General features: G+C 39.4%; 2 protein-coding genes across 6 annotated transcripts in view; one reads left to right on the plus strand and one right to left on the minus strand.

Annotated features, from left to right (window-relative positions):
• PSIP1 (PC4 and SFRS1 interacting protein 1) overlaps positions 1-28,604 on the plus strand; it is a 36,700-nt gene extending 8,096 nt beyond the window's left edge. For all 5 annotated transcript variants that reach the window (XM_041485575.1, XM_041485574.1, XM_041485578.1 and 2 more), the window contains exons 4-17: positions 1-107; positions 6,085-6,201; positions 9,339-9,446; positions 10,259-10,321; positions 11,208-11,307; positions 12,970-13,045; positions 13,908-14,133; positions 14,749-14,867; positions 17,007-17,062; positions 18,188-18,258; positions 21,821-21,922; positions 22,620-22,839; positions 25,665-25,776; positions 27,832-28,604. The exon at positions 1-107 is cut by the window's left edge and continues 32 nt beyond it. In XM_041485575.1, the coding sequence (XP_041341509.1) occupies positions 1-107; positions 6,085-6,201; positions 9,339-9,446; positions 10,259-10,321; positions 11,208-11,307; positions 12,970-13,045; positions 13,908-14,133; positions 14,749-14,867; positions 17,007-17,062; positions 18,188-18,258; positions 21,821-21,922; positions 22,620-22,839; positions 25,665-25,776; positions 27,832-27,895 (1,541 nt within the window). In that variant the 3' untranslated portion in view covers positions 27,896-28,604. The remainder of the gene's footprint in view (positions 108-6,084; positions 6,202-9,338; positions 9,447-10,258; positions 10,322-11,207; positions 11,308-12,969; positions 13,046-13,907; positions 14,134-14,748; positions 14,868-17,006; positions 17,063-18,187; positions 18,259-21,820; positions 21,923-22,619; positions 22,840-25,664; positions 25,777-27,831) is intronic.
• Positions 28,605-33,637: 5,033 nt separating this feature from the next.
• On the minus strand, positions 33,638-53,387 carry SNAPC3 (small nuclear RNA activating complex polypeptide 3). The gene is made up of 9 exons (XM_041485587.1): positions 53,168-53,387; positions 46,967-47,044; positions 45,682-45,766; positions 43,623-43,727; positions 42,961-43,110; positions 39,434-39,516; positions 38,022-38,186; positions 36,894-37,001; positions 33,638-35,064 (listed from the first exon to the last, which is right to left on the minus strand). The coding sequence occupies exons 1-9, from the start codon at positions 53,371-53,373 to the stop codon at positions 34,917-34,919; spliced, it is 1,128 nt and encodes a 375-aa protein (XP_041341521.1). The 5' UTR covers positions 53,374-53,387; the 3' UTR covers positions 33,638-34,916.
• Positions 53,388-60,948: the final 7,561 nt, after the last annotated feature.

A 60,948-nucleotide genomic window follows, 5' to 3' on the forward strand; every position in this document is an offset into this window, starting at 1 on the left:
ATTCAGAAAATAAAGATAAATATGGCAAACCAAACAAAAGAAAGGGTTTTAATGAAGGGTTGTGGGAAATTGACAATAATCCCAAAGTGAAATTCTCTCATCAGCAGGTAAGTTATACAGACTCTACAAATCTTTGTTGCTTTGGGTGGGGGAGGAGACAGAGTAATGACTTATTGGTGCTGTTTAACTGCAGGTTAGACAAAATTTAATATATTCTAAATACTTTTTGGTTTTGGTATGTATTATTGATAACATAAGAAGAGATGGGGGTTGTTTAACTGGAGATATATACATACAACTATATATATATTCCTGAAATACCTTTGTAATTGTGTGACTGCTTGAAAAGTGGTGGGTGTTTTGGAGTCTCAGTCACTCTGCCCTGTGTGTTCTAAAACCAAATACCTATGTCCACAAACATCCTTGTAAGATTGCAGTACTTGCACTCCTAGTGTGCAGTATTTTCATTCCAGCAGTTGGAAACAATGTGATGTTTGCCTTTTAGCACTTGTCACATGACTTAATTCAGTTTCTGTCCATCAGTAGTTCTTTGTTTCTTGCCCATTTGTAAGACTTCCAAACTTAAACCAGGGCTATGCAATGCTACCCATAAAAGGACCCAAATTTAATATGAAGACAAATTCTCATGCTCATTTTGTCTTTGCTTGCTCTGGACATTCTGTAAGCTTTTAGTTTTTTTGCTATGTACACTGAATATATAGTGACCTTAGCTCCACTGGGTCTTCTAGGCAATGCTGCAATAATAATAAAAAGAATTGCCATCTTCTGTTTTTATTTGCTGTTTTTGCACAACATGCCAGGTTGCCATTTCATCACCAATTAATTCCAGCTTCATAAGATACCCATGTTACTGTGTTTCTAGTTTGAGGGAGAACATGGATAAAGATTTAAGGGGTTTCTGAAGTATTGTCAGAATGTCATGTATTCCAGCTGTTCACTTTCTTCTTTGGGATATGGAGAGTTGGAATCCCACATCACAGTGGGGATGACTGTAGTAATAAGAGACAGATTCTTTCTGCTACTGCAAGATACAAATTGATAAACCTTTTCACTGTCCTTACTGTGGCACTTGGAAAGAAAGAGATGCTCTGTGGATACCTGAGGCTGTTGTGAGCTATACCAGTTATTCTAACTACATTAATCTGAGTATAAATAATCAACAGTAAAATTTTTGTCTAATATTTTGTTTCACTGCAGAAATCAGTCACTTCAGTTAAGCAGTGCTTTCAGTACCATCTGAGACATTCGTAGATGCATCTCCAATTGAGAAAAGACACAAAACATGTTGCTAAGAGAAAGGTGCAGACTGTTTTCTTAGTGTAACAGCTTTTCTGCAAGATAGTCCTTTTACGTTTTGAGTTCCATTCAGGTTCTTCAGCTTCAATGGCAGCACTTTTCACGCTGTCTTGGTCAGGTTCTGTCTAGAGCCATTGCAGTTTTTTCCCTATTTCTTTACTGAAAAGAAAGAAAAAGGCTTTTTCCCACAGGTCATATTTAAATCCTGAGGAGAGGCTCAGACAGCTGGGACTGCTCAGCCCTGGTGAACTTAGGTGGAATCTCCTCAATTTATACAAATATGTGAAGGAAGGTTACCAAGAGTCAGACCCTTTTTAGGGATTTCCAATGACAGGACCAGAGGCAAAGAGCACAAACTGAAACACAGGAAGTTCCCTCTGAAAATAGGGGAGCTTTTTTTTCCTGTGGGGGTCACCAAGCACTACTACAGGTTGCTCAGTGAGGTTGTGGAGTCTCCATTGTGGGAGATACCTAGAAGTCATGTGGACATGGTCCTGATCAGCCAGCTGTAGGTTTCCCTGCTTGACCAGGAAGGTTAGATCAGTTTGAATTACAGAAAGAATGAAGTTAAGCAATAGATTCATGCAAATTTGCTTCTGAATTTGTTGTTCAACTGTAAAAAGGATTCCTTTTGATAGTCTTGTCCTTCTGCTCTGTTCTAGGCATTATTAAAAGCAAGTTTTACTTGAAGCAAATCAAGCCCTTAAACCAGCTTTTGTTTTTACTTGTGGGTGGATCCTGTTGGTGCTTATAGAGTATATCTGCAAAAGGCTTTATTTAACAGCTAAGGGTTTTTTGAGGAGTAGGACTTACAGTTAGTTTAGTCAAGGAAGAATGGATGTTTAAGTATGTAATGTCCCGATTTCCCTTGGATTCCAGTTACTTTTCTTCTTATTTGCTGGTGCAGTGCTATGTTTTGCATTTAGTATGAGAATCTTGTTGATAACCATGTTTTAATTTTTACTAAGTAGTGTTTTCCTTGGTTAAGAGTAAACACTATTTAGCAACAACTAAAAAATCTGTGAGTTTTGAATGTAATTATCATACTAAATCCAAAACACAGCACTGTACCAGCTATGAAGAAAATAATTACCTCTATCTCATCTGAACCTGGGACTACTGGGGAGTTTATGGGGAAGCTGGAATTTGTATTAAGGGTAGCAGAGTGCCTGAAATCAGCTTCTGAGGTTCTACCATCTTTGCCAAAAAAGGGTATGGTATAGGCAACAAAACATTCAATTTGGTGCAGTTTAGTCAGTTGGCATACACTTTTTGTTACTTTCTCTGGTAACAAAGACAAAAAAAAAAAAAAAAGAGTGGGAGAAACATGCTTCCCTCCAGCCACCTCTGTTCTAGCTTTGTTGATCCCCAGTGTCCTCTCTGGACATTTCAGTGTATCCCTTGGGTAAGACAGTGGTGGTATAGGAAACAGCAGGTGTGAATTGGTTACTTTGTTTATGCTGTTCCTTGTATCTTACTCAGCAGGTGCTCCTCCGTGGCCTGCAGCCCTATCCCAACCTGTACCTTCTGTCTCCTCTCTATCAGTTCTTGGTGTTAAGGGAGCTTCCATGTCTTACCATCCAGGAGCCACTATGACAGTCACCCTTACGACCACCTGAGCTGGGGCTGACATCCTTTGCAGCAGACAGCTCCAGTGAGTCCATTAGATGCCCTGCTGGCTCCCTGCACACACCACACTCACACAGGCAGACATGGTTTCCTTTTTGGCTGGGCCCTGAGTTTCATTTAGCAGTCTCAGACAGCTGGGTCTGTAAAATAATTTATTCATTAAGCAACCACATAATTACAGCTTCAGCTGGGTGCTTCCTTGCAGGGAGGGACCCTGGACAAAGGAAGCCCTGGACATTTATACCCTCACAGGCTAAGCTTGGAAACTGTTGGGTCTTCCAGTTGAGCCCTTGGTTCCTGATGTCTCGGAGTTTCCACTCACTTTGCTGGCTACTGTGCCCTTTGTAAGCAAAGTTCAAGATCTCTTGCCTCCAGCTCCTGCCATTCACAGCTCAGTCTGCAATGGCATGAACTACTTTCACTAAATGTACTCAGCATAAGGCAACTCCTCTGGGCTGGAGCTTGGCTTGGGCAGTGGCTTATGTGTCTCTTCTTTCAGTGTCCCTCCTTGACTCTTGGCATCTCTTTTGCCTCAGAACCCCATGTGCACTGTGCAGACATCTTTTTCTGTGCATAACCGTCCTTCTATCCCCTCTCCCCTTTCTCCATTGCTGTTTGGGTGAAGGCACCATCTGTTCCCAGGAGAGGTGGGATGTTGAAGTGGGTCAGTTCATCCTTTGCCAGCCAATTGTGATCAGCTCAAGGCAGTAATGGACTTGGTCCCACCTCTGTCACTGGCACCTGCCAACAAGCACGAAGGATGAGCGTAGTCAGTGAGGTATCTTGAAATGGAAGGCAAGTAGTTGCTTGTAAAAACTGACAGTAAATTAAACGTAGGTGCTGATGAGTAAATACACCATTTCCCCAGCAATATCTTTAAGTGGAATAATGTATTATGTCCTGCTAATATGTTGCACTATCAGCACATATGTGAATGGACACATTTCTTTAGCTGTATTCTTGGCTGTGACTGTAACTTAGGATATTCCTTGATCTCTATGTTTTATCTACATACAACTTTTTGGTTTTAAAGATTCTTAGAGCTAAGTTTCACAGTTAAAAAACACAGAGAAGACAGTTCAGGAGTCAGAGCTTAAAAATTTAGGATGAGTAGGAAATTTTTGTTTGGGCATGCAGGAGGTATGGTCAGAGGGAAGTGGGTGATCACATGAAGCTTTAGGCAAAGTTGAGCTTTTAATCTGAATACAAGATCATATTAAAGGGGCAGACTTGTCCGCTCTTAGTATAGAGGCATTCACTTGGAATTTTTTTCCTCTTTTTTTGTCTTTTTGCTGTGTATATGTCCCAGTATGGTTGGGAGCTCTAAGCCACCCAGCATCCCAACATGGAAGTGGGGAAATTCAAATACACTGGGAGCGAGATTAAGTGACAAAAGAGATCAAATGATGGTGATCAAAACAGTAACTCAGTTTTATTCACTGTCAAAGAAGTGAGCAAGGAAGAAAATAGATAAGTAGGGAAAAGCGAAGAATTACAAAAACTGAGAAAGGTAGTCACCACCAGGAACCTCTGGCATCCTGTGAAGATCCTTCTTCCCTCTGTTGGTGGGTAGAGCCCTGTTGGGACCTGCTGCCCACTCATTTCTGTCTTGGCTGAGTGCTGCTTTGTGTCACTGGCTCAGCAGTTTCACTGCAGTGGGGGGGGCCAGCCATGACAATGGCATGTTGTGATAAGGCATGAAATGATGACAAGACACTGCTGCTCTTGAGGGGAACAAAAAAGAACCACTTTTATTTTCTGACTCCAACATTTATAGTTTTCTAAAGGTGACAGTGGATTGGAGGGTGACAGTGCCACCTCTCCAATGCCACTGGACAGACCAAGGGTCCATCAATTCTCTCCACCTCCATGAAAGAATGCAAAACATAGGTTATTTACAGAACTGTGTGTGAGAAAGTTTGTTGAAAGAATGTAAACATCGGAAGGCTTAACAAAGTCTTACAAAATCAGGGCGACAATGGCACATTGTCGTGGGGTGACTTCATGATGCTGAATTGTATCCCCATTCATCTGTTTAGCCCGGAAATAAGTTTTGCACCTTTAAGACTGGTTCTGAGAGCGAAGGAGAGGGAATTTTGCCTTAAACAAAACACATGTGCAGAGGACGCATGTGCATCGAGGTTCATCACGTTCCTGGGGTACACCTCGTCCCTGGCAGTGGCACTGTCATTGTCATGGATGGTCATGGCCCGTTGCTGCACCACATCTTCAGCTGCAGGGTGTTCTGCCACCTGGCTGTCGTGGTTTGCACTGTCGGCACCTTAGGCTCGAGAAGCTGCAATCTGCTTCTGCTTTGTAAATTCCACTATTCAAACTGATGGACCCAAGCAGTGGCAAAATGGGTTGCTTGCTGGCAGTTCTCCACTGCATTTTTTATCTTAATAAGGCCTTGTGATGACTGTATTTTCTGTTTTCTTGCTAGAATTGGAATGTTCTAAGAGCAGTATTGATACTTAGCATATGTTGCTTGTAACTGCCATTAAGGGAGTTGGAGGGCAGAAAGGAGACTGTACATTGGGCTTAAACCCAAAACCACTTCCCCAGTGGGGGGCAAAAAAGTCAGGGGAGCTCTGCCAACTTTATTTGAAGTAGTTAGTATGTAAGAAGGAGAAAGCCATACACAATGTAATGGAAGAAAAAAGTGTAATTTAGGCATTATCTCCTCTGTAACTATGGTTTTAAGTGTTAATTCATTAATTATCTTACTGTAATCCTTTTTCTGCTTACATTTTCAGGAACGAGTAGTTCAGTCACTAAGGATTTGTGGCATATTTAAAAATCTTTATAGTAGCATCAAAAGTTCTATTTGACCAAAACCATTTTTTAAAATTTTTTATCTCTAAGATATGTTATATTATGCATAAGAAAATACTTACACTGCAGTATAGTAATGTGAAAATTAGTTGTTACAGCATTGGCGTTTGAAAGTATAATAAATGAGTTGCGGATTAAATTGAAAACAGTGGAAAACAATGAAATATTATGTGTTCAATATTCTTGTCCATCTTGTAAGGGGTTCCTTGACGTGATGCTTTCTTAAGTAATGTATGTGGGAGAATACACCTCAGGTGACGAGGGGATTTACATCTCATTTTTGATGTTTTTTTTTAATTGAAGCCCCATCCAGCTATTAACACTCCTATCAATGAAACTGTTGAAGAAAGCAGTCAGGAGGCTGCTGAGGGCAGTGAAGAAAAAGCAGGAGCCAAAAGAAAAAAGTGTTCTGTCCCAAAAGTAAGTGACTGAATTTCTGCTTTGTTCTGCCTGGAATATTTTCAAGTCAAGACTGTATTGCCAAGTCTTTACTTAAATACTTTAAAGTAACAGCTGTTCAATGTTGTAACTTGCCTGTGTTTGCTTCTCTTCAGATATACTTACAGTAATACTTTTGTCCTTCTGTTTTCCTTTTACAGTGCTCTGTATGTTTTTTGAAAATTAATTTCCTTCCCAGCCTGTATTTCTACATCATAATACAAACTAAATTCATATGGTACTTCCTAGGCAGGAGAAGTTGGAAATTATATTATGTGTGCCTATCCAATAAACTTCTGAGACTTGTTGTTCATCATCTGGTGTGCAAGTCTTCCTTCTCCATCAATGATCAAGAATTAGGTTAACTTTTCTCCTTCTATTTTTGAAGACTTTCATATTATATATGGGTATGACTCACTTTCAGTTGTGATCATTTGTATTGAAAAGTAGAACAGAGCATTAGGGTCTGTCATGGGTGAAAGGGTACTTCAGTGTGTTTGCCAGAAAAGGTTTGTAAGAATCAGGTTTAATTAGACCATACCCTTAATGAACTACTTAGGATATAGAGAATCTCATAGCTGTATCAATTCAGCTCTTAAGCCAGAAATCAGTATGCAGTAGTTTACATGGAGTTTGTCTTCTTTTTTTATGTAAATGTGTGCATACCTTAGTAACCTTCCAAAATTAAATTCATTTCACTCTTGAAACATCTTTGTTTCAATTTACTGGTGCAGTACATAGTTTATACTGTAAGAGGTAAAGCTTCCTAGCTTACTGTACATTAAATTATGTGGTAGTACACTGCTTTGAACTTTTCTCCATTTTTGAAAGTTTTGTTCATAAGGGGATATTTCTCATATAGCATGGGAGAGATACTGTGTGTTGTCAGTTCTTTCCCGTGGTTTTAAGAATAGAATTCTAAAATGACAAAAATTGTCATGCAGGTGGGATTGACATTTACAGTATCTCATTTATTTGTAACTCATTTCTGGAAATTACTACTCAACATGATGAGTAGTGCCCTTGAAATAAATGTCAGACTATTTTGAATAAACTTGCCTTTATTCTTGACCTTTGTTTCCATTTTGATTATTTGCCAAGATTTAATGTAGTTTTTATGTAGGTGTTTCTGGCTGCTCTACAGTAGTGATTTACGGTTGCAACTGCAGAATTTGCAATGTGTCAGATACATGGCAAATAGGATTAGTATCCAGTAGCTCTAATAGCTTGGTTATTCAAGAGTAAAAAAGTTTTTTGGATGGAGAGAAAAAAAAAAATTAGTCTACTGGTAGTAGTAGTACTGATAGATGATGTTGAGAATGGTTTTGGTGAGTTGGAGCCTGCAGAATTATTGATGGATTATTGTTCCTGACTTCTTACTGCCTAGGGTTCCTTATTTTAATAATTGCAAGTGTGGAATGTGAGGGTGATTTGGGTTCTATTTGCTATACCTTAGTAGTGCATTGAAACACATAATTTCCTGACAATGTTAGCAAACCAGTGCTGCTCTTGCCTATGCATGCTGCCTATAAAAGCATTTGTTCTTAGTATTTGCTACTGTGAGGGGGAAACTTTTAAACTGGGCTGATTGATTAATCAGTTTGCTTCACTCTGAATTTATGCCTCAAGCAGCATGTGCTAGTGGAGATGCCAATGACTTAAGCTTCATGTTTATCATCAAAAGTGCATCTAGGCTGTTCAGTGCTGGCAGAGTATAAGAGAAACAGGAAGACAGAACCATTTAAACATAAAAGTGGAATGGAAGATCCTTACTGAGTCCTTTTGTATAGATCTGCCTAATTATTCATCTTAACGCAAAATACAGAGCAAATTTCCTTTTTTTTTATACACAATATATAGTAATGTAGCTATAACATTCTATTAATCAGTACTTGTACTATGGCTTCCTTTGGTTTTATTTAACCAATAGTTCTGTCTTAAAATTGTACTCAGTAAAAGACTCAGTCATGTTACATGTCTTTATGTAATTAGAAATACTGTATAACAGTTGCTTTGTTTAGTGTTGAAATTTAAAAAGCTAGCTGCTTAAAAATGTTATTTTAAAAAGGTTCTTGAAAGTGGGACAAGCCAATAGTATTCAAATTGAGAGAACTGATAATCTAAAAGACATGCAGATATATAGGCTGCAAGGAAATGTTCATTATTTTCAAGTAAATAATTATAAACACTTGATTTTTCAAGTTCTAAATGCTTTCCCAAAACCAAAACTGGTATTTTAAAGGTTTAAAAAAAAAAGCCACAAAAAACAAGAAAAAGTGCATAAATTACAGTCTCACATTAAATTATAAAACAATTTACTTGTGGTTTGTTTACAATTTGGCCTGGTTGCAGCTATGATAGGGTTTATTTTCTTCTTAGTAGCTGGTGCAGTGCTTGGTTTAGGATTTAGTATGAGAAAAATGTTGATGGCACACTGATGTTTCAGCTTTTGTCAAGTAGCGTTTACCCTAAACCAAGGACTTTTCAGTTTCCCATGCTCTGTCAGTGAACAGGTGCACAGGAATCTGTGAGGAAGCACAGCCACAACACGTATCCTTAACTGGCTGAAGGGTTATTCTCACAGAATCACAGAATGGGTCAGGCTGGAAGGAACCTCATCTAGCTCACCTTTCTGCTCAAGCAATCATCCCAAAGGACATTGGACAGGATTGTGTCCAGATTGTTCTTGAATATCTCCAGGGAGGAAGTCTCTACAACCTCTCTGAGCAATCTTTTGGTGCTTGGTCATACTCATGTTGAAGTGGAACTTCTGTGCATCAATTTGTGCCCATCACCTTTTATGCTGTTGGTTGGCACTGCCAAGCAGAGCCTGGATCCATCCTCTTGGCACCCTCTCTCTAGACACTTCTACACGTTGATGAGGTCCCTTCTCAGTCATCTCTTTTTGAGGCTGAACAAGCCCCGCTCCCTTGACCCTTCCTTATAAGAGGAAGTAGTCCAGTACAATTAGACTTTCAATGGGCACTCAAAGAAATGAGTGTACCCACAGATTTAAACTGCTTTAAGGGAAAAGCAGCTTGATGGCAATTAGCATGTTCTCTTTTCACTATAAAATACTTTGTAATGCATTTTTTATCCTCTGTTGACTTGCTTTGCAGTTATCCCCTAAAGGGGATAATAACTTGCCTACAGAAGCTGAAGCAGAAGAAAAGGAGATGGATACTTCAAAGGAAGATGATCTACCTTCTGACAAAACCAGTAAAGAAGTATGAGAGAGCTTTTTTCTGTGTCACAGAGAACATTATAATATGTTTATTGCTATAGATCTATTACTGAGTATTAAGAAACTAAAGTTATTACTACTGTGGCAGTTTCAGGAGCTGTGTTATTATGTAAAACTTTCTGTGTGTTCAGATACATTTATACCTCTCATTGAAGATCCCAGAAATTGAAGTTTTCATCAGAGAGGAAACTTCTAGTCTGATTTGTCTTTAAGCTCGATTAAAATAGTTGGAAGACTGTGTATTTTGTCACTTACCACTTACTATATTGAAAATGTACCTCTTTTAAAGACTAGGTAAAGAGTCCAGACGGACTAAAACATCACTACATAGCATCTGTATTTAGAACAGAGTATTATTTAGTACTTAAGTTATTTTTTGTTTCTCAGGAATAAGTCCTAGGTGTCAAATAATCACAGAATCATAGTATGGTTTGGGCTGGAACAGACCTTTAAAATTACCTAGTTCCAACCCCCTTCTCATTGACAGGTATACCTTTACCTAGACTGGGTTTCTCAAAGCGCCATCCAGCTGTGCCTTGAACACTGCCAGGGATAGGCCAGACACAGCCTCTGCAGGCAACTTGTTCCAATGCCTCACCACCCTCACAGTAAAGAATTTCTTCCTAATGTCTAATAATTTTATATTTTAATAATTTAAAAGAATGCAGTTTCTTCATGTACATTATGAGATACTTGTCTAAATTGTGTGCCAGAGGCTTCAATTGTGTAAAAAAGTAGAATAAATTAAATATATCTTAGTTTTATTAAGATTCTTAAGAACATTAATCTTCACAGGATGTGGTGAAAACAAATGATGCTTCTATTCCTAAAGTTGCTAGAAGAGGGAGAAAAAGAAAGGTAACAATATGTTTAATTACTTCACTTTACTGGAATTTTTTTGATGTGATAATACTGGATACTATTTCCTTTAATGACAGATTATGCGTAAATTTAAGTGTTTGACACTCTACTCCCCCTTTTCAGGTGTCTGAAAGATTTGCAGGAATGAAAGTTTTCCCAGAGTGTTTTACAAATATTTATTATTTTTTAACTTGATGTGGAATATGGATACCTATCTTTCCTGAACAGTTCATTACAAATAAGAAGAAATAAGACACAAGCTGTTGCTAAACTGCTAATAAAATAGCCTACATTGAAGCTCTGACAAATTTCTTTTAACATCTTCCTCACATAGAACTAACACCTGAAATACAAATACATTTTTCACAAATTCTGATTTTTGTGGTCTCTAGAACCTGGGAGAATACAGAGTTACTTTGGAAAAGACAGTTCCAGCTGCTTGGTCAGCATACACTAGCCTTAATGTTCTTGTGATCACACAGCCAGCCAGATCAGGGCACTAACCCAACTGAAAACTGGAATTAAGTAGGGCAGATCTTAATGTTGCATTTGAAACTTACCTTCCAAAGTTACAGCTGACAGCAGCGATGGAGGATGAGTATGAAGTACTTGTGACCTTGGTATATTCTCATGCTGTATCTATACTCTAGTCATCCTTTATCCTGGATGCTAAGCTCTTGACTGTTTTCTCTGTTTGGGATTGGAGAGGGCAAAATTAGTAATACTTAAGTATAACCTGTCACTAAGTTCAGATACTTCTTTGTGTATACAAGCAATCACATAATAACATATTTCCAGAAGTTTAAAGGTGTTTGTTTGAGAAATGAATTGAGATATTCGTGCCATGTGTTTTTTCACTGGTGAAATTAATTCTTTAAATTAGTCTGAAAAACAAGCTGAAGCCGAGGAAGCAGCAGCAGGGTCAGCAGCAACTACTGGGCCAGTGTCTCCAAAAGTAAGCCCCAAAAGAGGAAGACCAGCAGGTAACTTCAGAAGAATGATTTAATTTTTTTCATCACAGAGATATTTTAGTAGAACTAGTCAGGGAGTTACCTACTTCCTCTCAAGTACTACAGAGTATTTTTGAATGCTTAAGGCAGATTTCACTAATAGATTGTAGTGAGAAAACATCTCAAATTGATGAGTTCGGGACATGAATGGATTTCAATTGTGTTAGTGTTAATGTTTAGTCTTCTAAATTAAAGACTGGTTTGTAAGTATTACCTTTTAGAATAGGTCAGTCTTCTTTGCAGAGTACTGCTTAAGTGTAGATATATGATAGGAGCTTTCTGGCAGGTTTCCTGCATAAAGGTTTGTGTTCATTAAAGTCTGTAAAATACTATTATAGAGTTAGAAGGTCCATAAAACACAAAGATGAGAACTGGGGGGACAAGGAGCCTGTAGGTGGAGTTCAGAGGACAAGAAGAACGAAATAAGAGCTGAAGAGATTTGTTCAAAAAGATGTTTAAGGTAGTATACAGTGATTTATAGGCAAATAAAAAGAAAATATAACTGATTTTTTGGGAATGTTTTGTTTCAAATTAGCAATGATCTGTTGTCACTTTAATGATAAGCTTGCAGATATTCTTGATCACTGGTAACTGCTTTGGAAGACAGTTCTTGCAGCGGTTAAGTACATCGTATTAGCACCTAATCAGGGAAACAAATAATTTATAGTCCTCTGTATCTACTGACAATATAAAAACAGTGGAACCACAATTAAATAGACTTTAAGTACTTTTGCCATGGAAGCAGTGAGGAAATTAAGTATTAATTCATCCCCCTCTGCTATTTCATTACATGTACTAAATATGCATTTTTAGTATTTGTGGTTTTTTCTTTACAATTTTTTGCTGGCTTTGACTAACTACTGTCAGTAAGAGCAGGAAAGCAGCCATAAGATATGCTTTTGCCTCCTATATGAAAAGCCTTTTTGGAAAATACGCTATGCAGCATTTTCTGTTGTTGGTAGGATGCTTAAAGTGCTCTGTGCTGAGACAAACAAGAGTTTAAGCACTGAATATTAGGTTGCCTGACAACACAGTCACTGTGGTACAGGACAAGCATTAGTGGTACATAAGTGCCAAGAAGGCAGGCTGTTTATCTTACTCTTATCAATATGGTGAATCTGAGGAAGTGTAGAGATTTGATCTGCACTGTAGTGTGGTGGTAGAACTTCTTGACAGTGATTTGTTAGCTGGAAAAGTGATGGAAGCCCCAAGATATGGGTAAAACTAATGGACAACAAACTATAAATGTAGACATAAGTGACTGCTTTTCAGTCTCTAATGTCAGGTTTCTCATTATCTAATTTAAGATTCATCTTAGTTATACAGCATGTGAAACAAATGTTTCACATTTGCACCTGCGTAGATTGCAAAAAGCACAAGAATTAGTAGCCTGTGGCTATAAACCATCAAAGTTTTTTTAATTCACCAGACAGCTAAAAAAATTGCCAACGTTTTAACTTACAGAGATCTTTATTAAGTTTGGTACTTAATTAACTTGAATTCTGTACAGTAACAAAGTTAGGGTGTATATTTTGATTTAAGCATGGCTTATGTCTGTTGAGTAAGTATCTTGAGACATAGACAAGGAACAGATGGTGGCTGTGGATTAACCTATTATTTCTGTATAACTACTAGCTTCTGAAGTAAAAGTTCCAAAACCAAGAGGGAGACCCAAGTTGGTGAAACCATCATGTCTTTCAGAGGGTGACTTGTGAGTTTTTTTCTTAATATAAAGCTTCTTCATTGTCAACTGTGTTGCTCCTTATGTTAAGACTTGTAAATTATTACTCCTGACAGCGTTTTTGCCCCATTAGTGTTCAGTATAAGTTACAGTTTGTGTAGATGTTCTTATAATACAGAGTCATTCAAGGAAGGACATTTCTGAAACACAAGAGAGAAGATCTTAATCTTCCTAACTTGTCCAATCTGTACAAAATTCCTTATATGATTGTATGCTGAGTGAACAGGAAAGATGTTTATTAAGAAAAAAATATATCATCATACAAAAATAAAAGTGTTTTTCTTTTTGTACATTTTTGTTTCAGAAATCTCTTCTGATGACATTGCAACACTGTTAGTTACCTGAATTTTGGTTTTGCTCTTTTCAGTTTTTATGTCAAGTCTAGTGCTTCTAGTAACTCAAGGAAAAGTTGAACATAGGTTTAGTTTTCTATAAATTGGCAGATACACGGTTTTGGAATAGTAACAACTTAAACAAGTATACTTTATAAACCTAGTTTACAGTGTATGCACTTTGGGTCCTACAGACCCATCTGTGTGTGGGGAGTCCACTGAGAAATAACTTCTTGGGTTAGGATCTATACACTTCTATTAATGTTACCTTCATTAGGCCCTCCATACTGATATTAATTTCCTGGGGGTTTTTTTTCCCCCCCACAGGTAGTGGGTTTTCATTTTTAGAGAAAGAGTATTTTTGAAGAGTCGTTAAGTGAATTAAGTTCATCATTTTACTATTCTGTGGTTAAAAAGACCCAGCTTCCTGAGTTAGAATGTTGTTCTTTGAAGTCACTATAGATGATAGATGTGATGCCTAAATACTCTTTTTGTTTTAGTGTTAATGAGGAGGAGAAGACAAAGAAAAAAGGAGCAGAAGAAAAGCCCAAAAAGCAAGGGAAAAAAGATGAGGAAAGTCAGAAGGAAGAGGAGAAATCAAAGAAGGAATTTGATAAAAAGGAAGGAAAGAAAGAAGCTGAACCAAAAAGGAAGAATGTTGCAAAAGTGGGTTCAGCATCAGCTTCTGATTCTGAAGATGAAGGAGAAGAACAAGAAGGGGACAAGGTATAATTTTGCTTTCCTGATAAATTTTTTATAGAGGAATGTAATATCACTGGAGATCTTTCTTCAAGTTAATGCTAAATCTTAATGACAGTAGGAGTCTGGAATGGCTGGTGTAGATATATAGACGTTTCCGAACTGTATTTTTCTCAAATAATTCTTTCAGGAACTTCGCATATTTTCTAATAAAAGCATATTTTCTAAGATGTATTTTTAACAAAGAATTTAAATGTCAAGAGGCTTATGGAGTTTTTTTTTTTTTTTTATCTGTTCTCCCTGGAAGACAGATGTTGTTTTCCTTGGGTGCATCTGGAGAACACGTGGCTTGAAATCACATTTTTAAAAAGTACAAACCTGTCTCTAGCCAACAAGTTGTAATGCCTTCATTTTCCTGGTGGCCAGTATTGCCCTTAGCATTGCCCTCTGGTGCTTAGTTTTGAAAAGAAAAAAAGGAGAAAGGACTAGTGAAATTGTGTTTAGCTTCAGGGAAAGCTCTGTTTGTCAGGTTGCTCCATGGAGCAGAGTTATTTCAAAGATACTTAGTTTCATCTGCTTACAGAAACAATAATTTAACAATGTTACATATCTTTCCAATCATAAAATGCCATATGAAAACAGAAGAAAAAAGGGGGAAGAAGCTTTCCGGCAGCTCACAGAAGAAACACTGTAAGAAGCCAGCATGAGAGAGAAGTAACAGAAAGAAAGCGTAAGCAAGAGGAACAGCCAGAATCTGAATCGTGAGTCTATTTTAACATGTGATGCATGCAAGTTGTAGGAGCATTTTGAACCTAACAGGAGGTGAAACTTCTGAAAAACTTCCAAACTGTTTTGCACTTTGTTCTACTGTTATCTCCCCCTGCCCTTTTTGGTTTTTCAATCTTAACTTCTTTTTGAGGAGAAGGTGAAAAGCTCCTTGAACCAAAATGTGCTGTTATGGGAGAATAGGAAGAATGGAACATAGAAATTAAGTGATGTCAGTCTTTCACTGATGTAGAATCCCTAGCAGAGGACAGCTGCTGTGTTCTCTTTAGAACTAACTTATGAATATCCATGTGAAATGGGTTAGTGTGAAAAACTGTTCAGGACAGCCTTATATTTTTCTTAAAATTTTTAGATTAAATTGGTAGAACCTAGTAGGTCATGTTAATCCGTGGTTATAGATTTTTGATGAGGTATGGAATGCATAGGTTATCAGGAAAGCATTTCCTTCTCTGTCTGACAGTTGGAGCACATGCTGTCAAACAGAACAAGGAAAAAGTAATTACTCTAGTATTGCAAAGCGAGTTGACTGATACCAAGAACAAACTGCTTTTAGAAGATTACTCAAATCAAACTTAAGAATAGAGAGAAGATACCAGCAGGAACTTGGAGAGTAGGGCAATAGGAAGAAATCTGATTCATTCACTGTTCTGCAAATGAGTGAAGAAGCTGCACTGCAAGAGCTTAATGTTCTCATCCTCACCATAGGTGGGAGGGCAGAAGAAAGGGAAAGAACAAGGTAAAAATTTGGAGGAAAGGAAGAAAATTAAGGTCCCCTTTACCTGTAACAAAAAATCCCTATCTTTTTCACATTCACTAATAAAAATGTAGTTTGATTATTTCTTTTCTCATGCTCCAGCTATTTTTCCTCTTCTTCCTCTCATTCCTCTGCAGACCTAACATAAATATTCTAGTTATAACAATCAAATTTCTGCTTTTACATAGCTGTCATATTTTGTGCATTGGAGGGTAGATAGTTTTGTTTCAGTGAGATAAAGAAGTAGTGAATGCATAATTAATTACAGTTGATGACTAATACCACAAAACTTAATATTGATAAAAAGTAAAACTAGTATAGGCTGATATGTGTTTTGATTGTTTTGTTCATCTGTGTAGTTTCCATCTTCTGGTGCTACTTCATTAGTATTTATTTAGTTAAGGTGCTTTGCACACCATTCTGTACATATACAAAGTTTATCTGTACTGTTGTAATTGTGCTGCCAGTGGAAGTAGGTAAGTTTTGTGTTCTTTATGAAAGAAACATGGAAGACATGCACACCTACATGTTTTATGTGTGCATATTAGCATGACAGGAAGAAAATAGTCACAGGACATTTAGTTACGATATGCTGAAATACAAAAAATCTGAAAGTAGGTTTTTAAATCCCTCAGTCAGCCAAAAGTTAAACAGAAGTTCATGATCTTCTCTGCATAAAGACCTCAAAAGCTTGTTTCAAAGATTTCTGCCTGTCTTCATCCTATAACTGGAATGGAGGTTTTTTTTTGTTATTTTTTTGAGTCTCAGCTTTATTTTCAGTGATACAGCTGGGGAAAGATCAAGGAGGCTTCACTGCATTTGTAATAAATTTTTTTTTTCTGTATTACTACTTCCTTCAAGAACTTTTAAATTATTACTGGTACATTTATGGCCAATTGTAAGATATGTATACTGTTACAATTGATTATTTGAGAAAATAGTCATATAGGAACTGATTATGGTTAATTGATCTCTCCATAAATTCCCTGTGGTAATGATAAATAATTCTACTCCTTTTGTCATGATAGTTAAAATATTTTCTCTCTCCCTAAGTTAGTTCCGTATAAGGCCATTTTACCAGCTAATGTGTTATGCTACTATGCAACAAAAACCAAAACACAGTTTGGAGATTATTTGTTTATTAAAATCCTTTAATTTGCAGCTTCAGTATCTTAGCTAATTAATTTTGGTTAAATTTTTCATCCTTGAAGACCAGGGTTTGGTGCTTTGTGCTTTTTGCATGCTGATGTTTTAGTAGAGATAATATGTCAAAATATTGTATTTTATCCAAAAACTGGGGGGGGGGGCGCAGGAAGCAAGCTTCACGACATTGTAAAAAACATTTCAACATTTTTGATAGGCAGAATAAAGAAGAAGGCAAGAAAGCAGAAGTTAAGAAGATTGAGAAGAAGAGAGGTTAGTTCAGAGAATCTAACCAGTACTTTTTGAATGGAATTTCTTCGTGGATAAGGTATTGTACTGCTGAGGGTGGCTGTGTGGTCTCAGTCTGAGATGTTTGATCCATGATTCTTCTTTCAGGTCTGTGAAACAATTCATTTTTATTCTTACATGTTCTTCCTGCAGTGCAGTGCAGTAGAACAGGTCTTTGCTATTCTTCACTGTCATTTGACCTTTTAAATCCCAGTCTCTTCTGTTTGTGAACATGAGAAAAAATCTTTTATTCTTTGATATAAATCACCTCAGTTATTTCCATAATTTTTTCCTTTATATCTTCTCATAACACAATACTCTGAGGGACCTCTTGAAACTATTTAGATACTACCTCTCACTAAGTAGGAGGCTTAGATTCAGATTACTATGGTCTTCCCTGCTGACTGACCTTCACAGGGATCAGTAATTCCTTTTTCAGTACTCCCATCTTTGAGGGCAACCCAAACCACTGTCTATAATCTGTAATTTGTAGTATCGTACAGATCCAGTGTCATGGACTCCACTCAACCTAATGTTGCTGCAAGAGGGCAAAACCCATCCAAGATGGGTTTGACTTAAAGAAAACTGCTTGCTTTATTGTTCAGAATATTTACCAAATCCAAGCAGACATTCAGCATGTGAATTAGGGAATGCCATGTCCATTCATCTTTCACACTTGTGAAGCATGTGTACTGAAAACATTTTATTTGGATGGATTTGGACTGTAACTTGAATTGTGACCATCAATAACAAACCATCAATATCCAGGTGTCTGTCATGGAAGGTCTTCCAGTTGTAACTCTTAAAATTTATTAAAATTTCTTGTTAAACTGGCCTACAATTAGAGAGTGACAGCTGTGTTTTGGAATAGAAAATTCTTTTCAGTTGTAACTAACTCCTAAGGAAAAAATTGTGTGGGTTACCAATCATGTTCAGTTTTAAAAAGCTGTGTACTTTTTTTCTGATTGTATTTATGTGTGCACCTGCATGTAGGATGTCTGCCTGTTTTCTTCTGCATTCTGTATGAGGTTCATTCTTGTGGAATTATTTCTGCAAAAGCAAACCTGATGTGATTAACAAATGTTCATGAGTATTATTTTTAATCTTCAGAAACTTCGGTGGATTCTAGGCTTCAAAGGATACATGCAGAAATAAAGAATTCCCTGAAAATTGATAATCTTGTAAGTATATTTTTTTAAAACTGATTCATGTTTCAAATTCCAGTAGGAAATACTTGGCATGTGTTCTTGTTTTTAATTAATACTCTGAAAATGAAAGGCATTTTTTCCATATGAAAGATAACTAGTGCTTAAATGTGGTTACTGTGGGCAGTAAAAGATAAGTGTCAGTACATGAAATCTGTTTTGTGTGAAAATGCTACATAATAAATTATTTACCAGAAGCATTGAGATAGAATTAGGTCAGATAGGACATCTGGTGCCAGGTGAGCTTGATGAGCTGTGTGGAAACACCAGGACATTGGATGCAGTAGCAGGATGCAAGTGATTAGGGCTCCAGTCCACTGACTGCACTTACTGTCAAGGGAAATCTGCTGCTTGTAAGGGGTTTGGGTTTGAAATGTTACTGACAGATGTTTGAGGCTTTCTGGCCTTATGACTATTTGTTTGCTGCTACAGGTTTTCAGGTTGGGCACCCAGGTGGTGATCCCTTTATTGAAGAGAGATCTCACAAAGGAGTGGATAGGTGTGCTAAGATGTGGCAGGATCCACCCAAAAGCAGAGCTGCCAATGGGCTGGCCAGCCTGGTTAAACAGTATCAAACTGGGAATGGTAGCAGAGGAGGAAATGGTGGAGCAGGATGGCAATCAGATGTAAACAGATGTCAGCAGGATGATGTAAACTGACTTTGTAATCAACAGAATTGCAGAACAGGACTGAAGTAGCATGACCACAAGCATCAGCACATTGAATCAGGAATTGCTGGTAGCCCAGCATAAGGAAAACTCTCATAACCTTTCTGGAATGTCACCACAACTGTGTTTCTCTTAGGGATAGCTGTACACTAATACATAGCATATGAGGAGCAGCTGTGGGGAACTGGACATCTCTCTGCAGTTACAGGGCTGTGGTTTCATTGGTATCAGATTCCAGTAGAAGTGAGGTGAGCCTTGCCTTATATGTTTACAGGCTCTTTAGGAAATACAGGTGCTGGGAAGACAAGATGAAAAATAACTTTATGTGAGAGATCAGTTGAAATGTGTGGAGCTTTGCACTGGGACAGCTGATGGTCCAACTGGGAGCTTACGGGTCAGGATTAATGGGCAAACCAAATGAGTGACAAACTGAGAATATCTTCTGCAGATCACCTATCAAAGAGAAGTAGAGAATTAAGTAATCTTAAGACAATGGGGAGACACCTTTGATTCTAACTGGAAGCTTAAAACATCCTGGTATTTGCTGAAGGGACATGCAGATAACACAGCAATGCAGGAAGCTTCTGGAGTTTGGTAATTGCCTAACACAGGTGATGAAGGAGTTGATATGGCAAAACCTGATCCTCCAGCAAAGATCTGGTCAGGCATATGAAGGTCAGGGGCAACCTTGGCTGCAGTGACTGTGATAGTGAAGTTCAGGGAGAAGGGAGCAGGATGAGAAAAGGATCACAGCCCTGGACTCAGGAGAGCAGACTTTCACATCTACAGGGATCTGCTTGGAAGAATCTCTTGAGAGACCATGCTAGAGGGAAGACAGGACAAAGAGATCTGGCTCACTTTTAGGGATTACCTCCTTCTCAAGGCTGATTCATCTTAAAGGCAAGGAAAATGTGGGCCTACTGCTGAATGGAATACAGAGATAGGCACTCTAGTGAAATAGGAGGTAACAAGTACTGAAAAAGACTAAGGTAACCGGTGTCTTCTTGACTTCAGTTTCCTTGTACAATTCTGTTCAGGAATCCTAGGTCTCTGAGGCCATGGGAAGATTAAAACAAGAAAACCTTGATGCTCAGAGGACAAAGATTAAATTAGAGAGCATTTGGACAGAGACCCAGTACAGAATAAGCATAAGAGTGCTGGAGGAGCTGGATGATATCATTGTCCGTCCACTCCATTTTGTTTTTGAAAAGTCATGGTGATGAGGGGCTGGTTCCTGAGGACAGGAAGACGGCAAATGTCACACTCATCTAGGTTACTACAGACCAGTCAGTCTCAGACCAGTCTCTTGAAATGTGATGGGACAAATCCTCCTAGGAATTGTTTCCAGTGATATGAAGTACAGTAAGAGCTCTGAGAGTTGTCAGCACAATGAAGATGAAATTATGCTTGACTAAAATGATGTCCTTTTGTTAGATGACCAGCTTGGTGGATGAAAGAGTGGATATTGTTTCTGTTAAGATTAAAAAGGCTTTTGACACTGTCCCTCAGGACAGCTTCAAAGATAAACTTAAGAGGTCTGAACTAAAAAGGCAGATGAAAAGATGGACTGAAAACTGGCTGAACAGCAGGGCACAAAATACTAATCGGTGGCAGAGTGCAGCTAGAGGCTAGTCATTACTAGTCAGTACTATTAAAACATGTCATTAAAGACTCGGATGATACAAGCCACATCTATAGCAAGTTTGCAGATGATACAAAACTGAAATCAAAGGTTTGATGGGAATGTTGCCATTCAGAGAGACTTGAACAGGCTGGAGAAATGGGCCAACAGGAACTTCATCAACTTCAGTTCCAGTAGTGCACCTGTGGAGCAATAACCCCATGCCTCCAGCATGGGCTGAGCACTGGGTGGCTGAATAGCAGCTTGTCAGAAAATGACCTGGGGGTATTGGTGGACACTAAGCTTAACATGAGCCGCCAATACAGTTCTGTGGCTAAAGTGGGCTGTATTAGAGAGAGATGCCAGAACGTGGAAGGAGTGTGGTGGTTGTGCTCTGCTTGGCACTGATGAGACACTGGACTGTATTTTAGGCTCCCTAGAACAATAGAGACATGGACCTACTGTAGGGTACTCAGTAAAGGGCCACAAAGATGGATTAGCAGCTTGAAAAAGAGGAGGCCAAGAGAGCTGTGAGTGTTCAATCTGGAGAAAATACAAAGATAAGAAAATAAGCGTAGAGTGAAGAAGTATGGCATGAGGAGCAGCAAGCTGTTCCAGCCAGTGAAACACAGAGCTGTGCTGGGTGTTGGAAGCAAGGTTCTGGTAGTGAGGTAGTGGGGGAATGCCTTGTGCTGGACTTAATCAGTTCCAGCGTGCTCCAGTGAAGGAACCACTGCAGGGCATGGCTGAGCCCCTCAGACTTGGATGGTGGTGCATCTGTGAAAACTTACTTAAAAAGAGGGCAAAGCATACTGAGTGGCAGGGAGTGTATAACGACAGTTCTTTGTATTAACTACAATGCTTTCTTGCCTTCTCAGTGGTTAATCACTTGTGAAAAACTGCATGGTAAAGCCTGACTATGGTGAACAGCTTTGAGCATAGAAGTTCTAGAATCATGAAAACAGCATAAAGCTTGCTTTTTATGTATGTTGAAAGCATAAAATTCTTGTTAAATGTTACAACTTAATTAAACATAATCTGCCTTTTATGGGAGTAGCTAAGAGACAACTGGTGTTAAATTTTTGTTGGCAAGTTTGACTATATAAATTGTTCTAAAATTAAGTCCATAGTCAAATTAAGGGAGAAATAATTATGGGAAGATGTCATTGAGTACAGAAGTTAGATTAGTATGGCTAATTAAAGATTACTAACATGTAAGTCTTCAGACTAATTTTTTGTTTATATACAGGATGTAAACAGGTGTATTGAGGCTCTTGATGAGCTTGCATCCCTTCAAATCACAATGCAACAAGCTCAGAAACATACAGAGATGATCTTAACTCTCAAGAAGGTGAGATTTTCAATGTTAGTTAACATAGAGTGTATGTTTTCTTAAATCGATACCAGCTTTATTTACTATTGGAGTACTCTGTCCAGTGTGAATCCCTGCAGATCAATAATGATGCAGATAGACTGCAAAGGGCCCCGAGGAGGGCCATCAAGATGATCGGAGGGCTGGAGAACCTGCCCTATAACCAAAGACTAAAGGGTTGAGTTCCTTCCTTCCTTCCTGGAGAAGTCATCACACTATTCCAGCAGTTTAAAGAGCTGCTGCAAAGAGAGGGTCGAGGCTTTTGTCTTCAACAGATGCAGGGCAATTTGCACTGGGAAAGGTTTTATTTTGATACTAAAAAACTATTTGTTTTTTGTTTTTTGGTTTTTGGTTTTTGTTTTGTTTTGTTTTTTTTTTTTACAGTAAGAACAATTGTTTTACTATAACAGCCTCCTCAGGGATGTGGTGGAGTTCCATCACTAGAGGTTTTCAAATTGTGATGGGATCAAGGGTGCTTGATAATGTGGTCCCTTTCCCATGGAGGGTAGGACCAGGAGATCTTTTGAGGGCCCTTTCAACCTGGCAGTTCTGTGACACTTCAGGTGTAAAAGTCTATGATCTCATTGTAGGTTAAATGAATTTAAGCTAGTGTGTAATGAAATTACACATATATTTAAGGACCTAAGTGGAACCTGTTTTATTACTTTGATTTCAGATACGGAAATTTAAAATTAGCCAAGTTATCATGGAGAAGTCTACAATGCTGTATAACAAGTTCAAGACCATGTTTCTGGTTGGGGAAGGAGATTCTGTTCTTTCCCAAGTACTGAATAAATCACTTGCTGAGCAAAAGCAGCATGAAGAAGCTAATAAAACCAAAGAACAGGGGAAGAAAGGAGCAAACAAAAAAACTGAAAAGGAAAAAGACCAAACAGGTAAGTCATTGTGGCTTTACTTTCTTGCCACATAAAAGACTTAGTCTCCATTAATTTCTGAGCCAGCTTCGAAATATCCTTGATGCAGGAATTTAACCAGTCTATGAAAACCTTTTCATATCTGAAGTCTTCAAGGACAGTACTGCTACAATGAACTTTCAAATTCAACGTAACATTTACCATGACCATTTTATCTCAATTGGCTAAAGGAAATGGCTTTTGCAAAAATTAGGTCTTGCAAATTTTACTTCTGTAAATTATGTAACTTGATAATGTTACAGAATTTTTAAAAAACCCCAAAACATTAAATGTGAGGTAGAATGGCATACAACCATTGCACTTCAGCCCAAGCCAGCAGCCAAGCCCCTCACTTGCTCACTCCTCCGCCAGTAGGATCAGGGAGAGACTCAGAATCGTAAAAGGAAAAAAACTTACAGGTGGAGATAAGCAGTTAACTGGGGAAAGCAAGAGCTGTCCACATAAAAGCAAACCAAGGAATTAATTCAGTGCTTCCCATGGGCAGGCAGATGTTTAGCCATCCCCAGGAGGGCAGGGACCCCACACATAATAGGAAAACAAATGTCATCACTCAAATATATTCCCCCTTCCTTCCCCCCTACTTCACATACTGCGCATGATGCCATATGGTCTGCAACGTCCCTTTGGTGAGTTTGGGTCACCTGTCTTGGCTGTGTCACCTCCCATGTCCCCGCAGCTTCTTCCCCAATGTGGGGACATAAAAAGGCTTTGCTGTGTGTAAGCCCTGCTCAGAAGTAAAAAAACATCTCTGTATTATCAACTTTGCATTCAGCACAAATCTAGAACACAGCCCCATATTCACCACCATGAAGAAAATTAACTCTACCCCAGCCAAAACCAGCACAATGTTCAATTCCTCCAGTAGTTTTTGGGTACCTAAGCTTCTGCCACTGAATGAGAACTCGAAACTGCTTACTTTCCTTCCTTAGCCTCTTTCTATGTCATACATTCTCTACCATGTGTAGCTGCAACTTTTAACCACTTCTGTGTTACTTCCCTGATACAACTTCAGTAGTTCAGCCTAACAGTAAAGAAATAATCATTTATGGCATGTATTTATGCTCTTAACAGCACAGTTCCACATCAATCATGGGCACTTGTACAGCAGAATATCAAAAGCTTTCCATAGTAAGCATGCTCAATAGTAACTTTAAATCAACTAAAATATATACATTTAACTAAAATATATACATTTTTAAACAGAGGAACAAAATGAGACAGACACACTGGAAAGCTGTGTTCCAATGTAGGAATTCTACTCAGCTATTCAAGTTATTTAGATCCTTGATCTCCACAAGCACCTCACAGAAACTACATTTACTTTGAAATTGATTCTGGGAGCAGAACTGGCGTTTTTTTCCAGAAAATAATTTAAAAGTTACACCACCCAGATCAAGACTAAATAAATTGCTGTAATTGAGGTGCCAAGGATTCAACACAACTATAGTAGTAATATCACAATACTTGCAATTTTTAAGAAAGCAAGGATGATTAAAGTCCAACCATTTTCTGGTGAGAGAATATGTGATGAAGTAGAGGTTCCATACAGATCTTTCCCCAAACCAGTGATAGCACAACTAATACTTTAACAAAGAAACTACACTGAGAGGCTTTCTGGGCATAGTCTGGCTAGTGAAGCCACTCCAGATAAGGTTAACACAACTTCAGCAGAACACAGTGAAATGCCATGTTGTTGCCCAGTCACATGGAGAATGGGAAGAAGTTCTATCAGAGTAGATGGGTATTTTATGGAAGTAGTTTTTTCTTTATTTGCTGTGAAAAGAAAATCTGATCCTTACATGTGTTGTTGTGCCCTTTTAAAAACTTAACTGCTGTACCCTGACTATCTTCACAATGATGATCAATACAGAATGACGCTGTAATTGGTGGTACTTCATGTACAGCATCAGATTATCTGCTTTGTAACAAGGGAATTTTACTTTTCAAAATTTGCATTTACTGTTTTATCCAATTTCTTCTGTGGCTTTTGAGTTCAGAACTGATTCTGAGCAAGTATAAACAGATAAACAGTAAAAATTCAGATGAATAACACCTTGTCTTTTTTTCTTACTGTAGCTCAGTAGTTTAATACAGGAGTTCTTTTATAAGTCTGCAACTTAAGTAAAATTCATCACTTCAGAGAATGATGTTCCTCAACTCATTCAAAACTCACTGGCTCATAATACCACAGCAAAACATGTAGTCATCACAGAAATCCTAAAAGATGTTAAATATTTTTGCATTGACTTCACTAAATACACCTTCCAGCTAGTGCTGCTTTCCTGCTTGAAAAATCCATGCTATCATTAAACACTTCTATGTATATAACTTGTATTTTGATTGCGCGTAATTTGTTGGAGTCAAGAGTAAATGAGATGTGATGGAACTAATAACTTCACCAGTTAAAGAAACAAGAATCCCCAAAATTAACTGACCCGGTTAGAGTGGTAAAATGAATTTACTACTGAATTATATTCTTCCACTGCTCAGAATACAAACAAGCAGTAGGCCTGTGATCTGTAGCCTAGCAAGCACAGGAAGAAATTGAAATTGCATTAAAAATACAAGCCGTTAAATTCTCATGGGATGAGGCACATTGCATGGGATGTTCAGAAGCTGAAACCATATCAGTTAGTGTCTTTTGTATTGTTTCAGCTGCTTGGGTATCAGGGTGAGGGGGAAATATTTATAATGTTTTATTTGATTAAGGTAAAGAAATTATTGGGGGTTCTTATAATACAGTCTTTTCCCTGCAAGTACCACTTTTCTGCTCTTTCATTTTAAAGGTTCAAAGATTCTGAATGGAGGGTCTGAAGCGCAGGACACCAACCAGTCACAGCACAATGGAGAAAGTGCTGAAGAAAGGAAAGATAGGCATGAAGTTGGCAGTAAGAAAAAGTGAGTTAATAACCTCATTGATCTGAGGATCTGTTCTGCTCTAGCTTAGTCATGTAAAATAGGACAGCAGTAGATTGAAGTTGCTTAACCATATTGAGGTACTGTTTTCTTCACAGAGTTTACTCTCAGCTTTAGAGAGTAACAGTGCGCAAATCTTGTGTTTAAGTTTTGAATGAATATTTTAAACGTTATTTCACTTGCTGCTGTGGTGGAGACTTAAAAAACACTACAGGATGTCCTTCTATTGCAGAGAATCAGCATGTGGTGGACCTGAGCAAAGTAAAAGCTTTTTTCTGTGTTTTAGGCTATTAAGTTGGAATCAAAGGAAGTCTGAACCACGTCTTATAGAAACTAATGAGATTTATTTAATTTTTTGTGAACTAATGTATTGTCATCAATAGACAGCTACTTTAAATCATTTTCTACAGTTTGGCTATAAACATCACTCATGCAGGTAAACTGCAGGCTAGGACTTAAACCTGTGAAATTCCAGAAGTCTGAATGCTTTATAGAGGTGGATGCACTTACCATTTTAAACACAAAACAGTAAGAATGCTTGAATTTGTCTGGCATTAAGTATTTAAACCTTGGTTGCAGCAAAAAATACGTTTTGTAAACATAAACAACAAGCAATGAATCTCTTACAGAAAGAGAAACACTTAATAGAATTTAGTAACAAATTTGAAGTACCCTTTGCTTTCTCCAGACACTCTGTACCTTGCTCTCAAGATTCTTTTTGTTCAGCACTATGTATTGAGCAAACTCCTTTCGTCACTATCTTCATGCACATCAGGAGAAGCTGCAGCTACCTCGCATTCTTTTGGCTATCTGCCAAGTTAAAATTACGCAAAAGAGTGGAATATTGACTGTTATTTACAGTAAGGTAAACTTAAACACAACAAAACAACACAAAAAAACATTTAAGATGAAAATTTATCTGGTATTTACTGTGAGGCAGCCTCAGAAATACTGAACTGGATTTGGGAGTTTTCAACCAGTTATGCTGAATACTCACTTGGTCTGAACAAGCAGCATGCTACAGGAACATAGTGGAGTTACAAGTGTAGGTTCTCATATAGGTTATATTCTAGCCCCCTGCTTAAACAAATTAAATAAACTTTTGTATTAAGTGTGTGTGTGGTGTTTGCTGTGGATTTGAACCCACACTCCAATGATCTTTGACTTTGATAAAGAAACCCACTTTCCAAAAAAGTACTGTATGGCTACTTGGACACGGGGTCTTTGGACTTACTGGTAGCTAACAGCAACAAACCAGATTTTTAAAGAAACTCCTTGCAAATACACTGCGTGTTGAGAAATGCATCCACATGTTTGAGGTCAAGCTTCATACTCTACAGCATACAAACTTCCTTTCAATCAGTATTTTTTCTACATTTTTATTTGCAATATTTGGTTTCTTATAAGTGAGAAATGAGTAAACAAAATAAATAATGTCCAAAACACCTTTGTGGCTCACTCTAAGCAAAGAGCTGGTAAACCTCTTAAATCACAGGACTGTATTTTGTTCTGAACATTCCTCCCTCTGCTAGAGGGAAGAAAGTCTGTGCCTTTCTGAAGATGTAATTCAGAAATTTTGAAAAAAGTTCTGTAACAAAATTTCTGATCTGATTGGCACTTAAGGACATTTTTCAGGGTGTTTTTTGTACAAATACATACTGCCCCACGAGGTTACCTCAGTGTTCGAGGATACAGTGGATTTCAGTGGCAGGAGATAGGGCATGTTAAGCTAGAGCACTTTTCCACCTAAACTGACACAGAGTACAGATAGAAATGGAGCTCTGCATGACTGCCCTTCACAGCCCATCACATACATCAATAGTGATGCCACTCACTGCCAGCTTAGCTTCAGATCTGAGGGCGTTGTTTGGGTAACATAACAGCTGGCATTGCTAACAGCCTCAGTTTTCCAGGCTTCATGTGCTGCTGAGTGTTCATCAGCATCGCTTGCTCTAGACTGTGCAATCACCTGGAATAAGTCTTGCTTGCTGCCTTTGTATGTATGTGATCAATAACGTTGCTTTATTTTGTTTCTAGGACGTGTGGTGAAGAGAGAGAGCTTGAAAAGCCAGCAGATGATTCTGCCTTTGAAAACAAATGACATCACTGAAGTTTTGTTGTTTGGGTTTTTTTAATTACAAATTAAAGAGGATTGTTAAGTTTTGCATTTGAAATCTATAGACTGCTGAAATTCTAAATAATTTTATAAGCATAGTATTTTGAAGTTAAATTTTGTGGAATAAAAGTCCCTTTAATCTTGGTTTTAAAGTATTTAAACACTTTTGCCAATAGTTATATCCAGTATTAACAGGTAACACATTTCAGAAGATGAAAATCCCACTTAGAAAATGCTTACATGTTACAGGACTTAGAGTTGTAGTATATTTTTAACTTACTACTGTGTGTTTGTCTAGTTAATAGCAGGAAAAAGTGTAAATACTTCTAACTCTCCAGTTGCTTCATTTGTATAAAACCTCTCTTCCTATGATACTTACCTCTGTGCAGTTTTTCAACTCTTGTTGGGGATGTCTTTTCACTGTGTTTTGTAGGAGTTGAAAGCGGCATTTTTATAGCTGTTACAATGTTAATGTATGAGTATACTTCATTGTTTGTTTTTTTAAAATAAGTTTAGTTCTGTTCTTGCAAAATGCATTGTGCCAATTTACTGCAATGTGACTTTTATGGTTTGCTTTTGTTATAGTAAGTATACTGAAAAATGTGGTGTTCCCACAGAACCAGTTGATGCAGAATGGTTGGAAAACACTGTCTTGAACGATTTATGGAATTAAAGAATTTCAAACTGATTAAGACATCCTTGTATAGAACCATTCATAGGACAAACATGAGTCTGGTTTTAGTACTATTTTGCTTTGGCATTAACCTGGGCACCTCTAACTAGCATGTTAACAAACACTGGTAAAGTGTTTTAACTCCTGGAGGCATGAAAGGGAATAGAACAGGTACAAACCTCTCTGAAGTGTGTTTCTTGAAACACAAACGTTGCCCAATACTGTAACAACTTGTTTGTAGTATTTGACAGAGGACAGCCAGGTTAGAAATTAGAGTTTGAAAATCCTTAGAATACACATAGACATCAAAGTCCCAACTCCTGGCCCTGCACAGGACACACCATGTGCCTGACAGCATTGCCCAAACACTTCTTGAACTTTGTTATACTGGTGCTGTGACCACTTCCCTGAGGAGCTGTTTCAGTACCCAAACACCCTCTGGCTGTTTGAATATCCAACCTAAACCTCCCCTGACACAGCTTTAGGCCCTTCCCTCAGGTCCTGTCACTGATCACAGAGAAGAGATCTGTGCCTGCCCCCCTCCTCTTCCCCTCGTAAGTTGTAGATTGTGATGAAGTCTTGCTTCGGTCTCCTCCAGGCTGAACAGACCAAGTGACCTCCGCCATTCCTCATACAACCTCCCCTCAAGGCCCTTCACCATCCTCACTGCCCTCCTTTGGACACTCTTTAACAGTTTCATGTCTCATATTGTAACACCCAAACCAGCCCCCAGCACTGGAGGTGAGGCTGCCCCAGCTCAGAGCAGAACAGGACAATCCCCTCCCTTGCCTGGCTGGCGATGCTGTGCCTGGTGCCACCCAGGACAGGGCTGTCCCTCTTGGCTGCCAGGGCACTGCTGACCTATGTTCAACTTGCCATCAACCAGGACTCCCAGGTCCCTTTCCATGGCCCTGCTTTCCAGCTTCTCATTTCCCAGTCTGTCCATACATCCAGGGTTGCCCCATCCCTGGTGCATCTCAGAATCTGGCACTTTCCCTTGATGAACTTCATGTTTATTGACTGCCCAGCCTTCCCACTTTATGAAGGTCTCTCTGCAGGGTCTCCCTGCCCTTGAGGGAGTCAACAGCTTCTCCCAGTTTAATACCACTGGCAAACTTACACAGTATCTCTTCAACTCCTGCATCCAGATTGTTAACAGGGGATGAAGAGCACAGGGCCAAGGATGGAGCCCTTTAGAACCCCAGCAGTGACAGGTCACCAGTCTGCTGCCAGCTGTCACTGAAATCCCCTGTGCCCAACCCATGAGCCAGTTGCTCACAAGGCATTTATTGTCTTGTGCACAGGACTTTTTTTATTGAGGAAGATACTGTGAAAGTATTGAAAGCTACTGAAATGCTAAAAGATTACATGTTCTGGCTCCCCTTGACTACCTAGGTGTGTTACTTTGTCATAAAAGGAAATAAGGTTTCATAAGCAGGACTTTCCAGTCATGAAGCTGTGCTGGTTCTGGCTGAAACCTGCAATGTCCTTCAGGTGTTTTCAGGAACTCAAAGAATAATCTCCACAATTTTACCAGTCACTGAAATGAGACTGACAGGTCTGTAGTTTTCAGGGTCATCCTTCTTGCCATTCTTGAAAACTGGAACAATGTTAGCCAGATTTCAATTGACTGGGACCTCTCCAAATTCCCAAAATCATAAAAAAATCATTGAGACCTTGCAGTGACATCAGACAGCTCTTTTGAGTACTCTTGGACAAATCCCATCAAGCCCCAAACACTTACAAGGGATCCGGCAGATCCTGCACAAGTTCAGGGTCCACTAGGAGCTGATCATTCTCAGAGTCCTGGTCCTCCAGCTCAGGACACTGAGACCCCCATGCCCCATAACCCATGTTGAAGAGAAAGGCAAAGAAAGCAGTATCATCTCTGACTTGTCTGTGTCCCTGATGGTGAGGTGACCATCCTCATCCTGTAGGTGAGGGCCAATGTCTTTTCTGCACTGCCTTTTGCTATTGATATATTAAAAAAACCACCCTCTTTTTATTGTGCCCACAGTTCTGGAAAGCTTCAATCCCAGCTGAGCTTTGATCACATGAATGTTCTTCCTACAGCAGGGAGCACCATCTCTGTATTCCTCACATGCATGTCCCCTGTCCTTGCTTCACCAAGCACACACCTTCTTGGTCTGCCTGGACTCAAAAAGAATATCCCTACTCAGCTAACCTGGCCTCCTGCTTTGCCAGGTTGGCTTCTGACATTGTGAGGTTGCTCGCTCCTGTGTTTGTTTCAGATCTTGAAGACAACACCTGAAGTTAAACCTGCAAGTTCAATGACCATGGCAGCTCCAATACGAAACTGTCTTTGGCAAACAGCCACAATGATTGGCCTCCATAGACTGTGACTTCTGGCAATCCAGCACTTCACAACAGACTGATGTTAAGGGGAATGACTGACATGGCTGTACAGCTTGACTATCAGATAAGCAGCATTCCCATTTAGCTTACAAATAGAGGTTAGCCACTATATGCTGGACTTCGTGGATTTCCACATTCCAGCTAGTCATAAGATGTACTTTATTCAAACCTCAAGAAAATCAACCCAGTTTTACCTTTGAAAGTATTTCTGTAAAGATGTTACTGGAAATCCTCACATAAAACATTTCTCATTTTCTACTATCCCTTTTTATCAAACCTTATACCAAAAAAAAAAAAAGTACTCTATATTTGACAAGGATGCTGAATTGCCAAATCCACCTAGTTTTCACACAAGTATTGATAAGGTAACTAATCTGTCACAACTGTTTCAGAGATAATGGAGCACCTTGCCACTGCTTCAGAGTTAACTGACATTGGGTGCAGAGATGAAGGTCCTGATTGTGTGATGCAATCACTCTGTCCATACAGCTGCTTGGGTTTTTGCTGCCTAAATGTACTGCCCATTTGCAAACCAGAAATAACCTAAATAACCTGACATAATTGTAGAATGGGTCATCTCACCTTCCAAGATGCCTGAATGGCCCTGAACTGTGTCTCTTGAAAGATACAAACATAAGAGCTGAGACTGACTGGGCAGTCACTTAAAGTCTCACAAGGAATAACGCTGATTCTTTCTTAAGAAAGAAAACACAGCTGTGCACAAAATTTAAGCAGAGTTAACTTCAACAACAGCATCCCCACTTCAAGAATGGGTTTACTACAGCTTAAAATATTGTGCAGCCCTGTAGAGTTGTTCATCATTCATTCATCATAGGGGACTTTTGTAGTAACGTTACGAGTGCCTGGATAGCACTGAGAAATGCTATAGCACTGTGTATATGAATTACGTTTTGCTTCGGAACTTCATATTACCAAAAAGTAAGAGGGACCTCTCCTCTTCCTCAATACAAGAAACAGTGTTCTGTATCACCTTGTCAGCAAGGCATCTCTTCATTAGGGAGAGAATCTGCAAGACATTTGGGAAGTTTGAAATAATTTGTAAAGGATCATACTGTTTAATCACTGAGTGTTTAATTAAAAAAAAATCAAATCCAAAAGCCAACCACAGATTCAGGTTAATGTTTTTGAGATTCAACTAGCAACGCACAGACAAGAGATTACTAAAAGTAACTTTTTCTCATTTTTTGTCATGAAGTAATAAACCTGCTTGGAAGTTTTCATCATCAAAACACTCACAGCATTTAATAAGTTGCTAAAACAAATATCCAGCTGGTGTCATAGAGATTTAGCTACAAATGGGCATTGTATGGAATGCTGGATTTCACTCAGAGGACTCAGTCAGAAAGACTTATCAAATCTAGACCAGACCAAGTTGTTCTGTGACAACTTCTGGGATCTTTAGAACCTATGACTTAGTGTAACCTATTTTGTTCCATCTGTCATTAAAGATGCATCACTGAATATGAAAGAGGACCACGTCATACAAACAAAGCAAGCTTCTAATACGATTCTTCTCTGTTTTGTAGTTAAGCATTGAAAGCGCTCAACTCCCACAACCAGACTGTGGCTAGTTTCTCTCTGCCTTACTGGAAGTATGGGACTGACCCACTAAAATTTCTTAATCTGCAGGGACACCAATTTTGACATATATTTGATCTTAACTTTTAATTAAGAAGATAAATGGGTTGTGTAAAAGACAGCATATTTGAGGCAAATTAATTTAATGAAAAAGTAAACTCACATTTTGCCACTCCCTTCTCTCTGGCTAAAGAAAAAAAAATGCCCCCGCAAAAAAACCCCTGCTGATCGCTGCTTTAGAACTCAAGCTAGCTCTCTATATGATCCCTTATCCAATACTGAAGAGGACTGGGAAGCTGGTATATTTATGGGAGACAGCTGAAAGAGGAGATAGAGGAAAGATGAGGAGTAGGAACTTGTGAGGCAAATTTTGAAGTTGCAATCAGAGCTGTATAGTAGAGGACCTTTAAAGCAGCTGCTGCAGCACCACAAAGCAGCTCAGCCCCAGCAGCTGGACTTGTCACAGTTGCGATGGGCAGGGCACTCTTATTTTCTGCAGATTCCTGAAGGATAAGAGAACTATCACCACCTGCTTTTACAAGTGATTGGTTCATTGCAATACACAGGCTAACAGCTGGCTGGTTTACAAGAGAGGAAAAAAAAACTCACTTTTTTTTTTTTTTTTTTTTTCCCTAAAAAACCCCATGGATTTATATTCAAATGACTTAATACACCACTAGATATGAGACTGATGAATGGAGTCCTGCAAGTGCTTCAGACACCTTTGTTTCAAGACATCTAAGATAATCAAATCAGCACTGGCAAAATCTGCAGTTACAGGACTCCAGCAGGATTCAGTTTGTCACTTTTCTGTATGTGGATTGTCAGAGCAGGCTGTCTTCCACCAGCCAGAACTGGCTGATTTTCAAAAGAAAAGCAGTTAGCAATAACTTTCCTAAAACAAAGACAACCACTAACATGCTCTTAATTCCAGAAGACTTCAAAAAAAAGGGTATCCTGTCTTGACAAAGTTTCAGTTTAACAAGAGACTTATAGGAACTACAAATCTGCCACATTTTAATTTTAAAAACCCATTACATTACAATCAAAATAAAAAGGTGCACAATGAACAATGCATACACTGTAAACAGCTGGCAAATTTATTTATGAGGCAGGCTACAATTCATTAATGGTGAAATGTAGTTTCCTCTCTACAGAATCAGTCCTCAGAGTCAGAAACCAGGGACAGCAAAAGCCTTCAGATGCAAGCTTTCATTTGTAGGAAAGACCCAAGAGTTTAACCAGCATTCTGAGCTTCTCTTTCAGAAAGTATTCTCCTCCCTACAAATTCAGTGCCATCCATCCTTGTTCAAATATGGCAACTGCCAGAGTTTTCAAAGTAAGATATATACAGACTGTTATAAATGAAAAATAGCCAATTTTAATAAAAATAAAAAAATTTATTTTGCGACCATAATACAGTCTCGACAGCCACCAACCAAACTGGACAGCGTACCACCCCCGGAAGGTGATGCGGGTGAACGTGGGATACGGCCTCGCTAGCACCAAATCCTCCCTGTCCACACTGGCTGCTTCGAGGCAGCAGTTCTTATACAGTCTATTTCGCCCGCGGCAGAATGTCTTTGTTTCTTTCTGCGTTCTTCATATTCAAGTTGGTTTCTTTCTCTGGCTGCACAAAGCCTCCGTCTGGGAATAGAATAATACGCTTCCCCGATTCCCGGAACCTGGCATTCAGATGGAAGGTGTTGATGGCCCTGGTCATCTCAGACAGGCATCGTGTCTGGGCCATCATCACCTGGGCGTGCTGGGGGTAGGTTCTTGTGAATGCCCATCTCCTGTGCAGCCGGAGTTTCCTTCGAATGCAAATGTGGTGGTGCCTCCCCGTCCATCTGCCACGGTTTCGCCATCCTGGGGAAGAGGGGAAGAGTTCCCCTCCCCCTCCTTGTACACCGGTGGCTTATTTTGTACATATATATTTTCATACACCTTTTATTCCCACGAATTACTACCCGTATCTATAACACAGACCATGTTCTCATCCACAGAGGTTTACACAGCCTTGGATGCACAGAGCTTCTCAAAATCAGGGTTTCTTTTGCCAGGTATTCTCAAACATCCATATTTTACAGTCCATAGCATCCTAACTACTGGAATGTTGTAAAAGTGTATTACATTTTTGCACGACAACTTATCTGTAAAATCATACTTACTTACTCAGAAAAACACACCAGATAATCTTCAAGTTCAAAGGACTCCTTCCAGCTCATGGGAGAGGATTACATGCCTAACCTGAAACCCAGCAGTACGCTCAAACCTCAAGCTGTCCAGTGGTTTTAACAGCCAGAGCAACAGATTCAACAATGTCATTCACTGAATTAATCCTGGCACATGTCAGTTTCAGTTGAAAATGCCAGGATCAACATAAGGATATGCAAGAAACTCCCCCAGTTTATTGCCTTCTGCATCATAATGGAGCATCCGAAAACAAACATCACAGAAGAAACAAGGATCCTCTGGTGCCAGACTGTCTCTGTTGGTTACCCACCTGCAGGTTACAAAACACAAGGGTTTTCTTAGAAGTGCAACACACTTGTAGCAAACATCTCAGCATTTTATTCAGGACTGGGATGGCAGCAACAAACATATATAATAATTTTATACACAAAAGGTTCTGCCTATATTGCGTATCTCCCATCCCACACATACAGCTTATTTCCAAGCTCCACACCCATTCCGTGTCAACCCCAGGAGCTCCAGCAGCACTTCCTGAGAAACTCCTCAAACCTGTGTTGCTGGTACAATGCATTAAAAAAAACAAAACAAAAAAACCCAAAAAAACAACAAACAAGCAGACAAACAAAAAAAAAAACCCCCAAAAAAAAAAAAAAAAACCCAAAAAAAAAAAAAAAAAAAAAAAAAAAAAAAAAAAAAAAAAACAAACAAACAGGAATCTTCTGTCCACCCTTTGACCATCTAAATCATAAAAGATAAAGATACAATCTTTTTTTCCCTTAATGCAAGAAACTGTGAAATGGAGCAGACGTGTACTGACCCAAGCTCCTCTGAGTAATCAAAACCATTTAGGAGTCTAAAAGCAGGACCCAAATGATGCAGACAAGACAAGGTGAAGACTGCAGCACACTCCAGCAAGCACTGAAGTTCGCATGAACACAAGTTAACATGTACAAGGACGGCCTGCCATGTCACTGAGTAATTAATTTATGACAGCACTCAAGAGGCCACTGAAGACAGCTGAAGGCCTCTGGTGATTACAGATGCTATCTGCACAGATTAGAACACACTGGACAGCCAGCCAAAGCAGCTCTGATGTCTCTGGTTTAGCATGTCCCCACTTAAGCTTAGTGCTTAATCCTGGTTTTAATTTAATGCATTTACATCACCTCTGGTAATGCCCTCCCCATCCCATCTTTCCCCCATATTGACCCTTGGGCTCCACCTCCCCTTATGGCCAAATGCCTCACAGATTATACTGTGAAGGCATCCTCAGGGCTCTGCTAGGAACAAAAGGATGGACTCCCATCTCAAGGGGAATTGGCTGTTTGCCTGATTCCAGAGAAGTCTAAGGCCAAACAAGCAAGACAATGAAGACACAGTTGCTGTGTCAAACAGAGGTTAAGAGCATAAATTGTCCTGAGGAAAAAAAAAAGGCAACCAGTGTTTTTGCAAATAAATCTTTCAGATCTATAAAATCAGGGAGCCTAGCCTAGTCTTTAGAGAAATTTCTACTGTTTATTGCAAGTCTGTCTCAGATCGAAATTAACATCACTAAAGTGTATAAAGAGCACCAAATTCATATTCTGCTCTTTTAAAGGCAGAAAATCACAAAGAGTTCATTCAAGAACAGCTGCACACAGAGCACACAGTCTTCAGGTAGGGGTTAGGACTTTCCTGCAGGGCAAGTTAAATTTAAAAATCTCTAGATTTTATTATATTAGAGCTGGACGGATCTATACCTGCATAGATGCTAGATTAAACAAAAGCACTGTATGATTTTTGGTTAATTAATTTGAAACACATATCTTGCAAAGGAGGAAAATGCAGCATTTTCTCCCAAAAGCAGGATTTTCAAAAGTAATTGACAAGATAGCCAAGTTCTAGCTATGGAAAGGGGCATGAGTCAAATAATTAATCTCTTACTCATTCAGTTCTTTTGAAACTCTTAAATCAATTCCAAATGAACATGACTTGCAGGAAGCCTTTTCCTAGTTAGAGAGAGATCAACTGTTTGAAGAGTGATGATGATTATTATTATTACAAAACACATACAGAACTTTGATTTTTACTGTTTTTTTAAAGTTAGCAGCAGCACCTTGAAAGAACTAAGACAAAAATAGCATCAAGAATGTAGCATACCTTGCTGTATACATCTTGCACACAAAACATTTTCTGGTACATAGCCAATGTTTCTTGACCAGCAAGGGATATAGATTCCTATCCAGACAGTCATCATGATGAATAAGCCTTGAGGGAAATAAATAAATACAACACATACAGTAAAGATGTTGCCATACTGAAATTTATCTGAACATAAGTATGGACACCGAAGATAGGGTACGATTTAAATTCCCATGTAAACTCTGACTAGACTTCTGCTTAACATTTCTTAACACAGACGAAGATCTGGAGATAGAGTGCTAGTTGCATCATCTGTGGATTTTATGGTCACAAGTAAATTCAGTTTGTGCAGTAGCATAGAAGTCTTCAGACCATCTCCTTTTTGTGGTCTTTTTAAAGCTTTTATCTCCTATACAGACCAACAATCTATTGTCAGGTGACTCTTCAGATCATTTATGTGCAACATCTGTGCTTTTCTCTGGGTTATGCTCCTTTTGAAAAGCATCATGTATTATCAATACTTTGATACATCAGGCTCCTGGGAACAGAAAATGACCTGTCATCCACTACAGACAACCACAGGAGTGCTCTCTCTAGTTATGCACTCAGCAAAGTCTACACAATGGTTCTACTGCTGACGAGGCTGCCACCTCACAGTCACTATCACATCACTTCTCTTCCTGGCCTATCCATCTCAGCCTACTATTTCCATTCCTCTATTATCTTTTCAGTTCCTGCCCCTTAGCTTCAAGTTCAAACTAATTGTTCAGATGAGTCCAGCCACAGCCTACAACATTCTGCTCCCTGGTGCTCCAGAATCAGTATGTAAATGTGCCACACACTGGCGCTACATAGAAAGATCTTGACGCTGCGCTTGCCATTCCTTTTACACAGCAGTCATAGCACACTAATTGCAAAGCAGTCTTTGTACGCAAATTAAAAAGAAAAAAGCAAGGAAGATTACTCTCCTTCTTTCAGAGATACTCCTATGTATATGAAAGAAAAATTTAAGCTCTGCAGAAGGCAGCAGAATAATCTTAAAGAAAATAAGTCACTCTAACAAACATTCAGCATCTAATGTCTGAAGTTTGTCCAGAGAAGGCTTACTTTCATTTGCCCAAGGACTCCCAAAGAATAGTTACTTACCTTATATCGGTGATTATAATGATGTGTTCACAGCTTCCTTGGTGACAGTAAAGGTATGGAAAGCCAATTTTGAGGGATAAATCATTAAATACATAGTCCTCCATCTTAACAGACTGAAGATTTTCATAGCCTCTGTCATGAGATTCTGACCACTCTATAATTGTTCTGAAAACAGAAAGGCCATTAGCAAAGCAAAGCTATGAACTGTGAATACAGAGAAAAAGATGCCTTGGGGACATGCAAAATTCTTCACTGAGACATGGTTAAATGATGGAAATCAAAACAGTGGAAATCACAACATTTGGTAGTAATTTAAGGTGATTTCACAGCAATACTACAACCCCTGTAGAACTGTTCACTGCTCTTGTGGAACATCTGTCTTTCAGTCCTCACCAGGCAGTTCCCTGAGGAGTTTTAGGCAGTGTATGCTCCTGATGGCACCCATCTAGGTCAGATTGTTCACAGCACAATACTTCTTAAGTAGTCCAATAATTCAAGTTACTAGCAGGTTATTTTGTCTCCTTGGTCAATGACTTCATTTTAAAGTATTAAAAAGTGCTTTTTTTAAATTTTGTTTTTGTCAAGGAAAAACACAAAGCTGACAAGTGCAGTTACATTTCCAAAATTTAGCACTGAAAGGGCACTGGCTACTGAAAATTCCTTTTTGGCTTTTCAGCACACTCCTACACACAAGGCATCTAACCCTACAAGCTGTGTATGCTATGACAAGCCCTTCTGTGAAGATCATTGTTGTTCACAGACAGAAAGACGAGAAGTAAAATATTAATTTCCCTGAAGTCACATACAAAGTCTGGGAGAACAACAGGGTCCAACAGAGTCAGCTCTTCCATACCAACCATTTTAAACATTTTGATCTCCTAAATCTCACTAGTGGATCAGCAAGACCATGCTTCTATGAAATACCAAATTTCTTTTCTGATCAGTCACATAGGCCTCATGTTGACTTTACAATTAAGGCATTCAGCATATTTTCAAGACTGAGCAGGACAACCACTGCCACACAGTTGAGCTTGTTGTCTTTCTGACACACCTTCTACCTCACAAGCAAGTCTTTTGATTGCCATCACAAGTAGGGAAGGTACTTAAAAACCCAGTAGAAAATGCCACCTGTCACTTTACACAGAAATCCCATCTCAACAGAGCAAACAGCATTTGCAAGTTAAAAAATGGATTCATAGTCTTTTCAAAACGGAAGCGAATGGAAGGAATAAGTAGAGCAAGTAAATTTAAACTTCTCTGTAAAAACCAATTCATCATGGAAAAACAACAGGAAAAGTCCATTCTAGCTTAATACTCCAGACATTCCAGTATCTGTAACACCACAAGTCATAAACAAAATGAAACAAATTTTATATTCCTCAAGGTTTTCTTTAGTCAACATCATATCGTACCTGCTCAGATCTCTGCACTCTGGGTATCTTTTGTCATCATAAAAGATGCCTTCAAAATAGAAGAAGGCAGATTTGTAGAGATCCTGAGAGACAGAGAGAGAAGTCTCCATCAGTGTTATGAGAGAATAAACACCTTAAACAAGAACATGTCAAAAATCCAAGCATCTTAGATACCTAAATTATATTAAGAGAGCTCACTCTACAGGTGTCTAAGAAAAGTTCTGCTCTGATTGTAGATGCTGGTGTGACAAACTAGGCTCATATGACTGCCAACTATGCAGCTACTCTGCTGAGATTGTTCTCAAGCCATTACAGGTTACTTTAATGCTCTTGTTTCCGTCCCTATCAGAGGAGTTATGAACTTCTACAAAAACACAGAACAAGAACATAGGCATCACTGCACAAACTCAGTAATTGCAAGGCACTGAATTTAATAAAAGAATAATATTTAAAAAAAAATTAGCAAGATGCAGTGTGTTTACTTTGGGTGGCTACCCAAATACCTATCCACCTGCTCTCTCACTCCTCTTTCTTCGCAGGACTGGGGATACAAAGACAAGCAAGCTCATGGGTTCAGATAAAAGCAGATAAAAGAGAAAAAGCAAAGCTTGCATACAAAAGTAAAGCAAAAAAATAAAAGGTGATTTATTCCCTATTTCCCATCAGCAGGTGACAGGTATTGGAATAAGCTGCTCAGGGAAGTGGTGAAATCACCATCCCTGGGAACGTTGAAAAGCTGGGTGAATGTGGTACTCGGAAATATGGTTTAGAGAACACAGTGACAGCAAGTTAATGTTTAGCTCAGCTTCTGGAGCAGATTTGGCATCTGGTGACTCTTCCACTGCTGGTATGAGTGCCATAAACTATCATTGATGGAAGAGAATGTTACAAATGGACTGTCTACATGTGACAAACCTTGCAATTAAGGACGAATTTTGAAGGATTACAGATTTTCTTGTGAGACCCTAGAAGTGAGATGATTGGAACTTCCAGAACTGCCTGTCTGATTTGTTTGTACAAATGTGATCAGGAGTGCTCTCATGTGTAGTTGTGCATGTATGCATGTGCACACGCATATGTGCAGGGGACAAGATTTCAATAATTCTCTGTCATTTCAGTAAGAAGTACTTTGTGTTCTGATCAAATGCACAGAGGGTTAATGTGGTATGGAGTTAACTTTCCTCATAGCAGCCTCTGTGTGTGCTCTGCATTTTTGGCAAAGGGGAGCTGATAATACACTAGTGTTCTGGCTACTGCTGAGCAGCGCTTGCACAGCTTCAAGGCTGTCTCTCCAAGTCTCCCCAAAACCAGTGGGCTGGGGCTGGGTGAGGATGGGAGGGAATGTAGCTGGGACAGCTGACCCAAACTGACCCAAAGAACATCCCATGTCACATGATGCTGCACTCAGCAACAAGAGCTGGAGGAAAAGAGGAAGGGGCCATTCATGGTGAAAGCATTTGTCTTCCAAAGCAGCCACCATGCATGCTGAGGTCTCAGGAAGTGGTTGGAATAGAGGCATAGAATCATCAAGGCTGTAAAAAACCTCTGATATCATCAAGTCCAACCATTAACCTAGCACTGCCATGTTCACCACTAAACTATGTCCCAAGTGCCACATCCACATATTTCTGAACACTTTCGTGGCTGATATTCCACCACTTCTCTGAGTAGCCTGTTCCAATGTCTGACCACCCTTGCAGTGAAGAAGTGTTTCCTAATATTCAATGTAAACCTTCTCTGGTACAATTTGAAGCCATTTCCTCTCATCCTGTCTCATTACCCAGGAGAAATGATCCTTACCTGGCTACACCCTCCTCACCCTCCTTTCAGACAGTTGTAGAGAATGATAATCTTCTTCTCCCTCAGCCACCCTTCAAGGATTCAATAAAGATTATTCCTACTTATTCTAAATGGGAAAACCATAGACAACCAGGCACTCTCCATCATCAGACCAGTCTGGGGATGCTCATTTGTGCCCAGAGGTCTCTTTGAGCTATTAACTCTAGGTTGCCAAAACACAGAAAAAGCAGACACTGCTTTTCCAAAGACAGGATTTCTCAGATGACCTGCATGAAGACACAGTAGTAGGAATGTGTTTTACATTCAGTCTCTTTGATTCACTTCTGTCACCGTTACCCTCTGTGCTGCTGACACAAAACTGGAAGGAGTGGCTGATACACCAGTTGATCCTGTTGTCAGCCAAAGGGATCTGGCCCAGAGAAATGGGCCAACAAGAACTTGGTGTGGTTGAGCAAGGAGAAGTGCAGGTCTTGCCCCTGGGGATAAACAAGCTGATAACTCACTGTATGCTGAGGGCCACTCAGCTGGAGAGCAGCTAGGCAAAAAGGACTCAGTGATCCTGTAGATCCCAAATTGAACATAAGCCAATTGTGTCCTTGCAGCAAAGACAGCCAACGGAGCAGATGGGATCCTGTGCTGCATTATATAAAATACCACCAGCAGGTCAAAGGAGGCCATCCCCCCTTCAATTCTCCTCAGCACTGCTGAGGCCATACCTAAAGGCCTCTCTTAGGTCTTGGCTGCTCAGTATAAAAGAGACACGGATGTACCGGAGAAATAGTCCCATAGGGGCTGTGAAGATGAAGGGACTGCATCATCTCTCCTAAAAGCAGTGGCTGAGAGAGCTGTGAGTTAGAATCCCAAAGAGAAAGCTCAGGTAGGGGAATCTCATTAACATACACAATACCTCTAAGGAAGGTGCAAAGAGGATGGAGTCAGGTTCATTTTAGCAGTCCCAAGTGACAGGATAAGCACAAACTGAAATACATGCAGCTACCCCTAAACCTCAAGAAACACTTTACTGACACAGGTGGCTGAACACTGATGGAGATTGTCCAGGGAGGCTTTGCAACCTCCATCCCTGGAGATACGCAAAAAACGCTGGGACATGGTCATGGACAACCGGCTGCAGGTGGCATTGTTTGAACAGAGGGCTCTACTCTTGAAAGGGACTTGACCTCCACAAGTCCCTTTCAATGTCAAACATTCTATGATATATTATTATTGTCATACAATGTATAACCAAAATTATTCCATTTCAGTACTTTCAACTAGATGACTTATTTTGCTCATATCCAGAGAATACATAGCAGCTTTGGGAGAGAAGAATAATCCTCGTCCCTACATTTGATTAGCATCCAGTTGCAAACAACAAAGCACAGTGGGATGGTCTAGCTTACTATTATTAGTGGGATTATGCTATTACCTCTGATGTTTCAGAGTACAGCTCAAAATAAAATTAGTTCACAGGAATATATCTATGCAAAACTCACTGCTTCTGTTTCTATTTCCTAGCAGTAGCAATGATGATGTTTTTCTTGATATTGAACATAACAGATCACCTTGGTAATGCCACTATGAAGTATTTACTTGCAGTGCAACCAACAGGCAGAACCAATGCAGCTGAATTTAGTTCTGAATAAAAAATAACAAAACAAAACTCTGTCTCCCTTTCTATGTTTTCAAGACTCCTATATGTGTAGAGGGTTCCACATAGAAAGCTTTACCTTGCTGATGTGCTCTGGTGCTTGATCTGGCTGACTGCTGAACTCACCACCTATCTGGAGGTCACTGACGCAGGAAATCGAGTCTCTCAGCTCAGTGAGTTTCTGGCTGCCCAGTACAAGGACTGTTTGGTAGGGTTTGTGATCTTTATGCTACAAAGAACACAGAATACAAACTCCAGATAAATTATAACTTGTCAGCATCAGCACTGCTGTTCATTTGACAGCTAAGGTCATTACTGGCAGCATCTGGCACACCACTTCTCTGAAGAGCATCTTGCCACGGCCTCTCCTAAGACTGATATTTAACAGTTTTATTCAGGAATTCAAATGTTACATTCTCCATCAGAAAGTGCAGAAAAGATGGAAAGTCTGAGCTCGCTTATCCCAAATCAAGAAAAAGTACTTTAGTTTTCATGTATTTATTTTCAGGTTTTGAGCTTTCTGTAAAGTAAATCAACTACTGCGCAATTATTGTAAAAGTTTTGTTATGTAAACCACTAACAGAATGAAAGCCAGATTCTGAAAAAGCCTTACGAAATTATCAGAGTTGAAGAGTTTACCACATGTCATCAGTAGCCTCACTGATTTTAACTGCTTGGGAGGGCAAGATATTACCTGAATAGGAAAGAATCAGAATACAACCCAGAGAATTTCATACCAACCTTCTGAAATATAACAGGATAAAAGATGTTCAGAGTTAAAAGTAGTTCGCCCTCCTCAATTAGATCTGTTGGATCATCTGGCCTCTTTCCAATTGCATGTGACTCCTGGAAAAACATACACACACACATATACACATTATACTGGCACCCATATATATATATATACACACACACACACAAATAATAAACTCTGGGCAACAGTCTGAGAAATGCTAATTTGTTTTTGACCATGTAGCCTTCTGAACTGAAAACAGCCTACTTCCTCCAAGGTGGAAAGGTGAGAAACTGCTCCAATTACCAACTGCAAGCACGTTCCTTCATTTCTCAGCTTTGTTGCAAGACAGCTGGCTGCTCCTCAGCCATTGAGAGGCCCCACATAAAGTAATTAGAGGCTGCTGTCATTCTGCCCCCATGGAACCCAGCTGTTACCAACTTTCACCACTTAATGCTTTGAAACGCTCTTTGAATGCTTCCATATGTAAAGGGGGATTGCAACCCTTAATTTTGGAAACACTAATCTAGAAAATATACGCAGAACAAAATATATGAAAATTACACTCAGCGCAACACTTCCTCTTATTAGGGAAGCTAGACACAGCTGGAGTCCACAATTTCTCTGAAGTCAAAACCCAAAACCCAGCACTGCCCTTGCCACAGTACTGTGTTTTAGAAAGGAAGTAAATGATCCCTACATTTGCATCCTGTTTCGTGTTTGAGACACAGCCCAGCTGTGAAAATGAGGGAAGGTACTTTTCTGTGGCTCTTTCCTCCTTTTACAACAAATCTAGAATGTGTTCCTGCACAAACACCTCCCACCACCATGGAGTATTCCTCAGATTTAGTAACAGGAACTTGTTATTATTATTATGAGACTCAGAGATACTTGGGTTCTCTGCCTCGCATCTGCCTTCTTCATGTGACACATTCCGAACTCATGTTTCTTACTGCTCTCCTCCTGTACAAAAGCATCGTGGTCTCAACTACAGAACCACAGCTCTGACACAGCTTGCTTAAAGAATGCAAAAAATGACCATGTGATCATTCTTTCAATGCATACAGCAGTATCCATTGAAACACTTTATGAAGGTTTCTGTTGCTAATATTTTCTCAGATATTCCCCAGACTATGAGCCCAGCAGAGTAGTTGCATCATGTTGTTTACATAATGTGCCTGGATCTCTGAACAGCTGAAACATGATAACTCACAACAGACCAAGAAACCTCAAGGGGAAGAACAAGTCTAATGGTCACATGAGGTTCTTTCCTTGCTACACTTCTGTCCCTAATTTATACAGCAGTTCATGGCTTGCTAAAGCCATGGACTTCAGCACTTCAGTGTCCCTGAAAGAGTTCAAAGAATGTATATGTGGTGCTTAGGGACACATTTTAGTGGTGGATCTGGCAGTGTTAAGGTAATGGCTGGGCTCAACGATCCTAAAGGTCTTTTAACCTTAATGGTTCTATGAACATTTATGAAATGAGATTTTGCTGTTTAGGGCTTCAGTGGTCAAGAAAAAAATCATTAAAAAAAAACCAACTTATTAAGCACAGTTAAAAAATTCCAATAATGCTTTTCAAGGGCTGATGACTACCCTCTTGGTTCCTGGCAGTTTAGAATGGCTGAAAAACTTGGTTTGCAAAGCTCAGAATTAGGAATTTACCACCACTGTGCTTCTACTGTTCTCTTCTCTCAGCCCTACTGAAACTAGCTCACAATCATTCACACATTGAAGCTTAGTTTCTAACACTGGACTCCAGGAGCAAAACCATTACACATTTTATCTAGCTCTATGCCTAGCTGTAAGTTCACAGCACTTTAAAATATCAGTCATATAGTGGTAACGAGATGAAGCTCCTCCTTAACTACATCCAGCACTAACAGTCAGTAAAGAGCAGACTTGCTGTCCTATCTTTCTATAAAATTACTTCATTTTTAATCATTACCGGCAAACTTGTATCTGCAAACATTTACAGTGTGCATTTCATAGTGGTGAATAAAAAAGCAACCAGAAGTCGGATTTTGGCTGTCTTGAGAGCCTATAAGATGAGAGGAAATTTACCATCTCATAGGTAAGAGTTTCTTGTCTGCAAGCCCGATCCACAGTAATTGTTTCTTCTCTCCTCTCTAAGGCCTTCTTCCTAATTCTGAGGAGCAGGAACACAAGACAAAAGTTAATTCAACAATTTCCACATAAAATTTCAAGAATTTCATATTGTTAAATGACACAAGCTACTACAGAGCAGCTTTCAAAGAGCAGGATTCCTGTCTTAGGGGGACAGACTAACTTAAAATACTCATCTCCTGACCTGAGAGTGCACAGACCAGCTTATGGATTTCAGCTTGTGGGGCTTTTCCCCCTCATGTGCAAATGACAGGTTGTTTGTGAGCAATTTTACACTCACAACAAAAAACAGCAAAATGTTTGAAGAGGTTGTCCTAGACAAAACACTTCATGACTTTTAAAGAAACTGTTTCAACAATTCCTTCTGCTTCAAAAAGAAAAGAATTCAAGTTCAAGCAAAACACAAGGAAAGAAACAACCAAGAAATATTCTTTCTCAGCCCCACAGCATAGACACTTTAGAAAACCAAAAAACAAACCTTCATTATCAGTTGTAGAAGAATATCATAAGTAGAATACCAACTAAAATACATGTATTTAACCACTGCATGAACACCCAATCCTTAACATCCAGGACAAGTTTACTTATCCTCCAGACCGCCACAAGGGTTTTCAGTAACAATCAGGCTTAATATTGATCACATTTCTAAACACATTTATTTACATTAGTGCTATGTAAAGTACAGCAAAGGCCTGAACTGGCCAAGTTTGCCAGCTGATAGAAACCATATATATATTTCGGTTATCCTCTGAAATGTACCAGCCTTGAATCAATAAATTCAATAAATTCCTTTAACAAAACAAAACTCAACAAAGCACTGGATACAGCATCAGTACTTACAGTCTGGCTGTTAGTGCGTGACTGAGAGTTACCAGAGGTATGAGATAGGTTGCTCTGCAGGAACCTCACACACATGATTATCAGAAGGCCCCTCCACACTCCAAACTTAGGCACTACTTCAGAAGCACCTAGGTCCAGAAATCTTTTTCCAGTAAGGAAGAAGGCATATTCTGTATATCTTAATAAAAAAGTTCCTAAGCAACATTCAGATGACTCATATCAATGATGCCATCATAAGCTGGTGTTTCTGCCCTTATGGTATTTTCATACGGTGCTTCAGAAAGCATTGTCTGTGAAAGGAACAAGCAGCCAGCCATATTTCCATGGCAGTCTTCCACCCCACCCCAAATAAGGGCACTGTGAGAGCACTGTAACAGCATACCGAAGAGTGAGCAGACTGCTATCTTCAGGAATAACATCTGGGTCCTCTTCTTTTTCAGAAGACATTAACATATCAATGCTAGAATTAAAAAAAAATAACAGATAGAATCACAGAATCATAGAACAGTTTGGGTTGGAAGGGACCTTAAAAGATTATCTTGTTCCATTCCCCGCAGCAGCATTGGCAGGGACAGCTTCCACTGGACCAGGTTGCTCAGGGGCACATCCAACCTGGTCTTGAACACTTCCAGGAATGGAGCATCCACAAATTCTCTGGGCAACCTGTTCCAGTGTCTCACCACTCTACACAGTAAACAATTTCTACTTGATATCTAATCTAACTCTAGAGCTATCCTCTTTGGACACGGCAGTGATTTCTCACAGTCTGTGTATGACAGGCAGGAACCTGGAGGTGGTTTCACCACCTGGTCCCATTTATGAGTTCCCATTTCAGGTTGTGCACTGCAGCACACCAGATTCAGAGGAATCATTATACGCACATCCCCTCCTCTGCAGTCCTTCCTAGAAGCATTTTGCATTCATCACAATAGAATTTTATCCAGCTTAAAAATAGTCTGCGGAAAAAAAATATTTAGAACAGAGAACTGCTTTGAATCAGGCTTGATTGCTTTTGTCTCTCCACTTTTACAGACTACATAAAGGCAGGGATTACTCGAGTGCCTAAGTCCATATGCAGTTTGAATCCCAGCAAACTCTTGTGCAAACCCATCTCTTTATGGGACAAAACTATCACTGGTGAAGTCCAGGAAAACCTTTCAGACTGTACCATTTATCCTCAAAAATATTTATGGCTTCATTATATTCTTTTTCATTATAATCTTATAACATTCCCCATGTCAGCAATAATATCACTACAGTAACGAATAACCCTTTGGAGTGGAACTGCATAGGAATTCAAAGTAATTGAGAAATAGAAATCTGAAATCAGCTGTTACCAGCTGACAATAAGCAAAAGTCAGAGACAAAATTTTGATTGTGGACAGACGGTTTTGTTCTCATGAGCCAAAAAAGTCATTCAGTATTGACAGTTATATAAATTTATTACTGTTTAGCTACTTATCATTCAGCAACATACAAAGTTTTAAACTTTCTGTCTCACAGTTTTCATCTCAAACAGAAAATATTTTCTTTTTAAAGTTATGGAGAAAATGGGATTCTTTCAGAAGCACCATTTTAAAAGGAACTTTGCAGTAATGAGCCACAACCTTCTGGAAACAGAATGGACCTTATCCTTACATTCCCACTTGAAGGAAGTGGAGGCAGAGACAACCAAGTTAATCCTGTGTCAAATGTAGACTGAAACACAGCTGAGAAATAGTAATCTAACTAACAGAAAGATGGAGAACAGGATTTTGGAGAACACAGTTCAACCTTTTAGATGGGGCTGCTCTCCAGGCAGCACAGTGTTGTGTTATGAGCAACCCACATAATCAAGTAAAGGATATCCCCTGACAGACAAATCAACTCACAACTGACCCTTTCAGTAAAACTGACAACACGACCAAATTATTTATCCAAAGTCTCCCGGCACATGGATCAGTGATCCTATACACCAAAGAGCCCAAGTCACTTGAATATGTATAATATTTCACTTGAATATGTATAATATACATATAAATATACCATTTTAAGGAAATTACTTTGTATTCAGTTCTTTAAACATCACAGGAATTATATGCAGGATCTGAAAATCTATTTATTACCTACAAATCTAAATTTAAATCTAATCTTAATCTAAATTTATTACCTACCATTGTGAAGTTTCACTTGCATCAAAGGTGACAGTTTCCCATTTCCCTTCTGTGCCAGAACCCCCCAACAATATGCCAGAACTTACTAACAGGTGGGATCTCTGGCTGTGCTATTCACACCATGACCATTAATTGCCTGTTTCAGGAAAAAAAAAACTAATATCCTTGGAAAAGCTGCTACAAAGAGACACCATGTAAAATAACTGACATTAAAACTGCTTCCTCTTTTTCCTTGCAAAGACTGCAAGGTACCTAGTGTAAAGGGATACTGACATTGAACCCCTGACAAGTTCCATGGAACCTTACAAGCACTGGTACTGCCACTTCTCACTCCTGAAAAGTCAGAAACCCTCAATTTCTAAAGGAAAAGCAGAGCACCTTTTTCAGTATTAAGAATCTGTCTAATAGTTAATTACGTATGTCACCGTATCACACGCACTGAAGTCTGGAAAGGCTTTGCTGTGCGGCCTTACACACAGGACATGCTGGAGCTCCCCCTGCATAACTCCACTGCTGCCAGTGGAACCATGTAGGCAATACTTGGTCCATTGTCCTGAGGGAGCCAGGCTTTACAAACAGGAATTATATGCTGATCCCTTCAGAAATTAAGGCTAAGTCAGTGTCAGATACCTAAGACATGGAAGTGTGTGCAATACCAGGACACCTCACTCCTGACTGCCACAAGCTTGGGATCCTACTGTGTCCCCACAGAGACTATTCCCTGCATGCATGACAAATTCACTCAGTGCACGGAGTTACACACAGGGGAAAACACTGTCCACTGTTTAATGGAAACCAAGGCAAAGTGCAGGACAGAAATGAGGAACAACAGTTGAAACTATCTCTTGAAAAAAGACAAATGCCAAGTATTATATAAATTTATGTCCCTTACAAAGATATTTTTGGGTGATCAGAAATAAAAAAGGCCAAAGAGAACTCTCTAGAAATGTAGACTTGGAAGCAGACTACCAATGAAGTCTTCAAAGTCTGTGACTTAACTTGTTCTGCGCTAGAATATCTGGAAAAAGTATTCTCTTTTAGAAATTCAAAGATATTTTAGTATTTGGTCTGATACTTTATAATAAGCAGTTACAGTGTTCATATTACTTTTTATATTGCACATATTTTAAAGGTAGTACTTTCATCACCTTTGAGACACTAATGCCACAAGACACTAAATACTAATACGTTAAGATGTTAATGCTAGCTTAAAGCAGCTTTATAACACATCCCAAGAGATATTTACAACTACCCCTTCTAATAAAACAAGAGGGTGAATTAGGGCTGAAGTTGAATGAGGTACCTGCAAGCCTCACCTCTCCTGACCTACCTAAAACCCACAGTGATTTGAGGCTTAGCCTGCCCTATACATGCAAGAAACATATCCCACAGATGACAAAACAGAGTAACACAAACTCAGCATCTCCAACACTCAGTCACTCAAGCACCAATCATGAATAACAAGGTAAACTTCTTTGCTCATAGACCCCTGAGGAATTTGAACAAAACCTAAAATTTTACTCTTTTGACACCTTGGTTATTTAAGAAAATAACTGATGGAATCTTCCAGATAAAGACACAATTTTACACCTGTTTAAGATCATGATGAAAACATGAGCAATCTCTATAATGATTATCAGCACACCACTTGAGCAATATGTAAGGCATTCTTACTGAGTCAAATGCAAGTGAGGGAAGACACAACTTTTTTCCTGCATTCTGTTTGCAGGAATGCATTATAGGAAGAAAATAGAAAAAAAAAATAATAATAAAACAAAACAGCAAAACAACAACAAAAAATGAACCAACAAATTAAAAAAAAATCCCAACAAATCAAAACAAAAAATTTTAAAAAACAAAAAAAACCCCAACAAGCCAAAAACCAAACCAACAAAAAATCCCAACCAAACAAAAAAACCCAAAAACAACAACAAAAAAAAAACCACCACCAACCAACCAACAAAAAATCTACAATAACACATTGCACTGGGGTGCTCAAAGAGTTAAATAGCACTTAAACATGACACCATTTCTCCTCAGCAGAAGACTGTACATTGTCAGGAGTACTTAAATGTACATGATGTCACTCTAAAAAAGATTTAATGATGGATACTGAAAACTTCATCCTGAATCCATGAAAGATTATTTTAATCCAACACCATTTTAAAAATAGATGTAGGAGCATCCACATCTTCCTATCTCTTTTCTACCCAAAGAAAACCTACTTAATTTGTCAGAAGTTTCCTTAGAAGTAGAGTCAGAAAAATTTGTGTTTATATCCATTATGTGTTCATTTCATCACTTACAAAATTATATTTACACCAGTAATAAATGTGATCCCAGGATATCATAAGAACAGATCTTGGTGTAGCCCAGTGTTCTCATCCCTCCTCAAGATAGGAGTACGAGCAGCTCAGAGCAGGTGAGTGAAAGTGATCAGAGGTAGCGATTTGACGTTGGCAAGCGTTAATGAGAGACTCAAGAAACTAGGGCTATTTAATTTAAAAGCAAAAGCACATGGAGATTATGGATTGGGATTTCTAGTCTGAACAGGGGAAAGGTCACACCAGGCTGTTCAGGTTTAGCTTCATTCTCCTGCAAAGCCAAAAGGCTGCCAGCTTATCAGTTCTCTCCCATTCATAGATCACCAGCCCTTTTTCCCAAACGACCACTGCTCTCAGTACACTCAGCCCCAAGCAGACAGCATTGCTCTGTAACACCTGCAAATGCACACAGCAAGTGAAATGTAGCAGGTGTAAACTGAAAAAAGCAGAACAGAAGAAAAAAGCAGAAGGCATGTGGGGAAAAATAAAGAAACCACAGGAAAAACTCCTTGGAATTCAAATGAAAACTGCAACAAACAGGTTCAGGCAATAGTGTTGCCACAGAGAATAAGGCACTGCACAGGAGCAATCAGGGACCATCTAGACTGGAAGAGCTTACAGAGTAATTGTCACAGTTTCTGCCACACCAAAATACTTTTTTTTTTCCTTTAAACCAACATCATCCTCTATTTTTACTAAGTACAGTAACGGTAAAAATTTATGCTGGTCACCAGAACTGTGACAGGTGAAGCACAAAGCAATACAGATAGGATCAGAACTCCGGCATGTCTTCCTTACTGACAGACTACAGGTAAATTAATAACTGTGATGCTTTCTACAGGAATTACTGCCTGAAATCAGGCCTTTTCTACAGGTGAAGGACAATTCTCACTATCCACGTGACCTGAAAGCCTTCCAGCCATAGCATGTTAGATTTGCTGCTGCTTCAACACCCACAAAGCATTTACATACCCCTGACTTCAGCACCAGCCCTGAGAAAAACAATTCAGTGGAGGCTAAGGACCAAGAGATACTCAACAGGGACTGTATGCAGCCAGCCACCTGAACTACTCTAAATGGTGTTTTTAAGGGATTCAAATTAAAAGAGTGTAGGCTTAGATTAGTATTAGGAAGAAGTTCTCTGCTGTGAGGGTGTCGAGGCACTGGAACAGGTTGCACAGAGAAGCTGTGGATGCCCATCCCTGGCAGTGTTCAAGGTCAGGCAGGATGGGGCAACCTGCTCTAGTGAAAGGTGTTCCTGCCCATGGCAGAGGGATTGGAACAAGATATTTAAAGTCCCTTCCAATGCATTCTGTGATTTTATGATTCTTTGTTAATACAAACACATGCCTGGCTTATTTCTTCATACAAGGTATATGAAGAAGTTTCACTGTACAAGTGCTGTCTCCTAAAACCATCGAGATGTTCAGGTACCTTTAAGTACTTAACTTAACAGTACCATGTTGCTAAATGCTTACCCATGTAACTTTAAGCACCAAACTGCTTGTTCAAATTCACAGATCTAACAAGGTTTCCACAACTGGAGCACTACCCTCCACAAAAACTGTTTACCTTCAAGGCATTTTTGGCTTCAGAAATTTTGGTGACCAACTCTTCATCAGGAACTGTACCACAGGAGGAGTATTCAGTACAAATGAGAAAGTGGCAAATTTAGATTGGGTATTAGGAAGAAAGTCTTTACTGTGAGGGTGATGAGGCACTGGAAGAGGTTGTCCAGAGAACTTGCAGATGCTGGAAGTCTGGCAATGCTCAAGGCCAGGCTGGATGGAGCTCTAAGCTATCTGGTCTAGTGGGATGTGTCCCTGGACATGGCATAGGGCTGTATGACTTTTAGGTCCATTCCAACCCCCTGACAGCCTATTACGTTGTATTTACCCAGGAAATATAAACAAACGCGTGCCACAGGCCCGAAGAGGCTGCTCTGAAGCGGTTTTGCCCGAACACCTTCCGCCTCTGCCCAGGAACCGCCGCGGCGTCCGGCGACAGCACCAGCCACCTCCCCGCCCCAGCGCCGAGCGAGGCCAGCGGCATCCCCCTCGCACCGGAGCCGCAAATCCCGGCCTGCAGACAGCCGGCCTTCCCCACCTGCAGACGGCGCGCAGCTCGACCGCCGTGCCCAGCGCGCAGCCCAGCGCCGCCGCCGCCTCCGCGTCCGCCTCCTCCTCCACCTCCGCCGCCAGCGAGAGGTCGGGCGGCTCCAGCAGCCGCCGCCAGCCGAGGCCCAGGCCGCCCACGCGGAACGAGCGGGTGTACAGCTCGGCCGACTCGTAGTCCGGCACGGCCGCCGCCATGGCCGCGCGGGCCCGCCCCCGTCCGGCCCGCCAGACGCGTCACGGGGCGCGGCCGCGAGCGGAGCGGCGCGTGACCGGGAAAGCGACTGCGGTGCCTCTGCTTCCCGGCGGGAAGCACCGGGCAGCGTTCGCTAGGGAGAAAGCAATTGTAAACAGGGCTTTGCAGAGCTTTTGGTGTGGAGTGATCCACACTGCAGAACTGCCTGGCCTGGCCAGGACTTGTTTGAGCATCTGGTGGGCACGCTCGATCACAGCTTGACCTGTGGGGGAGTGGAGAATGCCTGTCTTATGCTCCACTCCCCTCTGCTGGACAAACTCTAGGAACTCCTTGGAGGCATCTGCCAGACCATTGTCTGTCTTAATCTCCCTAGGGATCCCCAACACTGGAAAGGCTTGCACCAGGTGCTGTTTGGTATGCACAGCCTTTTCCCCTGCATGGGCAGAGGCATAAACCGCACCTGAATAGCCGTCTATGCTGACATGTACATATTTTAGGCAACCAAAGCTGGGAATGTGTGTGATATCTGTCTGCCATACTTCACAACTCCCAAGGTCACGGGGGTTAACCCCAACACCCAGAGATGGCACGGCCTGGAGCTGGCAGTTGGGACAGGTGGCCACAATGGCCAAAACAAAACACTGGCACAGCTTAAGACTGTCCTCTCATTCTGCCACTTGTTAGAAAGTGGCAGAAAAAGACTGATCCTCACCTGGCTACAAGCTCCTTTAATTTGCTTATTCTCCTCCCAAAGTGAAAACTTAATGTCTTTGTAATAAATAGGTGTGATTCGTGCTGATAGAATTGAAACAGTAATCAATATTGATACAGTAATTAATATCTAGAAATAATAAAACAGTTAAAGGTGTAATCCCCCAAAGAGTGGTGCGACCACCTAAAAGAGTGGTGGAGCATGCATGATGAAGGTGGTGATGAGGGCGGAGATACAAGTATGACAAATCGAAAATAGGAGGAGGGTGATGACATAACAGCATAAAAGGGGAATTTTGGCTTGGCAAGCTTGGATGTGAGGGGACAGGGGTCAAGCCCGTACCCCGTGCTACCCTGCGTGGTTATTTTTGCTTATGCGCTATTATTAGAACCAAATTATCCCTTATCATAACCAAATTATATTGTCAACATTTTGATTGTATTCAATTTTATGTATTTTAAGCTACTTAATTAAAATTGTTGCTACATTTAATTTTGCTTGGGTTTTTTTTGGTTTTTTGTGTTTTTTTTTTTTTTTTTTTTTTTTTTTTTTTGGGTTTTTTTTTGTTGTTTTTTTTTTTTTTTATTATGGGATAATTGGGCAAATATAACATCTTGGTACAATGAAAAAGGCTAAGGAAATACATAACCTTTTACCCAACATTGCTCATACCAACACTTAAAAAGGTATGAGCAATATGTGCCATCCATATTACAATTCCCCACTGAAGTAGTGTGACAAAGCTGACATGAGCACAACCTGTTAAGGAAGACAACAGAAATAAATCTGGATTGCCCTAACCTGATATACCTGATGCACATACCCATTGAATGACAGCCTTTGCACTTGCTTCGAGACAAAATATTAATGGAATCAGAAAATCAAAGTATGGTTTGAGTTCAAAGGGACCTTAAAGATCATCTAGTTGCAACACTCATTGCTGTGAACAGGGATACCTTCTAGTGGAACAGGTTGCTCAAAGACCCCGTCCAGCCTGGTCTTGGACAGTACCGGGGATGGGAATTCCACAACTTTTCTGGTCATCTTGCTCCAGTGCTTAGCCCTCACAGTAAAGAATTCATCCTAACATCTAATCTAAACTTGCCTTCTTTCAATCTAAAACTATTGCCTCTTGTCTTGTCACCACCTGCCTTTATAAAAACTCTTTTTCCTTTTCGTAAGTCCCCCTGAGGTACTGGAAGGCCATAGTGAAGTCTCTCTGAAGATTTCTCTTCTCCATAGAGAACAACTATGAACAGCTCCAGCTATCTCAGCTATTCCTCTTACTTCTCTAACTAGAAAAATAATGCTGGGAAGAGGTGAATTATCAGATGGTGTTGAAGCAAGGGGTGAAGATAAACCTGAAAAAGTTCATGAAAGTTCATGAAAGTTCATGAGACTGGGTTTTTGCATGCTGTGTGGAATGGGCAGAATGCTGAGAGAAGGTTATGAGATTTGCCTGCTAGTTTCACAAAGCAAAGTGGTATAGGGGGACTTAAGAATATAAGAAAGCTCAGCAAGAGCATATTTTGCTTTGCTTAGCAATTACAACATAGCTTAAAGTCCTTATACATCCCCTAGTTATATTTAGATTTGCACTGCATTTCAATGCTGAATTCTTTTATTAGTTCTCATTAACTTCTGCCTCTTAATTGTAGTTATTATTCTTCATTAGGAAAGTTTTGCTAAGCTCCATTTTTCCAGTAAGTATAGACAGTCTCTGTTTCCTTCTTCAGTTACACCCTCTGCTTTCTTCATCCATCACCTTTGTGCTTCATGACACTCCTCAGCTCTGGAAGAAGCTCTTGATTAAGGGCTATTACCCTCACTTCCTGTTGAATCCTCCCTGAAACCTATGAGTTGTGCCATGAGGAATATCATTCCAATTTCCAAGGCCATGCCTGCCTTGTTATGTGTTTGTTGTTATTGCCTATGCTCTGTTTATTTAATGAACATACCTTTTCCCTTCGTGCACTTGCAACATTACCTGAAATCTGAAAACACCCCATCACTTATCTGATGTAGCCACATCTAGGGTGGAAGTGACAGGACTGTACTGATCTAAGTGCAATGTTGACATAAACAGGTGGGAGGAATTTCAGTCAAAGAGTTGCAGGATTAAACCCTACTCTTCCAGAAATCTATCAGGGATTTTTAGTGTTCCATAGAAAGGGAATAAGATGCTTCTTTCAAAAACCTTCCTTAGAAAACCAAACACTGTGGAAATCACGGGCAGGTTTTTTTTGTAATATCATGTTGAAAATGACACCACAGAATTCCCCACCACAAGGGTGGTCACTGCCAAACACAGCAGCGTCACAGAAGGTAGTGAGGTTTGGAAGGAGCTGGAGGCTGCTGTGCTGTAAGTATTCATAATCCCGTGGGCTTTTCAGTTAGATATATGAATTTCCCTCACTGTCTCTCTTCCTTTTCATCGTGGTGGGTTTGATTTTGAAGTTCTTCTGTATTCATTAAAAAAAAAGGCGAACTTGTAAAGTACACAGATCTCAAGCAGGAAGACTTAATAAGAAGCTCAAGGAATGGCTAAGTTGAAATTACCAAAGCTGGTCATTTTTAAACATGAATGGATAATACGTTTTCTGTTTTGTTTCCAAACTTCAATACTAAGCAATCATATACTTATAAAGCCACTCCACTCAATCCAAATCCTCTTAAGAACAAAGAGAGCTGTTTATTTTTATAGCTTGGAATTAATCTGCCCTTTATATACTAGGCATAAGGCCCATGGGCATTTCAAGGTTTCCAATAAGTATTTACTTTTCACTGCTGGAAAGACTTTAATAATTCAATAATAAAGCAATGAAGGATGAAAAACTCAAGGAGTGTAAACTGCAGGTATTAGGCTGAACTCTGTAGTAAGTGCTGAAATCCAAAGAGTATTAAAGTACACTGAGTTAGAGAAGTGAAGATAGTACAAAAGATAACTGGAAAACAGACCAATAAAAGTACTGTACTTGCAAGAGGAATCAAGAAAAATTGTAACCAATGTGTGTTCTATATTTTGTAGTACTGTGGAATCCTGTGAGCTTGAAAGACTAATTTTCAGACTTCCATGTTCACAATTACAGCTACAGTCAGTAAATGATGTGGATATATAACAACTTTAAAAAGCCGATCCTAAATGGTCCAGTGAGTCTAAAGTAAAGACTAAACCTCTGAGTTCCAGGCTAGTCTCCTAACACAAGAAGCACCCTTCATTCCTTTCTTTTAGAAGTGCATAAATTTTTGTGAAGCTAATCACATTCCATGGCAGTATTGAATAACACTTCCTCTAACAGACATAGCTTCTTCTCACATATAGTGACATGAGAATGCTTATTAAACGATAGTTTTGTGGCTTTTTAACTTTCAGCGGTTAAAAACTGGAAGAATTCAGTTTTTTCTTTGTCATGCACTCTACTTCTGGCCTTTGCTCTGGACAGCAGTACCCAAAGAGCTGATCAAACCCAGTTGAAAGCAGTGCCCAAACCCTTCTGAACCTTTTAAAAAAGGATTTTTTAACTTGGCCTATGCTAAGCTGTAATGTTTGTAGGATAATCTCACACAGGGTTGCATCAGGATAGTTGTTTCCACCAGAAGTGAGAAAAAAGGGAAGGCCTAGAAACATCTGTCCTGTCACTGTGTCCAAAATTCCGATGACAATGAGGAGCAGTCTAGGGGTGTAACAATCTTTGCATCAAAGACTCGCAAAGTCAGCCAATAACATCTTTTACTATTACACCTGAACAAGAATGTTGGATTCCTAAAATGTAGCTATAGTTGGGACAAAACATATCTTACATTACTTTTACAAAAAATACAATACAATATTAATGCATGGTAACACATCATAATGGCTCTACATGGATCTTTGTTTAAACGTGGAAACCTGCAGGCAGTTTGAAAGCTGTGTAACTAAAATATAATTCTGTCCAAAGACAGATGTTTAACTCACTTTTGGTTCAGTTCACTTTTGGTTCTGATTATTTTTGCGTCTCTTCTCGAAAGTGAGAGCACTTCCCAAGGGTAGCATGTTGTTTTGCCAGAGTATATAGTATGTTGTTTTCCTCTCACACAAGGTGAACAGAAACAACTAAAAAAACTCAAACCAAATGAAAACAAAAAAGGAAGGTAACGTATGTGATTGATAATTTCTGAATTTTTTCTGTCATTTTTGGAATGAATTTTCTGAATTTTCAATTTTCTGAATATTGCTGTCACATAACTTAATTGAGAATCAAATGAGTACAGGATGCTTTCATCTCATGAATGTTGAGTAGTCAGAATGATTTCTCTCAAGGGTTTTCATCTATCTCTAATGCTTGTTCTTGCCTGCCATTAAAACAGATGAAAATTGAGAAAGAAAAGCTTAAGAGAAAGATGATGATAGGGGTGCATATAATCGAAACCAGATCAAACAGGGGTTTAGTTTTTAGATGTTGCTGAAACACATCATTCTGGCAGCTGAATGTGAGTAGACTATTAGAATAAGCAATGAAGTGTGCCAATAGGGATAATTAAATTTAAAATTTGTAAGATGTAGGATATATTATGTAATTGATCTCCCTTGGTGGGACCTCCTTTCAAGATTCACACTATACATATACATATACATATACATATACATATACATATACATATACATATATATATACAATATATCAGATATATTTTTCTTCCAGGAAATTTCTCCCAAAATCTTTCCATCATCAAAAGTTTAGGTATTCTTTCCAGAAAATTTGATCTGAATCTCAATGACGGTCAACATGAATTCACTTTCTGAGGCCAAACTACAGGTTTATGGCGTATGAATCTTTTGTGATTCTACCTAAGTAACATATCTAACGAAAGACTGAGAAAATGTTTACCAGTAGTTTTACATACCAGTTTGCTTAAGAAGGTGAAAAAGTACTTAAAAGGTGCAGATTTGCAGGGATAGGTTGCACTACAACAAAATTACTTAGTCTTTTTCCAGTGTCAACTATCAGTGTGCTTGTACAAGACCTAGGGAACTAGAAACTTCTTCCAGGCACTTTTTCCCTTCGAGTTGAGGTATTTCCTAGTCAAAGCATGCAAAGATTTTATGGGTTGTCAAGCAGGACTATAGCTGAGCTTCTGCAAGGTGTCTTACCTGATCCACCTTCTCCCTTTGCCTGAAGACTCAGTAACAATCTTTCATTTGTAAATCTTTCATATGCACAATGTGTAACTGTCCCCTCCAGTCCTGAACTTTCCTTTGAAAACTATGGAGGGAACCTTCTCACACAAATCTATAATTCATGGCTGGAGTGTGTAATTTCTCTTTTATAGGTTTGGAAGGCTGATTACAGAAGTACTCAATATTTGCTGGGAAAAAAAAGTTTATCTTTCAAAGAAAATCAAGATGCATTTGATATCAGAGTAAATGTCATTGTCTTGGAAATACAGAAGACTTTATCTATCTAAAAAAACACCCTGTTTTGAACTGTTATAGTTTAGTCATGAAACCTAAATAAATGAGCTAATTTCAACTAACTTGCCTTGAAATTTTTGTAGCCTAGAAATTTAGTAGATAATATCCTTCTGTCTTTGACTTCAGAAAGGTATTTCAATGTGCCATCAGACTAATTTCTATAGTTATTTTCTGCTACAGTCACCAGATATTAATCTGTACACTTTGGCATGATTAAAAAAAATAATGGAAGAAAACGAAAGAAATGGTTCTGAATAGGGACCGACTTGAAAAAACTCCAAAGGAGTGTTTGGAATGTTTGTGGCCTTTTTAAGTAAGAAGAGGGTAAGCTAACAGATATATTCTGTCTAGTACAAAAGCATTTTAACACCATAAATTTTGTTATTCTTTTATGGTTAAGGTGTCAACTCAAAGAGATGGATGTAGTCTATAGACTACATTATAGTTACTGTTTTTCTGACTTTCAAATCTAAGTATAGAACTCTCTGATGGTCTTTAAAATATTTTCTTCATCTGATTAGAGAACAAACTGTTATTTCTTTTTCTTTTCTTTTTTTTTTTTCATAATTACCTTTTTCTCCCCCAAGAGCCTTAGTCATGCACTAGGGCCCCATTTTGTCCTGTACACAGAACAAATAGAGAAAAGAGGACAGGACTACAGTGCATGTTTATTGAGGAGACAGCTGTGACACAGTGCTCTGCCCACAGTGCCAGCAGTCATGTCCTACTGAAAAGTTCCTCCATATTCCAGTCCTATTCAAGTGTGATGATGATTGTTCTTGATGGCACCTGAGGGTCTTGTCCCCATCTTCTCCATTATACCATCTCCATAGATTATGCCTAGCAACAATTTTTGTGCAATTTAAAGGGCTTTCTATTACATCAAATGATGATACCTCCTTGTTGAAAATTGGCTGTTGCTGTTTCTTGAGAATAGTAGTAATGAATATTCAGTTTTGCCAGGATGAGTGCCAGAGTCTGTCCATGTACATTTGTTCTCCCCCTGCCAAGACTCAGTGAACAGAGTACATTCTGTACAGTGTTTTTTGTCACAAGTGTGTGCATCTGCATAAATTGTGTGTAAATTTTTCAGTTTGCTTTGCAGGGGACCACTTTTGTTTCTTGCTTTGTGCCTTATGTGCTCTTATGGTGAAGTTGTTTTATAGTGGATCAATACTGTGGTTTTTTTCTTGTGCTTCAACCATTGAGGCATTCTGATGTGGAGAGTTAAAGTAACATACCATTGTTTAGATAACAAAGCTGACAGGAAGAATTCTGCTTCAAGCAGGTTCAGGTAAGAGCATCTTTTGTGTATAGTTATAGTTTTGCTTAGTAAACTCCACTGAAGCTGCCAGGCTCTCCAGTTAGGTCAGTGAGAGGCTTCCTAGCTCTATCAACATAAAGGCAAGCCAG

Source organism: Pyrgilauda ruficollis, unplaced genomic scaffold, assembly GCF_017590135.1.
Source record: "Pyrgilauda ruficollis isolate IOZ18807 unplaced genomic scaffold, ASM1759013v1 scaffold71, whole genome shotgun sequence".
Lineage (NCBI taxonomy): Eukaryota > Metazoa > Chordata > Aves > Passeriformes > Passeridae > Pyrgilauda > Pyrgilauda ruficollis.

What these genes read in the sequence shown, in the direction of transcription:
- SNAPC3 (XM_041485587.1), bottom strand. Translation starts at nt 53,373, where the DNA reads ATGGCGGCGGCCGTGCCGGACTACGAGTCGGCCGAGCTGTACACCCGC. An exon ending in GAGCTGCGCGCCGTCTGCAG is followed by an intron (nt 47,045 to 53,167) that starts GTGGGGAAGGCC and finishes TTTTAATTCTAG; the next exon opens with CATTGATATGTTAATGTCTT. An exon ending in GAGTGCAGAGATCTGAGCAG is followed by an intron (nt 38,187 to 39,433) that starts GTACGATATGAT and finishes TTCTGTTTTCAG; the next exon opens with AACAATTATAGAGTGGTCAG.